We start from the raw sequence: 72089 nt of genomic DNA, 5'->3' as shown, positions 1-72089 counted from the left end.
CAGTTAAGTTAGTAGGGGAGTGAAAGATAAAAATGGTAGATTACTAGTTGAGAAAGGAGAAAAAGTGAGCAGATGGAGAGAGCACTTTAATGAATTGTTGAACATTGAGCATGAAAGTAATGCAAGTATATGTGGCCGGGGAGTGGCTGGGAGAAGGATGGATGTGAGAGGAAAGGAAGAAATCAGTAGAATAGAAGTTGTAGAAGCAATGATAAAAGTCATAATGGGAAAAGCTGCAGGAATTGATGGAGTGTGTTTTGAAGTGCTGAAGCATAGGGGAGAGATCGTAGTAGAATGGATGTGGAAGATGTGCAGATTGGCCTGGGAGGAAGGTAGAGTCGTGGAGGATTGGAAGTCAGGTATAATTATTTCCTTGTACAGTACAAAGGGAAAGGGAAAACAGAAGTGCGTGGTAATCACAGGGGCATTTGTCTTGTTCGTGTAATAGGAACAGTATACTGTAGGATGGTTATTGACAGAGTTAGGGAAATAACAGAGGAATTAATTGGAGAAGAACAGGGAGGCTTTAAGAAGGGAAAAGGTTGTATAGATCAGATATTCATTCTTAGATCTTTAGTGGAAAAGTTTCTAGAAAGAAGTTGTATGCGGCCTTCACGGATTTCGAGAAAGCATAGGACAGGGTGGATAGACAAGGATTGTGGACTGTATTAAGAATATTTGGGGTAGATGGGAAGTTGTTGAATTCTGTGAAGATATGTGTGAGGGTGCTAAGGCCGTAGTGCGTATGGATAGTTAACTGAGTTAAATTTTCTATTTGAAGGTTGGATTGAATCAAGGGTGTGTCATGTCTCCATGGTTGTTCAATCTGTATATGGATGGGGTTATAAAACAGATACAGTGTAGGGCAGTGGATGTTCGAGTGGCCCTAATGAGAGAGGTCAGTGTTTGGAAACTCCTTGTACTGTTGTTTGCAGATGATACTATGTTAAGTGAAGATGAAGGTGAGCTGCAAGGCTTGGTGGATGTGTTTGGGAGAGTCTGTAAGAAACAGGATCTAAAGGTGAATGTAGGGAAGAGTAAAGTTATCCATGGTCTTCGAGAGAAGTGATGTCAGTGAATGTACAGTGGGGTTGGATGTGGAAGAAATGAAAAATGTGAGTGCATTTAAATACTTGGGTAGTGTGATGAGTAAGGATGGAAGTTTAGAGGGTGAAGTGCTTGAAAGGGTACAACAAGGAAGAAAGGTTGCTGGTTCCTTGAAAGCAGTGATAAGAAACAGGGAAGTGAGCATGGAATTGATAAAGCTACTACATGACAGTATTGTGATACCAACTCTAACATATGCAAGTGGAGCTTGGACGTTGTTGGAGAGACGCAGGTCAAGAGTGAGAGCAGTGGAAATAAGTTATTTAAGAGGAGGATGTGGAGTCACATGGAGAGAGAGACTGACAAATGAGGAAGTGAAGGAGCATTGTGGTGTGGATGTGGATGGGATAGGAAGTGTTGGGAGAAACACATTGAGGTGGTTTGGCCATGTGGAGAGGATGGAGAGTGAGAGACTGATGAGGAGAGTGTATGTGAGTGAGGTGGAAGTGGGGGAGAGGAAGAAGGAGGCTAAGGATGAGATGGAGGGATGGAATGGAGAAGTATATGAGAAAGGGGTGTGTTAGCTGGGATCAGGGCAATGAAATGCCGGGGACAAGTCAACTTGGAGGCGATTTGTTTGTTGCCACCCCTTACAGGATTAAGGCATCTGGCAAGAGATAGATAGATCCATTTCCAATATTGTACATTTTTTTGCATTGAATTTCATTTCCCTCATCTGGCTCCAATGATGAATCCTATCCAGGTTCTCCTGCAACATTTTACAGTCTTGTTCAACTTCTACTTTCCACATGATCTTCACATCATCAGCAAAGAGACTTGCATTACTGTCCTTTATTAATGTTCTCATTAGTCAGTCTCTCAAGAAGTCTCTCAACCACTCCAGAAAGTTCCCCTTCAGTCCTGTGTGCTCCAATTTCCACATTAGTTGCAATGGGTTACCTTGTCAAAGGCTTTCTCGAGATCTAAATACACACTGTTCACTCAACTACCCCTTTCCTATAGCACGTCTATCACCCTTGAGTAGAAGCTCAACAGGTTGGAAACACACACCTTTCACATCTGAATCCAAACTAACTTTCTTCCAAAATCTCCATCTCCTCCAGATATTTTATCCATCTGTCTTTCGTGATTCTCTCGAACAATTTTGCGTCTATGGTGGCCAAGAACACTGGTTTATGATTCAGAGGTTCTTCTTTGTTTCCTCCCTTACAAATTGGTACAGTAGAGTCTTCATACAGCACGAGATAGGTTATGCAGAAGCTCGTGCAAAATCAAATTAGCGCTGAAACGTGACATATATTTACATGTAAAGTAGGGGTTTAGGTTTTAGGAGCCTCATGTTTTTCGTTAAAAATATAGATAGATTATTACAAATACGCCTGCCTTAAGACAGCCAAGACAGTGTGTTTAGATACGATCTCACCGATTGGACACATCAGTGCATACTGCTTTCTAACCTGACTGATTAGTATTGCCCCCTAATACTCCCCATAAAAATTTGAATCACCAAGGATTGCCACTAAGCCTCTTGAATGTCCTCATTACCAATCAAGGAAAAAACTTTTGACCTAATCAACTCGTGAACAATGGCATACCAGCATCAGGCATATTTCACCAGGATTACTTTCGGCGCTTAAAAAAAAAAAAAAAGCAGTGTGAAACTATTTTTGAAAGCCATTAGTGGTCAACAGTAAAGGAAACAAAATGCTATGAAGAAGTTGTCATCATCGAGTGATTGCGTATTTCCCACTTCTCAGATATATTACATGAATGCAGTAATCATGAATAATAAGCAAGTCAGCCAAGCAGTATTATTTGTATGGCAGTATAATTCAAAGGAACTGAACTCACAAAATTATTTTACCTAACTCTGTATGTCAACACATTAGTGTCTTCACATATCGTAAGATCCGAATTATCTCGACCAAAGACCATCACAAACATCAGGCACAAAGCCCCCTCCCCCCCTTTTTCTTTTTACATGCTGCACTAAAGGTGAAAACCTGAATTTTACTGCTCCTTCATCATTAACTTTTTTTTTCCAACAAAGAGAACTATCCACATCGTAAACACACCTGAGTCATATCTGTCTGATCATTTGCATTTAAGCTCCCACACCACATGCCACTTTGTCCAACAATTTTAGTTTCATTTTGAATAAATGCTTTTCTTATGTTCATAGCACTTTCATGGTGTTTAGGCATAACTAAAGTTACTTTGAAACTATGTGCTCAGAGTTCTGAGAGGAAATGAGGAGCAAGGAATAAAGCAAATAAAGTTCTCATCACAGCGACTGTCTACACAACACTGAGGCAGGCTGTGGCAGGTGATATGGGACATGGGTCACGTGGGTTGGATCGTGTCGAGGAAGCCAATCAGTGACCAACAAAAGCATAACACACGAGTTGTATCTTGAAATACAATACCTTAACGCACCCATTTCCCACAGTTTCTCTCGTGCAATTGAGTGGTTCGGTATTACCGTGCTATTAAGTAATTATGGGAGAAATTATATGCCTTTGTTATTGTAAGATCGTTGTTTCGTTTTGTCTTAAATCGCGATTCTGCCATAGCACATTGGCCCTCTTCCATTCTCTTGGCACTTCTTCCAGAGAACACACAATTTAACCGTGAATTTTATCTGCCAGTTGTTCTCTGCATCCCTTCAGTACCCAGTTAGTGATTCTGCCCAGCCCTGGGGTTTTCCTTACATCTTGAATTTCCAGTAATTTATACACTTCCTTCACTTCCACTTTTACATCTTTTATCACAACAATTCTAGTCACTCCCTCCCCCTCCACGAAATCACTTTCTTAAGCGAAAACCTATTTGAAACTTTTGTTCATCATTTCAACTTGCATTGCCGCATCTTTATAGACCTTTCCTTCTACTTTCAGTTTGTTGATTCCTTCCTTTTGTTTCAGTTTGCCATTAACAAACATATAATACAACTTGGGTTCTTGCTTACATTTGTCAAGTATACCTTTTTCAAAGTTCCTTTCTTCCACCCTACATATTCTTGTTTATTCATTTCTAGTTCTTCTATATTCTTCCTTTGTTCTAATATTACCTCTCTTTCTCCAGTTCCATGCCATGTCCCTCCCTTTTTTTTTTTCCTTTCATACACCTTCTGTTAAAGCAATCCTTTTTCCTGTTTTCTTCCCCCTTACTCATGGCACATATTTTTCCACTCCCTAATTATAGAGGTCAAGAAAGATATCCCACTTCCTCTGCATCTCTCTTGTTTCTCTGAATTTTCTCCAATCTGCATTTTTAAAAACTTTTCTCAGTCCTGTAAAGTTTGCTTTACCAAAGTTGTATCTTCCCTGCCTAAGCTCATGTCTTGGCACCACGTTCCCTTTTATCATCTGGAACTCAATGACCACATGATCACTTTTCCAATAGGACACAGATATTTCAGAGATTCCATTGTGTCAGGTTCTTTGGTTAGTAGTAAATCTAGTCTTGCTGGTGTGTCATCAGTTCTAAATGTAGTTTATTCTTTGACCCACTGGGTGTTTTACATCATTCATTGATATGTTTGATAATATTCCTCCCCACGAATCCGAACTACCACCTGATTCCCACTCCTCCCAGTTCACCTCTTTACAATTAAAGGCACCCACCAGGACTATATTTTGCTTTTCCCAATCACTTTCTGCAGGTGTCTAACCATTTCTGACAACATCTGGTATTCACCCTCATTCCATAGCCTTGTCTGAGGGTGAATATCCAGTTTCTAATTTCATATTTACCAGTTCAGCTTTATCCACATTTATGCTGTTCTTCACTGCTATGATCACTCCTCCTGTTTTTTCTTTTCAGTCTCTTCTCTGTAGTTGTATTTACCATCTCCCACATGGATATCAATATCCTTTCTTAGCTTGGTCTCTACGAAGCACATAATATCGGGCTCATTTACCATCAAGAAATTGTTGATTTCCAGCATTGCTGAGGTTAAGCCATTTATGTTAGCATATGCCACATTCAATCATTTTACGTTGTTTTTTATTCTGTCGTTCTCCCTTCATAATGTGTATGTATGTATGTGTGCGTGCACGCTTGTGTGAATAGAGGTGGGGTGATGATGATGATGGTGGTGGTTTTAATGTGGTATATTATGCCCTTTTTCTCTGTCTGTCTTTGCCTGTGGACTGGGCTGGCTGTAAGGGGTGATGGGGAGGCCAGGTTAAATAAAACAAACTTTATTGAATGTTATTTACAATTCAACATTGTTATCATCGTCATCATCCAGATCTGTTTTCCCACCTAAAGATGTAGGTCCATTCCAGAGAGCCAGAACAACACCTCGAACAACAGCAGAGTCCCAATTTTGAGCAGAGAGAAGTAACCATCGTGCAATAACACAAACATTTAATTTTTCTGTTAATTATTGACCAGCATGTTAATATCTCTCAGTTGCACCGGAGAAACAGAGTGGGAAGTGGGTGCATTTAGCTAGTGGATTTCCACGTAGGTTCATTTGTTTACAACTCCTGTGTTGTACTTTTGTTGGTCGCTGGTAGAGTTCTTTAACCTAAGCCGACCCACATGACCCACGTCCCATACCAGCTGCTGCCTGCCTAAGCTGTTGTGTTAACTGTTGTTGTGTCGAGAAGCATTTATTTATTTATTTCCTTGCCCTTCATTTCATATAATAACTGAGTGTGCGGTTCCGAACTAAGTTTATTGTGTGGTGTGGGAGTTAATGCCAACAAGGGTAACATTTGGACAGTCAGATAAAATGTGTTAGGTGTTACATGATGTGGGTAGTGTCTTTGTTGGACAGTGATTAAAAAACTAAAAATGCTAATGATGAGAGGGTAGTGAAATTCAAGTTTTCACATTAATTGCAGCGAGTGTGAAAAGGGCTTTGTGACCGATGCTCGTTATTAACTAACAGAGTCAGGGCCAGAAAATGTGGTTTGTTCGGTATGTGACGAGTCTACGTCTTGGTATAAGAAGTTAGGTAAGATAATTGTCAGCTCATTTCTTGTGAACTATACTTTCATACAAATTATGCTGTTTGGCTGACTTGTTCAAAAATAGTTTCACAGTTTAGTGCCAAGCATAGGGCTAGATAAGAGGTTTTCAGGGCAAAATCTGAGTCTCAGAGACATTTACTTGACAACCTTAATAATGTGCAGAGGAAGACTATGATACTTAAGGTGGCAAATCAGATGAAGAGGGAATATTGGGATATCAGTGTGTGAAGAATGTTGAAGGAAAGGTAGTGGTGGGCAGTGAGGGTATTCAAGATGCCTGGAGAGAGCATTACAACTGGTTGTTGAATGATGAGTTTGGGACAGGGAAGGTTTGGAGCCAGCAGATCCAGCGTTTGGCTGTTGGCCTTGCTTGATGCTGCTACTGTGAGCAGGGCAATAGGAGGGATGCAGCTGGGGAAGGCAGCAACTGTGTCTGGGTTGACTGCTGAAATGGAGAAGGCCTCATGAGATATAGGAGTGAAGATAGTTACAGGTTTTATAAATATGATTATTTATGAGTGTGTTTTCCCAGATAATTGGCTGAATAGTATAATTGTATATGTGGACAAGAGAAGTGTGACAAGCCAAATGGTTTTCTGTACACCAGGAAACCATTTACTATGCTGGGTGGTAATCATATAACCATATTATGGCAGCTGGTGATTTAGTGGGTAATTAAGGCACTCCATTTGGATTGAGGCAGTGCAGGTTTATATCAGATGGGTGGTTGGGGTTTATTGCTCAAGTAATGCCACTCAGGGATGAGTGAGGCTGCTGACTTTCATCTTAAATGTCAGGTCCATCTTGCCTAGCCCCGGGCTTTTACGCTCCTCATGGGGCAACACAGGATTCATTGTTGATGATGATGTACAAGGGGAATGGTGATGATCTGGAAAGAGGATATTATAGAGGCATAAAGATTTTGGAACAGATGTGAAGAAATGCCTTTGTTTATGAGTGAGATAATTTTGATCAAAAAGTGATCATTTTAACGTGCCGGGTACGATAATATGGGTTTGGGAATCTGGCAACACTGCTCAGCAGGAGACTGCTAGCTTCCCTCTTCCAACACAACATTACCACCGATAGATAAGTGTTATGCATGTTTCATATGTTTAATTAATGTCTATCTATCTATCTATACCCCGATGACATAATCCTGCAAAGGGTGGCTGCAGACAAAACGCCTCCAAGTCGCTCTGTCACCCACCATTTGACTACCCTCCCCTCCAACTCACCCTCCCCTCCCTCATATACCTGTCAACTCCATCTCTCCACCTCATCCTCGGTCTACCCCTCAATCTCCCTCCCTCAACCTCACCTACATACACCCTCTTAGTCAGTCTTTCATTCTCCATTCTCTTCACATGTTCAAACCACCTCAGGTTATTTCTCCTAATCTTCTCAACCACATCCACATCCACCCCAGAACATTCCTTCACTTCTTCATTCGTCAACCTGTCCCTCCACGTCACTCCACATACTCCTCTCAAGTAACTCATTTCCACTGCTCTCACTCTTGACTTGTTCCCCTTTTGCAAGGTCCACGCCTCGCTTCCATACGTCAGGGTAGGGATCACAATACTGTACTATCATGCAGTGACTTTTTAACTTCCATACTCACCTCCCTATTTCTCATCACTGCTTTCAGTGTACCAACAACCTTCCTTCCCTGTTGTACCCTTTCACGCACTTCATCCCCCAAAGTTCCATCCTTACTCATCACACTACCCAAGTACTTGAATGCACTCACATTCTCCATATCCTCACCATCCAACCTCACTGCACACTCTGTGACTTCATTCCTCTCAAACACCATAACTTTACTTTTGTTTACATTAACTTTCCGATTCCTCCTCCTACACACTGTCCCAAATTCATTCACCAAATCTTGCAACTCCCATTCATCCTCACTCAACATACTGTATCATCAGAAAACAGCAACACCTGAATCTTCCAAATCTCACCCTCATTCATTAGAGCCACCCCCACATCCACTGCCCTACCTTGCACCTCCTTTACAACCCCATCCATGTATATACAGTATTAAACAGCCATGGAGACATCACACAACTCTGTTTCAGTCCCACATTGAGATTAAAGAACTCACTCAGCTCATCATCCACTCGCACCGTAGCCCTAGCTCCCTCGTACATACTCTTCACAGCACTCAACAATTTCCCCTCCACTCCATATATTCTTAATACCTTCCACATACCTTGCCTATCTCTTCTGTCATAAGCTTTCTCCAAGTCCATGAAGGCAGCATACACTTTCTTTCCCTTCTCTAGATACTTCTCCACTAAACATCTTAGAACAAATATCTGATCTACACACCCTTTTCCCTTCCTAAATCCCCCTTGTTCTTCTCCAACTAGCTCCTCTGTCATATGCCTAACCCTATCAATGAGTATCGTATCATATATTTTACCAGTCACACTAAGAAGGCAAATACCCCTATGGTTACCACATACTTCTCTCTCCCCTTTTCCTTTGTATAAAGGAACAATTATACCTGATTTCCGGTCCTCTGGAACCCTTCTTTCTTCCCAAGCCAATCTACACAACTTCCATATCCACTCCACAATAATCTCACCCCCATACCTAAGCATTTCACCACACACTCCATCAATTCCCGGGGCCTTCCCCAACTTAATCTTCTTCATTGCTTCCACTACTTCTGCCCTACTGATCTCTTCCTCCCTCCTCTCATCTCTCTTATTCTCCCAGCCATTCCCCAACCACTTATACTCACACTGCTCTCATTCTCTACATTCAACAAATCCTCAAAGTGCTCCTTCCGTCTCCTCAATTTCTCTCTCTTCTCCACCAACAATCTATTATTCCTGTCTTTCACTCCCCTACTATTTCCCCTTTCACACTGGCTTACTTTCTTTACCTCCTTCCAAAACAATTTCTTACTCTCCCTTCATTTCACACTCAGATTCCTCCCAAACTCTTCATCCACTTTCTTCTTACTCTCCTTCACCAGTCTCTTAACCCCCTTCTCCTGCTCACATATACCTCTCTCTTCTCTCTCTCATCTTCTCCCCTACCTCTACTCGCTGACCATTCACTATATGCCTTCTTCTTTTGTTCCACAGCTCGTTTCACCTCATCATTCCACCATGCTGTCCCTTCCACACCCTTGCATCTCCTCCACACTCCACATACCTCACACGCTGCGCCTATCTCTTCTGTGAATATCTTCACGGCATTAATTAAACATATAAAACATGCATAACACTCATCTATCAGTGGTAATGTTGTGTTGGAAGAGGGAATCTGACAGTCTCCTGCTGAGCAGTGTTGTTAGATTCCCATACCCATATTATCATACCCGGCATGTTAAAATTATCACTTTTTGATCAAAATTATCTCACTCATAAACAAAGGCATTTCTTCATATAAATTGGTAATTACTGTGGAATTAATATATTTATATGTGGAGTGATTAATTAACATTACTGAATTTGTTTAACTGTTAAGTACTTTCCATATTATAATTCTGGTTATCGTAAGAGTTACTAAATCCTTCAGTTGTACTAGTGTTACAGTTGACTTGTCAATTTTGCAATCCCTGATTTATTTTTCAGATTATGAAATTATGAGAGTTACCACATTATTGCATGCATGCTATCGCATATCACAAAGTGTGCCAAATATCGCATATTGTGATAATTATCACATGTCTGGCAACGCTGCAGCTCAGCAGTTCCGCTAATTCTCTCCGAGGTTGAGAGAAAATGGCGGTGACTGCGTTTGCTGGGATGACTGAGTTAGAATCCTCCCACCTCGCCCCAGACTGAATGTCTTATCATTGGATTTTCGAGATTGTATAATGAAAATAGTCCCCATGTTACCAGGTCGTATCATCGGTTTCTCGTATATCTATCTATGAATCTATCTATTGCCAGACGCCTCAATCCCGTTCTGGGTGGCCACAAACAAATTGCCTCCACGTCGCCCTGTCCCCCGCCATTTCACTGCCCTTCTCCCAACTTACACCCCCCTCTCTCATATACCTCTCTACCCCATCCCTCCATCTCATCCTCGGGCTTCCCCTCCCTCTACCCCCCTCCACCTTACTCACATACACTCTTTTCTTCAGGCTTTCACCTCCATCCTCTCCACATGGCCAAACCACCTCAGTGTGTTCCTCCTAATGCTTCCTATCACATCCACATCCACACCACAACGCTCCTTTATATCCTCATTTGCCAGCCTGTCTCTCCATGTGACTCCACAGGCTCCTCTTAAATAACTCATTTCCACTGCTTTCACTCTTGACTTGTGTCCTTCCAACAACGTCCAAGCTTCACTTCCATATGTTAGAGTTGATATCACAGTACTGTCATGTAGTAACTTTTTCACGTCCATTCTCACTTCCCTGTTTCTTATCACTGCTTTCAAGGAACCAGCAACCTTTCTTCCCTGCTGTACCCTTTCAAGCACTTCACCCTCCAAACCTCCATCCTTACTCATCACACTACCCAAGTACTTAAACGTACTCACATTTTCCAATTCCTCACCATCCAACCTCGCTGTACATTCACTGACTTCACCTCTCTCAGAGACCATCACTTTACTCTTCCCTACATTCACCTTTAGATTCCGTTTCTTACACACTCTCCCAAACGCATGAATCAAGCCTTGCAGCTCCCTTTCGTCTTCACTCAACAACACAGTATCATCTGCAAACAACAGTACAGGGAGTTTCCAAACACTACCCTCTCTCACCAGGGCCACTCCAACATCCACTACCCTAACTTGTACCTCTTTTATTACCCCATCCATGTACAGATTGAACAACCATGGAGACATGACACATCCCTGTTTCAACCCAATTTTCAAAGAGAAAAATTCACTCAGTTCACCATCCACACGCTCTGCAGCCTTCGCACCATCGTACATACTCTTCACAGCATTCAACAACTTCCCATCTACAGTACTCCATATATTCTTAATACAGTACTTTCCACAGCCCTTGTCTATCCACCCTGTCATATGCTTTCTCCAAAACCATGAATGCCGCATACAACTTCTTTCCCTTCTCTAGAAACTTTTCCACTAAAGATCTAAGAATGAATATCTGATCTAGACAACTTCATCACTTCGTAAAGCCTCCCTGTTCTTTTCCAAGTAATTCCTCTGTTCTTTCTTTAACTCTGTCAGTACGTATCCTACCATACACTTTTCCTATTGTACTAAGAAGACAAATGCCCCTATGATTACCACACACTTCTTTTTCCCCTTTTCCATTGTACAAGGAAATAATTATACCTGACTTCCAATCCTCAGGGACTCTGCCTTCCTCCCAGGTCAATCTGCACATCTTCGAGATCCATTCTACTACTATCTCTACCCCATGCTTCAGCATTTCACCAGACACTCCATCAATTCCTTGGGCTTTCTCCAATTTGACTTTCTTCATTGGTTCCACACTTCTATCCTACTGATTTCTTCCTGTCTTCTCACCTCCCTCCTTCTCGCAGCCATTCCCGAACCACTTATACTCTCATTACTTCCATCCGCTATATTTAACAATTCTTTAAAATGTTCTCTCCATCTGCTCACTTTTTCTGCCTTCTCCACTAGTAATCTACCATTTTTATCTTTCACTCCCCTGCTAACTTTACTTCCATCCTGTCTTCCTGTCTTCACCTCTTTCCAGATTTTTTTTTACACTCCCTCCACTTTACACTCAGATTCCTTCCAAATTCGTCATCCACTCTCCTCTTACTCTCTCTTACTTATCTTTTCACTTCTCTCTTTGTTTCTACATATAACTCTCTCTTCCGCCTCTCAAGTTCTTCCACGCTCCTATTTCTCATCCATTCATTGTATGCTTTCTTCTTTTGTGCCACAGCCTGTCTCACCTCTTCATTCCACCACCATGTTCCTTGCACCCCCCTCCGTCTTCTCTGTATCCCACACACCACATCACATGCTGCACATATTTCTTCTGTGAATATCCTGCACACACCTTCCACGTCCCCCATCTGCTCCAATTCGTATTTGCCTAATTGTTCCTCCACTTCTCTCTTATATTCTGCCTTTTTCTCATCTTCTTTTAACCTCTCCAGTCTCCTTACAAATACTCCTTCTTCCCGTCCTTCCCTTGTATTTCTCCATCTTATTTGGATCTTGATTCTGACCACCACCAAGTAGTGGTCAGAAAGTTCACTCCCCCAACCTCTATAAGTTCTTGTATCCATTACACATCTTCGCATCCTTTCATCCACACACACATAATCAATCATTGCCTTCCTTTCAGTTCACCACCCACCCTTCTCATCACTCGCCATGTATACCTGTGGATCATCTTGTGCCTGAAGAGGGTATTGGCTATCACCAACCCTCTCCCAGCACAAATGTCCACTAACACACTGCCATTCTCATCTATCTCAGCAGGCACACCCCACCCACCAACTATTCCATCCACCTTCACATTCCCTACTTTACCATTCATATCTATCTATCTATCTATTGCCAGACGTCATAATCCCGTAAAGGGTGGCCATTTGACTCTGAGTTATTTGTTTTACGGGGAGGGGCACTAACCCTCCACCAACCCACTTGCTGACACGTAAGGAGCACTTATGATTTGGTTATATGGTTACCACCCAGCTTTGTAAATGGTTTCTTGGCTTACAGGAAACCATTTGGCTTCTCACTCAATGTAAAGCTACCTGTAAAGGAAAGAAAAGCAATAAGAAGTGACAGGAAAGATGGGAGAAATAGGAAGAGAGGAGGACAGGCACAGAAAAAGAATGATAAAGGCTAAGGAAGAAGTAGGCAGCACTACATCAAGTGAGTGGATGATGGTCGCCACCACCTACCACCATGTACTCACATTTTCCATTTCCTCATCATCCAGCCTCACTGTACATTCACTGACTTCACTTCTCTTGATGACCATAACTTTAGTTTTCCCTACATTCACCTTTAAATTCCGTTTCTTACACACTCTCCAAAACTCGTCCACCAAGCCTTGCAGCTCCCCTTCATCTTCGCTTAACATCTGCAAACAACAGTACAGGGAGTTTCCAGAGACTACCCTCTCTCACTAGGGTCACTCCAACATCCACTGCCCTACCTTGTATCTCTTTTATAACCCCATTCATGTACAGATTGAACAACCATGGAGACATGACACATCCCTGTTTCAACCCAACCTTCAAAGAGAAAAATTCACTCAGTTCACCATCCACATGCACTGCAGCCTTAGCACCCTCATACATACTCTTCACAGCATTCAACACCTTCCCAGCTACTCAATATATTCAAAATACTTTCCACAATCCTTGTCTATCCACCCTATCATATGCTTTCTCCAAATGCTTAAAGGCCGCCTACAACTTCTTTCCCTTCTCTAGAAATTTTTCCACTAAAGATCTAAGAATGAATATCTGATCTACACAACCTCTTCCCTTCCTAAAGCCTCCCTGTTCTTCTCCAACTAATTCTTCTGTTATTTCCTTAACTCTGTCAGGTGCTTGAGTGTGTGAAAGTGGATGTATGTGGAATAACTGAAACTAAATGAAGAGGTGAGAGTGAGAGACAATGGGGGTATGGATGGGAAATATGTGCAGGAGTAGGTGAGAATGAGAGGGCAAAAGAAGGAGTGTGTATTGTTGTGAGTAAAAGATTGAAGAACTTAAGAGAGTACGGATCAGTTGGCTCAAAGATTGTGTGGGTTAGGTTGAATGTTGGAATACAAATGTGGGCAATTGTGTGCGTGTATACGCCAACGCAAGATCGTGCAAGCATAGTGAGAGAAGAGTTCTGGACAAATGTGGAAGTGTGCATGGAAAAGTTCGGAAGGAATGAGAGAGTGTTTTTGATTGGTAATATGAAAGAGGTAAACAGTCATCACTCAAAGGATGAATAATAAATTGACAGATGATAGGAGCAAACCATAAATATTACTCTACAGTAGTAATGTACCTCTTTTTATTAAATTTCAAATGTATGTTGCTGCTAGTATGTACAGAGCCAATAGCTCTTAAAATATTTCATTTCATTTTGAGAGTGTGGGGACCTCATAGTCAGTGTGATGTACTAAAAAGTGCTGAAGTTCATCCTTACTCTACAGGTGTCTAGCCAGGGAGCACTCAATTGCAACAGCAGCAGTCAAGATGTGCTTAATGCTGATTCAAGGTCAAGGAGTATTTAGTGCAGTGTGGTGGGGCCTGCAGGGTGTACGGTATATGGAGAAGGTTGGAGGGCAGTGTGGAGGTAAGCAAACTACATGTTGTATTCCATCAGCTAATGAGACTTTCTAGCATCTCTTCCTTACCATAATATTCTCATATAATATTTGTCTTTGTATTTATTTTTTTGTGGACTAATAATGCATAAATAGCACACAGGAGATTGGTAACCTGTTCAGTCTGAGGACATCTTTTATTCTTGTGACTGCAAGACAGATATACTCAAGAAAATTCCCAAGTAATGAAGGGGTTAATGAAAACTATATCCAGCTCTTCCAGTTCAAAAAGTCATCCTTAGTTGAATGTAGTTTTATAGAGGCAGCAATAATAGAATTTATTAAATTCCCTTGGCTGACTTTCATAACATGCCATTTGTGGAAATTGACTGGTAAGGAAGAGGTGTAAGTTAGCCTTCTACACTGATGAGAATGTAGCTTTTATTTATTTTTAAGGGGAAGGAGGGAGGATGGTGAGCAGATAAACAAACTACATTTGGTGATATTCATGCTTTGTATTGCTCTCACTCACTAGGTACAGCCACTATAACAATGACAAATAACCTTCGTATGGTTAAAAAAAACACGATGTATTTCATGTGAAGTATAAAACACTAGTTGTATTGCACATGAAGTAATTCTGACATGAATCACATTCATTGTTATTCTATGTGGGGATTACTTCACACTTGAATATACTGCATCTATATACTAGTACATATAAAAATTTAAGAAAAATGTTTGTGAGAAGAAAGTTGGATGTGTTAGCTTTGAGTGAAACGAAGATGAAAGGGAAGGGGGAATCTATGTTTGGAAGTGTGAATGGAAGATTGTCAGGTGTTGATAGAGGAAGGGCAAGAGAAGGTGTGGCCTTGTTAGTGAGTCCGGAAGTACAGCAATGTGTGATTGAATGGAAGGAGGTGTCATCAAGACTGATGTGGGTGAAAGCGAAATTTGAACGTGAGTTGTGGGTGTTTGTGAGTGCATATGGGCCTGGTAGTGAAAGGGATGAACAAGAGAGGGAGTCGTTCTGGAATGATGTTGATGAGTGTCTGCAGAGTTTTGGAGCAAATGTGAATGTGGTAATGATGGGAGATCTGAATGCTAGAGTGGGAAATGTAGCAGTTGAAGGCGTAGTTGGTATGCATGGTGTGCCTGGAAGAAATGAAAATGGGGAACGAATGATAGCGATGTGTGTTGAGCGAGAGATGGTGATTGGGAATACGCTGTTTGAGAAGAAAGATATTTATAAGTATACATGGGTGAGACAGGAGGGTGGAAGGGTTGTTGATAGAGCCTTGATGGACTATGTGGTTGTGTCTAGGAATGTAATAGGAAGATTGTTGGATGTGAGAGTTCTGAGAGGGGAGGGTGGAGGTATGTCTGACCACTACCTGGTGGAGGGAAAGTTAAGAGTAGGTAAGAGATGGGTGAGAGCTAGGAGGGTTAGGTGTGGCAGGGAGGTTTTGAAAGTGAGTGAGTTGGATAAAAGAGAGAAAAAGATAGAGTATCAGGAGAAATTGAAAGATGAGTGGAACGCAGTGAAAGATCGGGAAAATGGCAGCGTGGAGGAGGAATGGCAGTTGTTTAAGAGTGCTGTGGTGGGGCATGCAGAAGAGGTGTGTGGTGTGAGACGTGTGGGTGGTGGTGTAAGAAAAGGAAGTGAATGGTGGTGCGAGGAAGTAAGTATGGCTGTGGCTGAGAAGAGACGTGCATATGAAGTGTGGCTGCAGAGGAAGGATGAGATGTCATATGAAAGGTATAAGGAAAAGAGGAATAGAGCGAGAAGGGCTGTGCGTGATGCTAAAGTGGCAGCAGATGAGAGGTGGGGTAGGCGGCTGACAGAGAATTTTCAACAGAATAAGAAAATGTTTTGGGAGGAGGTGAAAAGGGTGCGAAAGGGAGAGTCTGGGAAGGAAGAACGAGTAAAAGCAGAGGATGGAAGGATGTTAATTGAGATGGATGCAGTAAGGAAGAGATGGGCAGAGTATTTTGAACGATTGTTAAATGTAGAGGAGGAAAGGGTGGCTGAGATTGTGGCGGATGGAAGGGTGCAAGGAATAAATGTGTTGGGAGAGTTGAATGATTCTATGATCATGAAGGAGGAAGTGGAGAAGGCAGTAAAGGAGATGAAAACAGGGAAAGCTGCAGGTATGGATGGGTGTGCTGTGGAATGCTTGAAGGGTGGTGGAGTGACTATTGTTGACTGGTTAGTAAGATTGTTGAATGTGTGCTTTGAGAAAGGTATGGTGCCAATTGACTGGGCAAGTGCTTGTGTGGTGCCGTTGTATAAAGGCAAGGGTGATAAGTATGAATGTACTAGCTTTAGGCCTTGAGCCTGGTCCCAGAAATTTGACCATCGGTACCATCTGGCGGGGCAATTTCTGTCGTGCATTTTAAAATAGCAATATGTCTCTACTTTTCATTTTTGTATGATAGCACTTCGAAAGCAGTAGCTTTTTATTCATAAAGAGCCACTTTTCAATGGTACCGATAATCAAACTTTTCCGAGGCGGTGTGGGTGTATGGTAAGTAATGATCAGTAGAGTTACAAAATAATCCTTCAAACCTTTAATACTGAAAGTATTCAATCACATTTATCTATATAACAATATATAACACAATATATAACACATTTATCTATAAAACAAACTTGTGTAACAAAACTGCTTCTGGTATGAGAACTGTAAATACCTTGTGTATGAAATATACATCAAATTATCACCATAATACAAAAATTATACAATTATCAGTTTGAATACATATGAAAATAATAATCAGTCAAAATGGCTACCTACTTTACAATATACAGTCACACATATCTCCCTAGACCGTCCATAAGGTTCATAAGTGAAAGAATAGAAGACTAAACATTTAGACTAAGCAAATTATTATTACAATGGATATACCTACAGCGCCAAGCCACACCCGGCTATTTGGCACTTGACAAAGCAAAGACTTCATTGAAATAATCTGAAAAGTATGTAATCTGCTTGTTGTTTGTGTTCATTCTAGTGAATGTAGGTAAAAACTAAAAAGAAATTCTGAAAATATTACACCCATTCGTCATGTGCTTCATCATCGCTATCCTCAGTGTTGTCATTCATAATCTCAACTTGTGTTTGGTTGCTACATGTTTGTAGCTTGCAGAGTTCTGTACAAGGCAATCCATTCGCAAGACATGGACATGTTGGATTCTTGCATGAGCGTGAGCATTTGCAGGAGAGTAGTTCCAGAATAGCCTCAGGGGCAGCAGGAACATCAGACCAATCAATCATGAGTTGCTCATTGTTATCCACATTCTCTGTATACCAGCCTCTTCCTGTTGGGGGAGGAATGGTTGGGCATCTTTCCAATGACTGCTTCCACACTCTTGCCTGATAGCACGCTGACAATGCTGATACAGAGCAGATTTACATGGTGGTAGCTGCCAGGATTCAGCCTCTTCTTTCTTGGCACAAAAGATTTGGTAACGTAGCTCATCCACTCTAGTTGCTCCCTGGATACTGTACAGGTGACACGTGAAGGCCTCTAACTTCTGAAAGTGCTCCTGACTTAGGTTCCAGCCCTCTCCAACCCTCTGCAGGGCCTCTCGGTGTTCTGTGTTACCTTTCATTAGTTTCAAAGCAGAGACCTTCCCCTTTCCTGCAAAGGCACTCACAGTGTCGCAGCCCGTCATGGCATGAAGACCCAGAAGTGCTTTTGTGTTGTCTGGTCCAAGTGTGGCTGCAACTTTGGTAACATCTATGTACTTTACTCTGTTTTTGGTACCACTTTTTATATAGATGCTGCTTGGGATATCACTAGAGAAGGCCACACATAGCACTAGAACGTCTGTGTCATCTGATACAACCTTCATTGCTGTATAGCCCTGTGAGGCTGCATGGGCAGCATGAAGAAGAAGTCGTGTGTCTGCTTCTTCTTGAGTGGACTTTAATCCATCCACTACCATGGAACCATGCTCAGTCAGTTGATAACAGGTTTCCCCACAGGTGACATATATGACTTTGCCAACAAACCGTCTCTGGTGTCTTGGATGTTTCTACTCATCTGTGATGACCTTGATTAGGTTTTCCTTGTTTCTGGAACTGGCAAGGAACTTTCTCCATTGTTTGATGGTATGGCCAGGTGAGATGCTCTTGAACTGGGTAGATTCAGACTCACCTCGCCGAACTCTTTCAGCAGCTTTGATTGAATTTTCTTGGTACACATCGAATACAACATCAATGCGTGGAGAATCATCACCTTCTGCAATTACAATGGAAAGAGCATGGTCAGCAACTTCAGCAAAGGTTTTATGGGTGCCTCTTATTTTCTGGATCAGGGCCATACCATCAATAAGACAAGCAGCTTTCCCTGGCACACATTCCGCTGGACAGACATTCTTCTGTAGCTCTTTGGCCAGTGCAGCTTTATTTGTCTTTCTGAGGCTACCATCTGCTGTTGCTAGGGACCATGGAAGAGGGCCTAGTGGGTACTGAAAAACCTCCTGCAGATTCAAACTTCTGCTCTGAGCAATGAGTACCATGTGAGCAAATAGATTTCGGTCAGCTTTCATGATTACTTCCTTTGGAGTGTTGCTATTTGTCTTCTTTTTCTTGTTCAAGTTGGCGAATGTCTTCAGGTTCAGTTTGGGCAGAGGGTCGTGGAATTTCTTGACTGGTGGACTGCTTTGTAGCCTTTCCTCTCTGAAATTTTGATATGCTCTTTGTCCTAATTGTCTTGCTTCGAGAAGGTCTGTTTCAATATCTTTTGGAGCCACACATCCACTTGACAAGCAAACAAGATCCATTTGTTCAGTACTGACAGGATTGATCCAGCTATTGTCCAGAATCTCCATCAACCTCTTGACATCTTCTTCATCTTTGAGGATTCTTGTTTTTTGAAGATCTTTGTGCATACTGTTTGGTTGATCCATGTCCAATGCATATTTCAGGGTTCTAAGATATGAGCTATGATACTCTGCAGTCAAGTAGTAAAGGTTAACTGCTGCTGGCTTTAGACTGAAGCCTTTTGTACCGCCAGCTGTCTGAGTGTCTCTGTTAATCGTCTCCTCCACAGCCTGGTCAACTGGAACCTTTCCAAATGTATTTTCAGTTCCAAGCTGTATAGACAAACCTCCTGCCTTCAAATACTCATAGACATCGGGATTTTCTGTGGGAAGATGTGACATTTCAGCATAGTAGCATGAGACGTATCTGGCGTAGTTAATGTTATCATAACTGAAGCACCAGGGTATCATAGCCTGGATTGCTGCCAGGTGCAGGTGCCAATCTCCTTCACGAGAGGCTCTCACGAAATTCAACACAATCTCCACCATTTCAACATAACTCATCCAGAAGCAGGCCAAAGGACCACACTTACTGCGAAGATGTTCTTTGAACTTGTCAAACAGTTCAGCTATCACTTGGAAAGAAGGAGACTGGATGAGCTCTGTGAAAGAAGTCTGGCACAGGTTTGCAGACATGGTTTCAATCTCAACCACCAATGACTGAAGATGATGTGCACTCTCACTATGATGCTCCTCACACCAGGATGGGAATTCTCTCCAAACCAGGCGCATCAAAGCTTCATACAGAAGCTTATGAAGTCGAATGGCACGGTTGTATTTGCGTCCTTCCAACACACCAGAAATGGATCCCTCTGCAATGACACCTGACTCGATGCAAAGGTCTTGTAGTCCTGCATCAGAGAAACGCTTCCCAATCACTGCCATTAATGTGCATATTGTATGGAATGCCCCAAGTCGTGGTACAATGTGCGAAAACGTGTCCTTGTGCTTCCACAATATCTCAGTGACCTTTGCATATATCGCTTGGTCACACACTACGACAATGCTTTTGAGCTCCAAAGTATTCCTGATCTTCTGCGAATGAATCACAACTTCATGGATAGTGGACATTTCAGTAGCTGGAGCATTGATGGTGGGTAGATATGCCACAGTATTTTGAGAAACTTCTTCATTATCTCTGGTAGCAATATTGAACCCTGTCCATCCAGGTACTGGGTTCTCTTGACTACTGGCAGTATGCAATCTAGCCAAGATCCAAATCAAATTATTCTTCTGGGCTTGCTGTACTACCTCCTTATAGTGTAACGCAATATGCAGTCTTGATGGTGGTCCTACCCGTTCACCAGCATTGTATGGAGGTAGAATGATAGGATTTGCATCAAGGGTCCTCTTCTTTACAACAGGTTTGGGTAGAGCTTTCCTAGGAGGATGTGGTCCATACACTCTGGGTTGCACTGCTATGCCATTTACTCGATGAGATGTACCTCCCCCACTCAAGGTTTCTTCCAACCGGTCTATGTTGTCCCAGCCTAGGGTCGTTGGGATGAGTGGCTGGAGCTGCTCAGGTATGGCTACACTTTCATCTCCTTGGGACTCAAGTTTCTGAATACATAATGCAGTTTCCAACTCCTCAACTTGCGTGTAGGACACACCATGCCCAAGACGATTAATCATCCTAATGAGTTCTACTGAGCCTGTGAAGGCCTTGGTAGCATATGGCAGCATTAGATGTTTTGGTGGCTTCAGCTGTCCTCGGGTCACCCCATAGACAATATCTTGGCCTACAGATTCAATGAGGCGCTGAATTCTTGGAGAAAGGGAAGCTTCATCCTGAGGCCCTGCTATTAAGTGTTGCAAGAATCCCTTTAGGTTGCCTGGAATAAAAGCTGAAGAATTGTTCAGTTCTGATGCAAGTGGGGGCCAAGATATGGACACACTATGCTTTTTTATCGAATTATGAAGCAAGTGAGCTGACTTTTTCAAGAGTCCTTCAATGTCGCATTTTGATTCCAGGTCCTCTACTGTGTCCATCAGAATGACATTTTGCTTGACTAGTGCATTTCGGGACAAGTTATCAGGGTACACCAGGACTTTTCTCTTTGCATCTTGTACAAAATGCAGACTCTCTCCAAATTCTGTCTCAAGATATCTTCTGACATGTTTCTTTGTAGAATCTTCCACCTTATGAACTCCCTCATGTAGCATCCAGCAGGTCAGTTTTGTCGTAAGCTCAGTCAGCTTAATTACCCTGGGGTTTTCAAAAACATCTTCTCTGATATAGGCAAACAACTTCTGAAAGGATTCCTTCATTACACATGGATATTCTTCTAAGTCTGTTTCTATGGGAATCACCTGTGGCCTTGTTCTGGTATAGCTTCTGTAGCATGATCTATGATAGTGGCCATCTGCTGCTACTAAAGCCCTTGCCAATAAGGCTAGGATCCTGCTGTCTTGCTTGGAAATTGCTGTGTTCCTAAGAGTATCATCTGACCGTAGCTCAACACATTGTGTAAGTCGCTCCCTTGTCCGGCTGCCTGGCATAAATTTGTCCTTTTCACATATGATACAGACCTTGCTGTATATTCTAGACTCTTCAGATACTGTCATTGATCTCCTCTGGAGTCTTTTTCGTTCAAATTTTTCCTTGTCACTGGATGCCTGTTCTGTACTTTGTTTCGATTGAAGGTCCCTTTTCATTGTGAACAGACTTCTACATTTCCTATGGTAGTGAATTTTTGGAATGATGCCCTCTGGAGTTTCTTGGGCAATGTTTAGAATTGGTAGATGTTTCTTTATTTGTGCTGCCTTAAGAAGTGTGCTCCATGAGTTCATGTCCCTCAAACAAGAGAGATTCAGGGTCAGTTTTTCATCACAAGTACTGCTATGTATAATGCATTCTGGTACAGTTTTTGCACGCGTTGAAGGACCCGGTCCATCTTGAGCATTATCACCACCACCATAACTTGACGCTTGACTTACATCCAATGTCCTTTCACTTTCCATTTCTACAGCTAAGCATGCAAGCTACCTGAAAGTGAAAGATACAAATTAGTTGTACATTCTCAGTTTAGCAACTATACGTTGAAAGCACCGAGTATCTGGAAGTATCTATAATCAACATTTTGAATTTTTCCAGTCAAATAAGGATGGCCGACTCTCTTAGGCATTTGTAGTGGCCACCAGGGACTAGGAAATACTCCATAACATAAGTTTAAACACCAAGATCATGTTTCTACCTGTAGTAAAAGTAGTTATAGACCCTTATCAGTTAAGGGGCGGCCATTTTTATATGGCCAATTACTCATAAAAAGCTACTCATCTGCGACTGCTATCATATCAAATTTTTAATCAAGGACATGAGGGAATTAAAAAATATCAGTTAGAATTTGCCCCACCAGATGGTACCGATATCGACCCAGGCTCATGGACTACTTTAGGGGTATAAGTCTGTTGAGTGTTGTAGGTAAGGTGTATGGTAGAGTGTTAATTATGAGAGTTAGAGAGGGTACAGAGGGAGTGATTAGTGATGAGCAGTGTGGCTTTAGGAGAGGGAGGGGATGCGTTGATCAGGTGTTTGCTGTGAGACAAGTGTGTGAAAAGTATTTAACGAAAGGCAAGGATGTGTTTTGGGCATTTATGGATTTAGAGAAAGCGTATGATAGAATTGATAGGGAGGCTTTGTGGACTGTTTTAAGATTGTATGGACTTGATGGTAGGTTACTAAAAAGGGTGAAAAGTTTTTATGTAAATAGTAGAGCGTGTGTAAGAGTGGGAAATGCTGTGAGTGATTGGTTTCCCGTGAGAGTGGGGCTGTGACATGGATGTGTGATGTCGCCTTGGTTGTTTAATATTTACATGGATGGTGTTGTAAGGGAGGTTAATGCAAGAGTTTTAGGTGGTCTGAGTCTGGTAAATGTTGATGGTGGAGAGTGGAATGTGAAGCAGCTGCTGTTTGCAGATGATACTGCACTGGTGACTGATTCAGAGGAGAGATTGAGACAGTTGGTAGAGGAGTTTGGAAGGGTGTGTGAAAGGAGGAAATTGAAAGTAAATGAGAATAAGAGTAAAGTGATGAAGTGTACAAGGTTGATAGATGGTAGGGGGATGAATATAGTTTTGAATGGTGAGTTGCTTGAGGAGGTAGATTGTTTTAAATAACTAGGGTCACATGTTGCTGTGGATGGAAGAATAGATGCAGAAGTGAAGTTTAGAATAAATGAAGTAGGAAAGGTGATGGGAGGAATGAAAAAAGTGTTTAAATGTCGTTCGCTTAGAATGGATGTAAAGAGAAGGCTGTATGAGGGTGTTGTGGTACCGACTGCATTATATGGGGCTGAAACATGGAATATGGGTGTAGCAGAGAGGAAAAGTTTGAATGTAATGGAGATGAGGTGTCTGAGGAGTATGTGTGGAGTGACGCGTATGGATCGAGTGCGAAATGATGAAGTGCGAAGGAGAACTGGAGTTGTTCGGGAGATGGCTGGTAGAGTTGAGCAGAGGGTGTTGCGATGGTTTGGGCATATGGAGAGAATGGATAATGAGCGATTGGTGAAAAAGATAACTAGATCTGATGTGAGAGGTGTAAGGCTGAGAGGAAGACCACGAATAGGATGGATGGACAGTGTGAAGAGAGCGCTGGATGCAAGAGGGATGTCTGTTGAGCAAGGAAGAGTGGCTGTGCGTGACAGAAATAAATGGAGAGAAATTGTGAATGAATAAGTGATGACGCAGCCCTGAGGGGATATTCTCCCGCATTTGGTCTGATCAGCTAGTCAGGTCAGGTGCGGGTAAGGGGATGGGTCTGTTATGATGTGGCAGGGGTAAACCAGTTCTGCTGTCGGGCCCTGCTGCGGATGTCACTGATTGCATTGCGCAGTTGACCCTTGTGCGGTGTGGTGCGGTGAGGATCTGTCCGTTCTCCCCTTTGGGGCTAAGATGCGAATGAATGTGTTTGAATGGATGAGTAAATGGAGAGTGTGTCGTCCTGTCTCGGCTACCTCCCTTTCCTTGGGGGAAGCAGCCTAGGTATATAGATAGATAGATAGTCTTTTAGAAAAAATAATTGTGCCAAGACCTTGTTAGGCAATGGCAGGTAGGTTGCTCAGTTCAGGTAGGAGTGATAAAGTCTAAAATTGTTCTAAAAAATATAAATAAAGAAATTAATAAAATAAAGGAACTCAGTATTGCCCTAAAGCTAGTTTGGCAGTTTCACAATCTTTTTTCATTAGTCTTAGATACAGTAGGTCGTTGTTACATGTCATGGTTATGTTTCATAATACCACCATTTTTTTTTTAAATTTAACTATTTATGTCAACTGGGTGAAATTGGTAAGTCAGCTTTAATAGTGGCAGTGGAACTTTTAACAGTCAGTATTTTTTCTCTCGTCTATCTATCTATCTATCTATCTATAGCCCGACGCCCTAATCCCGCAAAGGGTGGCCGCAGACAAAACGCCTCCAAGTCACTCTGTCTCCCACCATTTGACTACCCTCCCCCCCCCCCTCCCTCATATACCTCTCAACTCCATCCCTCCACCTCATCCTCGGTCTACCCCTCCCTCTCCCTCCCTCCACCTTACCTACATACATCCTCTTAGTCAGTCGTTCATTCTCCATTCTCTTCACATGTCCAAACCACCTCAGTGTATTTCTCCTAATCTTCTCAACCACATCCACATCTACCCCACAACGTTCCTTCACTTCTTCATTCGTCAACCTGTCCCTCCACGTCACTCCACATGCTCCTCTCAAGTAACTCATTTCCACTACTCTCACTCTTGACTTGTTCCCCTCTTGCAAGGTCCACGTCTCGCTTCCATACGTCAGGGTAGGGATCACAATACTGTACTATCATGCAGTGACTTCTTAACTTCCATACTCACCTCCCTATTTCTCATCACTGCTTTCAGTGTACCAACAACCTTCCTTCCCTGCTGTACCCTTTCACGTACTTCATCCCCCACAGTTCCATCCTTACTCATCACACTACCCAAGTACTCACTGGTGAACAGTGAGGATATTAAAGATGCATGGAGAGAGCATTATAACCGGTTGTTGAATGAGGAGTTTGACTGGGACAGGGAAGGTTTGGAGCCAGCAGATCCAGTGTCTGGCCCTTGGCCTTTGATTGATACTGCTACTGTGAGTGAGGCAATAGGCAGGATGAGGGTGGGGAAGGCAGCAGGTGTGTCTGGGTTGACTGCCGAAATGTTGAAGGCCTCAGGCGATATAGGGGTGAGTTTAGTCACTGACCTGATAAATAGGATTATTTGTGAGTGTGTTGTCCCAGATGATTGGCTGAAGAGTGTAATTGTAAATGTGTATAAAGGGAAGGGTGATGCCCTGGAAAGAGGAAATTATAGAGGTATAAAGCTTTTAGATCAGATAATGAAGGTAATGAAGAGAGTTTTAGAAGGTATGATTAGCGAAAGAGTGAATATTAATGAGATGCAGTTTGGGTTTATGCCAGGTAGGGGGACCACTGATGCCATATTCATTGTTCGACAGCTTCAGGAAAAATATATTGGTAGGAGAAGGGATCTTTATTTTGTTTTTGTTGATTTGGAAAAGGCCTTTGACAGAGTCCCTAGAGAGGTGGTGAAGTGGGCAATGAGAAAGCTTGGCTTGGAGGAGTAGCTGGTTAGGGTGGTTATAGCCATGTATGTGGGTGCTCACACCCGGTGAGAGTGAATGGAGATTTGAGTGATGAGTTTTCTGTGAATGTTGGTGTGCATCAGGGGTCAGTCTTGAGTCCCATGTTGTTTATCATGGTACTTGAAGCCCTTTCACGTGACTTTAGAAACGGACTCCCGTGGGAGTTGTTGTATGCTGATGATTTGGTGTTGATTGCAGAGAATGAACGGGAGGCGGAGGAAAGGTTTAGGAAGTGGAGAGATGGTATGGGGCAAAAGGGTTTAAGGGTAAATGCAGATAAAACAAAAGTGATGATATCTAGGGTTGGTGGCGGTACTGTCAAAGACGAGGGAGAGTGGCCATGTGCAGTTTGCCACAAGGGCGTGGGAAGTAATTCCATCTTGTGCGGTGTGTGTGATAAATGGGTGCATAAGAGATGTAGTGGTATCAGAGGTAGACTGCGAGATAATGCTGATTTTATGTGTACAGCGTGCCGGGGTGAGCAGGTGGAGATCGTCAGACGTGAAAGGATTGAACTTGCTGGTGAATCTCTTGAGTGTGTGGAAGAGTTTTGTTATTTGGGAGACATGTTGTGTACTGGAGGTGGGGCTGGAGGTAGCTCTGTGGCTAGGGTGAGAAGTGGTTGGAAGAAGTTCAGGGAGCTCTTGCCTCTCCTGACATTGAGAGGGCTCTCCCTACATGCTAAGGGGTCTTTGTATGCAGCATGTGTTAGGAGTGTAATGCTGTATGGCAGTGAGACCTGGGCAGTGAAGGAGGAAGACATTCGCCGGCTCAGACGTACAGAAATGACAATGATTAGGTGGATGTGCAGTGCATCCCTGCGTCCAAGGCCTGGAGGGGCTGGGTTTACAATGGAAGAGTTGAGAGGTAGGATGGGACTGGAGTGTATTGGTGTTGTGATGAGGAGAGGTAGATTGAGGTGGTTTGGACATGTGGAGAGGATGGGGGATGATAATTGGGTGAGGAAGGTGAGAAGTGTTAATATTGGGGGTGGGGTTATGAGGGGTAGACCGAGAAAGACATGGGACGAGGTCATTAAGTGTGACCTTAGGGTTAAGGGACTGAACAGGGAGGCTGCAATGGATCATGCAGCGTGGAGAGCCGCCATTAGGTGACCAAGGCCGACACATGCAAGCATGTTGGAGCCTTTAAAAACGAAACGAAACAAAAAAACGAAACGATTCTCCATATCCTCACCATCCAACCTCACTGCACACTCTGTGACTTCATTCCTCTCAAACACCATAACTTCACTTTTGTTTACATTAACTTTCAGCTTCCTCCTCCTACACACTGTCCCAAATTCATTCACCAAACCTTGCAACTCCCATTCATCTTCACTCAACAATACTGTATCATCAGCAAACAGCAACACCGGAAGCTTCCAAATCTCACCCTCATTCATTAGGGCCAGCCCCACATCCACTGCCCTACCTTGCACCTCCTTTACAACCTCATCCATATATATATTAAACAGCCATGGAGACATCACACACCCCTGTTTCAGTCCCACATTGAGATCAAAGAACTCACTCAGCTCACCATCCACTCGCACCGTAGCCCTAGCTCCCTCGTACATACTCTTCACAGCACTCAACAATTTCCCCTCCACTCCATATATTCTTAATACCTTCCACATACCTTGCCTATCTATTCTGTCATAAGCTTTCTCCAAGTCCATGAAGGCAGCATACACTTTCCTTCCCTTCTCTAGATACTTCTCCACTAAACATCTTAGAACAAATATCTGATCTACACACCCTTTTCCCTTCCTAAATCCCCCTTGTTCTTCTCCAACTAGCTCCTCTGTCATATGCCTAACCCTATCAATGAGTATTCTACCATATATTTTACCAGTCACACTAAGAAGGCAAATACCCCTATGGTTACCACATACTTCTCTCTCCCCTTTTCCTTTGTACAGAGGAACATTTATACCTGATTTCCAGTCCTCTGGAACCCTTCCCTCTTCCCAAGCCAATCTACGCAACTTCCATATCCACTCCACAACAATCTCACCCCCATACCTAAGCATTTCACCACACACTTCATCAATTCCTGGGGCCTTTCCCAGCTTAATCTTCTTCATCGCTTCCACTACTTCCTCCCTACTGATCTCTTCCTCCCTCCTCTCATCTCTTCTTCTCCCAGCCATTCCCCAACCACTTATACTCACACTGCTCTCACTCTCTACATTCAACAAATCCTCAAAGTGCTCTTTCCATCTCCTCAATTTCTCTCTCTTCTCCACCAACAATCTATTATTCCTATCTTTCACTCCCCTATTATTTCCCCTTTCACACTGCCTTACTTTCTTTACCTCCTTGCAAAACAATTTCTTACTCTCCCTCCATTTCACACTCAGATTCCTCCCAAACTCTTCATCTACTTTCTTCTTACTCTCCTTCACCAGTCTCTTAACCTCCCTTCTCCTGCTCACATATACCTCTCTCTTCTCTCTCTCACATTCTCCCCTACTTCTACTCGCCAACCATTCACCATATGCCTTCTTCTTTTGTTCCACAGCTCGTTTCACCTCATCATTCCACCATGCTGTCCCTTGTACACCCTTGCATCTCCTCCTCACTCCACAAACTGCCTCACACGCTGCGCCTATCTCTTCCGTGAATATCTTACATACATCTTCCACCCCTTCCATCTGCTCTAGCTCATACCTTCCCAATCTTTCTTCCACTATGCTCTTATACTCTGTCATTTTCTCACTATCTTGCAATTTCTCCACTCTTCTCACAGGAGCTGCTTCCTCCTGTCTTCCCCTTCGCCTCCTCAACCACTTTCTTTGCATCTTTACCTTGGCCATCACTAAGTGATGGTCCGAGACTCCATTCCCCCACCCTCTCCACACTCTTGCATCCAACACTTGTCTTCTCATTCGCTCATCCACACACACGTAGTCTATCATTGCCTTTCGTTCAACAAGTTCACCATCCATCCTCCTCATTACTCTCCATGTATACCGGTGGATCATCTTATAACGAAAGTAGGTGTTGGCAATTGCCAACCCCTTATAGTCTATCTATCTATCTATCTATTGCCAGACGCCTCAATCCCGTTTGGGGTGGCCACAAACAAATCGCCTCCAAGTCGCCCTGTCCCCCGCCATTTCACTGCCCTGCTCCCAACTCACATCCCCCTCTCTCATATACCTCTCCACCCCATCCCTCCATCTCATCCTCGGCCTCCCCCTCCCTCTTCCCCACTCCACCTCACTCACATACACTCTCTTCGTCAGTCTTTCACCCTCCATCCTCTCCACATGGCCAAACCACCTCAGTGTGTTCCTCATAACGCTTCCTATCACATCCACATCCACACCACAACGCTCCTTTATATCCTCATTCGTCAGCCTGTCTCTCCACGTGACTCCACAGGCTCCTCTTAAATAACTCATTTCCACTGCTCTCACTCTTGACTTGTGTCCTTCCAACAATGTCCAAGCTTCACTTCCGTACGTTAGAGTTGGTATCACAATACTGTCATGTAGTAACTTTTTCACTTCCATGCTCACTTCCCTGTTTCTTATCAATGCTTTCAAGGAACCAGCAACCTTTCTTCCCTGCTGTACCCTTTCAAGCACTTCACCCTCCAAACCTCCATCCTTACTCATCACACTACCCAAATACTTAAACGTACTCACATTTTCCAATTCCTCACCATCCAACCTCGCTGTACATTCACTAACTTCACCTCTCTCAAAGACCATCACTTTACTCTTCCCTACATTCACCTTTAGGTTCCGTTTCTTACACACTCTCTCAAACTCATCCACCAAGCCTTGCAGCTCCCCTTCGTCTTCACTCAACAACACAGTATCATCTGCAAAGAACAGTACAGGGAGTTTCCAAACACTATCCTCTCTCACCAGGGCCACTCCAACATCCACTACCCTACCTTGTACCTCTTTTATTACCCCATCCATGTACAGATTGAACAACCATGGAGACATGACACATCCCTGTTTCAAACCAACTTTCAAAGAGAAAAATTCACTTAGTTCACCATCCACACGCACTGCAGCCTTCGCACCATCGTACATACTCTTCACAGCATTCAACAACTTCCCATCTACTCCATATATTCTTAACACTTTCCACAATCCTTGTCTATCCACCCTGTCATATGCTTTCTCCAAATCCATGAAAGCTGCATACAACTTCTTTCCCTTCTCTAGAAACTTTTCCACTAAAGATCTAAGAATGAATATCTGATCTACACAACCTCTTCCCTTCCTAAAGCCTCCCTGTTCTTCTCCAACTAATTTCTCTGTTCTTTCTCTAACTCTGTCTATAAGTATCCTACCATACACTTTTCCTATTATACTAAGAAGACAAATGCCCCTATGATTACCACACACTTCTTTTTCCCCTTTTCCTTTGTACAAGGGAATAATTATACCTGACTTCCAATCCTCCGGGACTCTACCTTCCTCCCAGGCCAATCTGCACATCTTCCACATCCATTCTACTACTATCTCTCCCCCATGCTTCAGCATTTCACCACACACTCCATCAATTCCTGGGGCTTTCCCCGATTTAACTTTCTTCATTGCTTCCACAACTTCTATCCTACTGATTTCTTCCTGTCTTCTCACCTCCCTCCTTCTCCCAGCCATTCCCCAGCCACTTATACTCGCATTACTTCCATCCTCTACGTTCAACAATTCCTTAAAGTGTTCTCTCCATCTGCTCACTTTTTCTCCCTTCTCCACTAGTAATCTACCATTTTTATCTTTCACTCCCCTGCTAACTTCACTTCCACCCTGTCTTACTCTTTTCACTTCTCTCCAGAACATTTTCTTACAGTCCCTCCACTTTACACTCAAATTCCTTCCAAATTCCTCATCCACTCTCTTCTTACTCTCTCTTACTAATCTTTTCACCTCTCTCTTTCTTTCCACATATAACTCTCTCTTCCGCCTCTCAACTTCTTCCACGCCCCTATTTCTCATCCATTCATTGTATGCTTTCTTCTTTTGTGCCACAGCCTGTTTCACCTCTTCAGTCCACCACGCTGTTCCTTGCACCCCCTTCGTCTTCTCTTCCTTCCACACACCACATCACATGCTGCACATATTTCTTCTGTAAATATCTTACACACACCTTCCACGTCTCCCATCTGCTCCAATTCATATTTGCCCAATCGTTCCTCCACTTCTCTCTTATACTCTGCCTTTTTCTCATCCTCTTGTAACCTTTCCACTCTCCTTGCAACTACTCCTTCCTCTCGTCTTTCCCTTCTTCTATTCCTCCATCTTACTTGCATTCTAATTCTGGCCACCACCAAGTAGTGGTCAGAAAGTCCACTCCCCAACCTCTATACACTCTTGCATCCTTTACACATCTTCGCATCCTTTCATCCACACACACATAATCAATCATTGCCTTCCTTTCATTCAGTTCACCACCCACCCTTCTTATCACTCGCCATGTATACCTGTGGATCATTTTATGCCTGAAGAGGGTATTGGCTATCACGAACCCCCTCCCAGCACAAATGTCCACTAACGCACTCCCATTCTCATCTATCTCAGCAGGCACACCCCACTCACCAACTATTCTATCCACCTTCACATTCCCAACTTTACCATTCATATCACCAATCAAAAACACTCTCTCATTCCTTCCAAACTTTTCCATGCACACTTCCACATTTGTCCAGAACTCTTCTCTCACTCTTCTAGCACGATCTTGCATTGGTGGATACACACACACAATCGCCCACATTTGTATTCCAACTTTCAACTTTACCCACACAATCTTTGACCCAACTGATCCATACTGTCTTATGCTCCTCTTCCATCTTTTACTCACAACTATACATACTCCTTCCTTTGCCCTCTCATTCTCACCTACTCCTGCACATATACCCCATCCATACTCCCATTCTCTCACACTTTCTCCTTTACATTTTGTTTCAGTTATTCCACATACATCCACTTTCGCACCCTCAAGCACCTGGACAATCTCTCTCTCTTTCACCTCATCATATACAAAATCCATGGTTAAAATCTGCAGACTGTATTCTTTATTTAACTTAGTAACCATCCTGTTTAATATATGTGAATATATTTCTATATATAAAAAATGGAGAATTAAATTATGATGATGCTGATTTAAAACAAAACTCAAATTTTTACCATAAGTATTTCCTCTTCCTTCTGCCTGTGGGTGACTCTACACTGAGTGACAAGCCAAATGTTTCCTGTACACCAGGAAACCATTTACTACGCTGGGTGGTAACCATATAACCAGATTTTGGCGCTTGGTGGTTTAGTGAGTAATTATTGCGCTCCAGTCGTATTGAGCCGGTGAAGGTTTATATCCAAGGGATGGTTGGGGTTGATTGCTCATGTAATGCCACTCAGGGATGAATGAGGCTGGTCACTCTCATCTTAAATATCAGGACCAACTGCTTAGCCCCGGGCCCCTACGCTCCTCATGGGGCAATGTAGGATTGGATGATGGATGGATGGCTACCTGCTTCTGTAACTTTGATGCAGATAAAATCTGCATCCCCTCTGTTCACTCTCTGGAGAATTTGCATTGGCTGATGGTTTTAAGGAGGCAGGTACACTTGCCAAGTGCAGAAGGTAAATATAAATTCATCTCCCAACACAGATATACCCTCTATTCTTTGTTCACATTGTCCTACCCTGTATTTTTCCTCTCTACAAACCCCATCATCCAGTCCCTGTTGACTGAAGGCTTTTCCTGTTTCAATAGCTGTGTGTTACTTCTTTTTGTACATGGCTATAACTGTGGCCTACTTTGCCCAAATAATGTAGCTACTGTGTTCTAGTCCACATGTTTCTAACTATATGCGTTCCCTCTGTCCTTCACTCTGTATCTCTCTGCCTTATCTTGTCCATCTGTCCATATTTTAGTTTTGCTTTGCCTCACTCTGCCTAACCTCTTCCCCTCTAAACTCTCACTTTTCCTCATTCTTCAATCATTTATTTCACCCAGCTTCACCCATCCTCTCAATCTCTCCCTGCTTTCCTCTGCCTCACCCTGCCTCACCCCTTTCCAGTTTACAGGAAACATCTCCGATGGTTTTAGTCAATATTGCATTAAGACTTATTGACTTAAGAACTAGTATTAGCATTTGTTAGAAAAAAGTAAAAGTTAAATACAATAACACTAATGTCAAACACCATAGAAAAAAAAAGAGTACAGTACATTAAAAAATAGAGCATTCAAAAAAAAAAAATGCTTGGCACGTATGTCTTTTTTGTTTTCACAATTGTACAGTAAGGCACAATGAGAATACTGTATCACATCCTGTCAGCAATCCCAAAAATGCAGGGCTGAAGTCTTTAATGGCTTTGGAGGTATCTTAATACCTTTTCCCTACCAGTTTACTCTGTTTATTACACCTCAGTACCAGTATCCTTTTGGCTCTTATTAATACAACCTGTGGCAGCTTTCCATGCTGTTCAATTTCTAACAGTCTAAATAAAAATACAGTATGCTGTAGATGATGCCCCTGAGCTAAAGAAGTAAAGGCAGTTTCCTTTTTTTCAGTTACAAGTTTAGCTTGATAGTTTGTATCTTCTCTATATTCCAAGCTTACTCACTTTTTTATGCATGCCAAGAGTACTGTACAGGTAGTTTGGTGATCATTAAGCAGATCATCATTTTGCAGAATTTTTCCCCAACCAAAGATTGAGGTGAAGATTTTTTCTGATTTTTTCTTTGTTCTTCCATGCTTGATGTTTTTTTCCCATTGGTATGCAATTTTCCCAGTTCTTGCATAATTTTGTTGATAAGTACTTATGAACAGTGCACAAAATATACTTTTTGTGGGGTGGATTACTTTTGAAAGCATGGGTGATGTGTGATTGTCTCATTAATTACTCGTACTTTTGTGCATTCTTTTTATTTTTTTATGGATCCTACCTCATTTCGTATGTGAAAATTAACCCTCCAGAGCCCAGTGTCCCCTGTAGGTTACACAAGTTTGTCTGGATGTGGATTATTAACCTTTATTACTTTGTCCTTAAATTTTGGTTTTCTATGGAGCTCAAGCATGTCTGTTTTCTTTGATATAATCAGTGTGGCCCATTGTTTACATATGAAGCTGTAGGAAGAGGTGAAAGAGGGAGTGTTGAAGTTTTTTCACCAAATTATTGAGTACTCTACTCATTATGGCTACCAGAAAAGTAAAGGGGTAAGTGATGGTAACTCAGTGTCTCTTTTGAACAGCATAAATAGTTGCTAAATAACAGCAAACCACCTAAATAATGTAAATCAAGGAACAAGAAAACAAACAGACTCTGGAAAGCTAATGTAGAACTCCCTAAATTATCTGTACCTGAGCAAGATGTGCAAGTGAATGACACTCTGGGAGAGTTTATGACGCCTACTGAATGTTTTGAACTCGGCTTTGACAAGTCATTGGTGAAGCTATTAGTGGATATGTCAAATAGATATGCATCTCAGAAAAACCATGAGCTACAGGTGACTGAAAGTGAGATGAAGGTGTATATAGGAATCCTTTTGTTGACAGGATATCTAACTCCAAAAAACATACGCATGTTTTGGGAGACAAAATCTGACACCCACAATCAACTGGTTTCAAATAGCATGAGAAGGGGGAGATTTTTTGAGATTCACAAATACCTACACACATGTGACAATGAGCAACTCCCTGATAATGACAAATTTGGAAAAGTGAGACATTACTTTGATCATTTGAATGAATGTTTTGTGAAAAATTCAAAGTATGTAATAACTAGTAACATATCTATTGATGAGACAATGGTGCCATATTATGGGCATCATGGCAGTAAACAGCATATACATGCAAAACCAATTAGATTTGGATATAAATTATGGTCAGCTGCAACTCCAGGAGGATATCTGGTATACTTCATACCATACCAGGGATCAAAAACAGCCCCACTGCCAGATCAACTGAGGCTAGGACTTGGTGCTTCTGTTGTTTTGTCTCTCACATCTCACTTACCTAAGACAATCAAGTCATACAGTCTTTATTTTGACAACTTTTTCACTAGTCTGCCACTTCTGGATGAACTAACTGAACTGGGACACAAAGGAACAGGAACAATCCGAGAGAACAGAACTGAGAAGTGTCCTTTGGAAAGTCCACAAGTGATGAAGAAAAAGGCAAGAGGATCAATGACCATGAGAACAACAAAAAATATAAGTGTTGTCAGGTGGAATGATAATAATATTGTGACTTTGGCATCTAACTGTCATGGATGTCGGCCTGTTACAAAAGCAGACAGAATAGCAACTGTGAATAACAAGAGACAGAAAATCAAAGTTGACTGCCCACATGTAGTGACCATGTACAATAAGCATATGGGAGGAGTGGATCGATTTGACCAAAATGTAGACTCACAAAGGGTGGCATTTAGAGGAAAGAAATGATGGTATCCTCTATTTGCATTTGGAATTGATGCAGCTTGTCAGAATGGGTGGCAGATTCATAAAGTGTGTGCTACTAGTAAAATGACATATTGTGACTTTAGGTGATCAGTGGTGCAGGGTTACCTTGGAACTTACTAGTCACCACCCACAAAATCACCATACTGTAGTGGTAGAGGGGAAAAAAGAGTGCATCAGAAAGTACGCACTGATGATGATATAACTGGTCATGTACAAGACTCCTGCAACCAAGCTCGATGTGCAGAGTGTCACAGGCATACCAGAATCATGTGCAAAAAGTGCAAAGTACCTCTTCACATTCACTGCTTTTATGTTTTCCATTCCAAATAGACTAACCTAGTTTACTGTTGGGTTTTTTTATCTCTACATTGATTACTTATATGTGTTTAGTCAAGTTTCATTTGCTTTGATTCAGAACCTACAGTATTTTTTTTATGGACAAATGGCATCACGATTATGATTTTTTTTCTGTATACATAATACTTGTATCTATTGAATAATTCATTATGAATGCAGATATGAAATGTGAGTACTTTGGTATTTCAACCAGAAGGAAATCTTTTTCTCTTTTGGCATAGTTTAGACACTTATAGTCGTTACTGTTCTGTAATTACTAATATTTTCAGTAGAAATGTATGGCATCATGAACAAATATTGAAAAATAAATCTTCAGTAAGCACTTATAATGCATTTTATGCCATTTATCATGCCTACTAATAAGAAAAGTTATGTAAACTATGCAAACAAATATCATTTCATATGTAATGGATGGGATAAAGCATTCCCCACATCAAGTTGGTCCGGCAAAAGCCCAGTGTCCCCCGTAGGTGACACCCATTTTCTAGCTACACTATGGCTCTTACAAAAAAAGTCATACCAGTAAAAGTGTCTTGCAATTGCTTTCTAAGTAACATATCAAATTTTCGAAAAGATTGCTTCAAAAATAAATGAATGGGCTTTGAAGGGTTAAGTTTGGATTATGATAATGATGATGAAAAATGGGAATTAGGTATTGGAAAATGTTGATGATGATGATTTATGCACTTCCAGCCTCCAATGATTTTGTTATTTTGCAGTGGACTACAGCCAGCTAGCATCAGAAGTCATCAGCATCACCTGCAACAAAGCAGAGTCGTTGTGGCAATGCAGAGCACTCATCAACCTCCTGCCATACCAGAGGGTCATACTGGAAATACTGGTGGGTGTGGGAGAGTGGGCATTTTTATTTTTCATCCATCAAGTTGTGAGATGTGGTAGGTTCCTTTTTATCAGAACATGGAGTAGTGAGACCTGGGCAATAAAGGAACAGGATATTCACAAGCTCAAACGTACAGAAATGACAATGGTTAGGTGGATGTGCAGTGGGTCCCTGAGTGCAAGGCCTGGGGGGCTAGGTTTATGATGGATGAGTTGAGAGGTAGGATGGGACGGGGGTGTATTGGTGTTGTGATGAGAAGTAGATTGAGATGGTTTGGGCATGTGGAGTGGGTGGGGTATGATAATTGGATGAAGAAAGTGAAAAGTGTTAATGGTGGGGGCAGGGTAGTAAGTGGTAGACTGAGAAAGACCATATTCAATTATTTTAAAGGGCAGTAATTTTAATTGCACTTGGGGTGCCCAGTAACATTTAAGATAAATCCCATAGGTTCTGTGCTTTTGTTATCGTGCAGTTTCATCACGCACCATGCTTGGTGCCAGTTATACATGATATCCAAGGGGTCACAGTGCCATATATAAAATATATGTTGCCATTTCATGAAATTCTGTTCAGGAAGGAACCAGAGGGCAAAAGCCTGCAAAATTGTTCCCTCCAAGAAAAAACAAAAACAAGATATCAAAGCCAAATTTTAGATCTGGTCATTTCAAGATGCACACTACACTTGAAAGACTGTGTGTCATAGGCAGTAGGAAATACAGACAAAGGATAACCCCATCCATATACAGATTGAACAACCATGGAGACATGACACGTCCCTGTTTCAATCCAACCTTCAAAGAGAACAATTCACTCAGTTCCCTATCCACATACACTGCAGCCTTAGCACCCTTATACATACTCTTCATGGCTTTCAACAGCTTCCCATTTACTCCATGTATTCCTAATACTTTCCACATTCCTTGTCTATCCACCCTGTCACATGCTTTCTCCAAATCTGTGAAGCCACATACAACTTCTGTCTGTTCTCTACAAACTTCTCCACTAAAGACCTAAGAATGAATATCTGATCTGCACAACCTCATCCCTTCCTAAAACCTCCCTGTTTTTCAACTAATTCTTCTGTTATTTCCCTAACTCTGTCAGTAGGTCTCCTACCATACACTTTTTCCTCTTTTCCTTTGTACAGGGGAATGATTATACCTGACTTCCAATCCTCCGGGACTCTGCCTTCCTCCCAGGCCAGTCTGCACATCTTCCAAATCCATTCTACTGCCAGTAATGAAAATACTCCACCCCTTAGTATGAGAACCCCTTATCTCAAGCCCATCTCATGTCTCTCTATGGTGTGTGTTCCTTATTGTGTCTTCACTTTCTATTAATCTAACCATGCCTGTGTGTGTTTCTGATGCACAGCATATCGTCTATCTATCTATAGCCCGACGCCCTAATCCCGCAAAGGGTGGCCGCAGACAAAACGCCTCCAAGTCACTCTGTCACCCACCATTTGACTCCCCTCCCCCCAACTCACCCCCCCCCTCCCTCATATACCTCCCAACTCCATCCCTCCACCTCATCCTCGGTCTACCCCTCCCTCTCCCTCCCTCCACCTCACCTACATACACCCTCTTAGTCAGTCTTTCATTCTCCATCCTCTCCACATGTCCAAACCACCTCAGTGTATTTCTCCTAATCTTTTCAACCACATCCACATCTACCCCACAACGTTCCTTCACTTCTTCATTCGTCAACCTGTCCCTCCATGTCACTCCACATGCTCCTTTCAAGTAACTCATTTCCACTGCTCTCACTCTTGACTTGTTCCCCTCTTGCAAGGTCCACGCCTCGCTTCCATACGTCAGGGTAGGGATCACAATACCATCATGCAGTGACTTCTTAACTTCCATACTCACCTCCCTATTTCTCATCACTGCTTTCAGTGTACCAACAACCTTCCTTCCCTGCTGTACCCTTTCACGTACTTCATCCCCCAAAGTTCCATCCTTACTCATCACACTACCCAAGTACTTGAATGCACTCACATTCTCCATATCCTCACCATCCAACCTCACTTCACACTCTGTGACTTCATTCCTCTCAAACACCATAACTTTACTTTTGTTTACATTAACTTTCAGCTTCCTCCTCCTACACACTGTCCCAAATTCATTCACCAAACCTTGCAACTCCCATTCATCTTCACTCAACAATACTGTATCATCAGCAAACAGCAACACCGGAAGCTTCCAAATCTCACCCTCATTCATTAGGGCCAACCCCACATCCACTGCCCTACCTTGTACCTCCTTTACGACCCCATCCATATATATATTAAACAGCCATGGAGACATTACACACCCCTGTTTCAGTCCCACATTGAGATCAAAGAACTCACTCAGCTCACCATCCACTCGCACCGTAGCCCTAGCTCCCTCGTACATACTCTTCACAGCACTCAACAATTTCCCCTCCACTCCATATATTCTTAATACCTTCCACATACCTTTCCTATCTATTCTGTCATAAGCTTTCTCCAAGTCCATGAAGGCAGGATACACTTTCCTTCCCTTCTCTAGATACTTCTCCACTAAACATCTTAGAACAAATATCTGATCTACACACCCTTTTCCCTTCCTAAATCCCCCTTGTTCTTCTCCAACTAGCTCCTCTGTCATATGCCTAACCCTATCAATGAGTATTCTACCATATATTTTACCAGTCACACTAAGAAGGCAAATACCCCTATGGTTACCACATACTTCTCTCTCCCCTTTTCCTTTGTACAGAGGAACAATTATACCTGATTTCCAGTCCTCTGGAACCCTTCCCTCTTCCCAAGCCAATCTACACAACTTCCATATCCACTCCACAACAATCTCATCCCCATACCTAAGCATTTCACCACACACTCCATCAATTCCTGGGGCCTTTCCCAGCTTAATCTTCTTCATCGCTTCCACTACTTCCTCCCTACTGATCTCTTCCTCCCTCCTCTCATCTCTTCTTCTCCCAGCCATTCCCCAACCACTTATACTCACACTGCTCTCACTCTCTACATTCAACAAATCCTTAAAGTGCTCCTTCCATCTCCTCAATTTCTCTCTTTTCTCCACCAACAATCTATTATTCCCGTCTTTCACTCCCCTACTATTTCCCCTTTCACACTGCCTTACTTTCTTTACCTCCTTCCAAAACAATTTCTTACTCTTCCTCCATTTCACACTCAGATTCCTCCCAAACTCTTCATCCACTTTCTTCTTACTCTCCTTCACCAGTCTCTTAACCTTCCTTCTCCTGCTCAGATATACCTCTCTCTTCTCTCTCTCATCTTCTCCCCTACCTCTACTCGCCAACCATTTACTATATGCCTTCTTCTTTTGTTCCACAGCTCGTTTCACCTCATCATTCCACCATGCTGTCCCTTGCACACCCTTGCATCTCCTCCTCACTCCACAAACCGCCTCACATGCTGCGCTTATCTCTTCCGTGAATATCTTACATACGTCTTCCACCCCTTCCATCTGCTCTAGCTCATACCTTCCCAATCTTTCTTCCACTATGCTCTTATACTCTGTCATTTTCTCACTATCTTGCAATTTCTCCACTCTTCTCACAGGAGCTGCTTCCTCCTGTCTTCCCCTTCGCCTCCTCAACCACTTTCTTTGCATCTTTACCTTGGCCATCACTAAGTGATGGTCCGAGACTCCATTCCCCCACCCTCTCCACACCCTTGCATCCAACACTTGTCTTCTCATTCGCTCATCCACACACACGTAGTCTATCATTGCCTTTCGTTCAACAAGTTCACCATCCATCCTCCTCATTACTCTCCATGTATACCGGTGGATCATCTTATGATGAAAGTAGGTGTTGGCTATTGCCAACCCCTTACCAGCACAGATGTCCACCAAAGCACTACCATTCCCATCTACTTCAGCTGGCACACCCCACTGACCAACCACTCCATCCACTCGTACATTCCCGACTTTGCCATTCATGTCTCCAATCAACAGCACTCTCTCGCTCCTCTCAAACTTGTCCATACATGCTTCTACTCTCGCCCAAAACTCATCTTTCGCTCTTGCCACTCGATCCTCAGTTGGAGCATACACACATACAATCGCCCATGCTTGTATACCTACTTTCATCCTTTCCCATACAATCCTTGCACCCACTGTTCCATACTCTCTTATATTCTCCTTCCACTTCTTGCTTATCATCAGACATACTCCCTCTCTTGCCCTCTCATTCTCACTGACTCCCGCACATATACCTACACCGTATTCCCATTCTCTCATCCTTTCACCTTTCCATTTAGTTTCAGTCAATCCAGCATATCGTAATGTATGTATTTAGTTGGTCTGTGTTATTGTCAAAGGGAAAATTTGGGATTGCACTTGGGATGCCCGGTACTGTAGGGTAAATCCCATAGGTAGTGTGCTTTTGTTATTGTGCAAGTTCTTTATCACACACCAAGCCTTGTACCAGTTATGCATGATAACCAAGGGATCACATTACTGTATGTAAACGTGTTTTGGCAGGTGACCTTGACTGCGACATTTTCTCTCATTTTTCTGTGTCTGTCCTCATCTCTTCCTATTTCTGCCATCTTTTCTGTCACTTTTTGTTAATCTTGTTTTCTTTTTCAAGTGGCTTTACATTGATTGACAAGCCAAAAAGTTTCCTAGATCCCAGGAAACTATTTATAACATTGGGTGGTAACTATATAACCAACCCATACATGTTCCCTATGTGTCAGCAAGTGGGTTGGTGGTGGGTTAGTTTCCCTCCATATAAAATAACTAACTTGCAGCCAAACGACCACCTATTACGGGATTATGGTGTCTGGCAATAGATATATAGGTAGATAGACAAGTACAGTATCCTTGAGTTAGTGAGTAATGTGATGTGGATTGTTTTCAGGAGTGGAAGGATTGCCATTGCTGGTGACTCAACTCTGGCCATTTCTACCTCTTCACCAAGTTAGCTGCCATCCATGACTGGACTAAACCACATATCTGCAGTTGGTACTACACATCAAGTTAAGCCACAGTGGAATGAAGGTTAGTATTGCTTTGCAGTTCTGTAGCAATTATCAGTCATTGGTATCATTATCCATGTGTAGTTTTCTTTGGGGCAGAGGGCAGTGAAATGGCAGGGGCAGGGCGACATGTAGGTGATTTGTCAGTGCCCACCCCTTACAGGATTAAGGCATCTGCTTAGATAAATATAGTTTTCTTTGAACTATAAAAGGCACACCCAATCTCTTGGAAGCAGATTTTACAAGAGATGTAATATGATCTTTCCAAGATACATCCCAAGTAAGTGAAACCCCAAACATGTTCAAGGATGATGCAGGATTAAGCTGAATATTATTAAACATTAGTGTGTACACCTGTGGAAGATTTTGCGGGTTGATAAGTGTAAAAACTGAGTCATTGATGCATTAAAAACAATCAGATTATTTTTACCCCAGTCAGCGATATGAGCTAAGTCAGACATTTGGTGTGCCATAGCCTCATCCCTTGTTTGTTCAAGTAACTGCTGAGATGGAAGTTGCGGGAACCAAATAGAAAGGTGAAGGGTGGAGTCATCAGCATACGAGTGGATAGGGTTAGATGTACTGCTTAGAAAGTCATTGATGAATAAAAGGAAGAGAGTTGGTAATAGGACGGAGCCCTGAGGAACACCACTGTTGATAGATCTAGGAGGAGAACGATGGCCTTCTACAACAGTGGCTATAGAACGACCAGAAAGGAAGCTAGAGATGAAGGCACGGATAGAAGGATAGAAACCGTAAGAGGGCAGTTTGGAAATTAAAGATTTATGCCAGACTCGATTGAAAGCCTTTGAGATGTCAAGTGCAATGGCAAAGCTTTCACCAAAGTCCCAAAAGGAGGATGACCAGGAGTCTGAAAGGTAGGTTGGTAGTGGGTGTGTGCTTAGGCTGTTGCAAGAGGCAGACTGAGGATGACTTGGGACAAGGTCATAGAGGGTGACCTAACAAGTGAGAGACTGATTAGGGAGGCTGCTGGATATTGAGCAGTGTGGGGAGAGCAAGAGTTTAGTTATCATTCTGCATTATCTGCATATTATTTAAAATGTGTGTGTGTGTGTGTAAAGGAATATTATTCACCAGATTTCAGGACGGACTATTGCTTACCCTATCTGAGGTCAAGGAAAGAGAGCAAAAATTATATACATCTATTCACAAGTCATTAAGGAGGCATTACACAGAAGGACACAAGTAATCAGGCCCATCAGGTGGTTAGGCCTTTCACACAACACCCAACACTGGCTCGGGTCCTCTGAAGTTCCTCCTGGTACTGCCACCTAGACACCGTAGATACTGCACCACGGCTACACAATTCACACCCAGGACGCCTCCCTAGCCTGGCCCTTGACGTGGGTAGGGTCCTGCCTCCTAGATTGGAAAACGATAAGAATTAGCACAGCCCACAAAACACTTAGGTATATCACAGATGACACGCAAGTCGTAAACACAAAGTATTGATGGATCACTATATAAAATCAAGTTAAGTATTTCAGAAAGTTTTCTGATATCTTAAATCAAAATATAGTTAAAGCACAAAGCACTGTGTAATCTTACCGTCCAGTATGGAGGTAGAGAAACTAGTGAGGAAGAAGGTCTCTAGGCCGAATGAGAATGGTTCTTGTCCAGTTCAACTACCGAAGTAATGAGATAGTTGATTCATGATCTCAGAATGAATCAGCATTAAATTCATAATCAAACAAAATCTCGAAAAGGGGAGTACTTCTGGAGCACTGATCGAACCCCATTTACGTGAATGAACCATAACCTGTTAAAACATCCCTAAGTAACTGTTTCGATCCCAAACTATCTGTATCAGACTACAGAATAAATTATACTGAAGACAAGGAATCTAAACAAATACACTCAGCAAGCCTAAGAAACTACTCTAACTTAAGTATACCTATCTTATCCCTCACACAGCTCCCCTAAGAAGTATCTAGCCAGAGGATAGATAGAACAAGGATTATTACCTATAGGCTCGACTCAGGAAATCAGCACCTATATTATCAGAGCCTGCAACATGAACTAACCTAAATCTGTAGGGCTGCAAGCTAAGGGCCCATCGCAATAGCCTATTATTGGATCCCTTAAACTTAGCTAAGTAGATCAATGGCTTGTGGTCAACCTCTAATGTGAACTCCGCACCCGTTAAATAAAAACTGAACTTTTGTACCCCAAAGATTATAGCCAAACATTCTCTCTCTATGGTTGAATACCGCGTCTCTCTATCTAGAAGTTTTCTATTTGCGTAGGAAATTGGAAAAGGCACTCCATCAACATACTGCAGTAGGACAGCTCCTAAGCCCGAATCGGAGGAATCTGTTCGAAGTACAAAAGGAAGTGTAAGGTCAGGAAGCCTAAGAACCGGGTACTCTGTTAAAGCCTTCTTCAATTTAGCAAAACATTCTCTTGACTCATCTGACCAGGGTAATGGTTCATGTACTTCTTTGCGCAGAAGGTCAGATAGAGGGGCAGACATAGCAGCAGCTTTAGGGATAAATCTCCTGTAAAAAGAAATCATTCCCAAAAAGGATCGCAGAGTTTTCTTACTGGATGGGGGCTCTATCTCTAAAATGGCTTGAACTTTGTCCATCTGGGGTCTCAAATACTGTCCATCAGCAACATAACCCAAGTATTGGATAGAAGGGAATCCAAACCTACACTTAGAAGGCTTAGCTGTCAAGTTATATTCTCTTAGTCTATCCACAACAGCAGTAAGGGCTTTCATGTGTTCTTCCCAAGTAGCAGAGAATACAAAAACATTGTCGAAGTAGAAAGAAACATTCTTCAGACCAGCCAGCACAATTCTCATGAGGCGTATATAAGTGGCACAAGCAGTTACTAACCCAAATGGCATTCTAGTAAATTCCATCAGTCCCTTGTGGGTTTGAAAAGCTGTTAAAGGTCGTGCTTTCTCAGACAATGGCACCTGATAATAAGCCTTAGATAGATCCAACTCAGAAAAATACTTAGCACCAGTAAACTTGTGCAAATCCTCTTCCATAGTACACATAGGTTCAGCATGAAATTGAGTAACGTCGTTAAGTACCCTATAATCAACTGTCAGGCGATAACTGTCATCAGGCTTTTTGATCAGTACAACAGGTGAAGAGTGAGGGGAAGATGAAGGCCGAATTATTCCTAACTCAAGGAGATTATCTACCTCTTTCTCAAAATGTGATCTTAGATGGATGGGCACTGGGTATGAGTTTGATTTCAGTCTGTCGGTTGATGAAAGGACAATGTCATGCTCTATAGCGGTGGTGCACCCAGGAATTTCAGAGAATACTTCACTGTACTTGCCAGTAAGGCACATTAGATCTTTTACTTTATCTTTAGATAGGCTAGGACAAACCATGGCATTATTACTTACATCACAAGGGGGATCAGGCCGTACGTTCTCAACTGGTACAGTGAGAATCTCTGGGTCCTCGTCACCATCATCCGCTGTCAACACACAGGCTTGCACAGTTAACAAAGGTCTGGAAGCATCATTAAGGGAGTCAGGTTCATCTATGACCTGAGCAAGACCAGCACAAGCTCTGCGGTGATATTTCTTTAGGAGGTTAATATGATACAGCTTGCTCTTCCCATTCTCATCAATCACATAGGTAACCTTATTCTTACACTCTAGGACAGGGAAAGGGCCCTTCCATGACATAAGCAACTTACTGTGAGTATCTGGTAAGAGGACAAGGGCCTCATCACCTGGCTTCAGTTTACGAGCTTGAGCCTTTAGATCAAAGTAGGACTTATACTGGGCACATGAGATCTCAGCATTTTGGGCAGCTATCTTTGAACACTCTTCCAGCTTATTCTGTAACTCTACGACATATTGGAAAGAAGTACGAGTATCCTCATTTACCTTACGGTCCTCCCATAGATCTCTTAAGACTGCTAATGGACCTCTCACCGTTCTCCCATACAACATCTCAAAAGCAGAAAACCCAGTTCTATCGCTTGGAACCTCTCGTAAAGCAAACATAGTGGGGATCAAGTACCTGTGCCATTCAGTTGGTTTATCTGAGCAGAGCTTTCTCAAAGCAGCTTTAAGGGTGGAATGTAGTCGCTCTATCCGGCCATTACTCTGTGGATGATAAGGTGTAGTAAACAAAGGTTTAACCCCTAAAAGCTTGTGGATCTCCTGCATTAATTGAGGGGTAAACTGAGTTCCCTGATCTGAAAGAATTTCACGAGGTATACCTACTCTGGAAAAGATGGTAATCAAAGCTTCTGCTACGGATACAGTATCAATGTTCTTAAGGGGCAAGGCTTCAGGGAATCCTGTTGCAAAGTCGACTAATGTCAAGATATATCTGTGGCCTTCTGAGGATGGAGGGGATAGGGGACCAACTAGATCGATTGCCACTCTAGTGAAAGGTTCAATGATAATTGGCATGGCTTGGAGTGGAGCTGGCTTAACTCTACCTTTCAGTGACAGGCGCTGGCATTTGTCACAGGATCTGCAATAGTTTCTGATATCAACAGACATTCCAGGCCAGAAGAATACTTCCTTTGTCTTCATCTCGGTTTTCCTATGAGAGAAATGACCTGAAAAAGGACTTTCGTGGGCAACTGAGAGGATAAGATCTCGGCAATCCCTAGGAACAACTAAAGACTTCTTACCAACATTCCCCTTAAACCTGGCAGCAGTGCATGTGCGATACATTAGTCCATCAATAACCTCGTATTTGAAGGTAGTTCCATTACGAGTTACTTCAGTCTCTCCTGACTGTACCTTGGCTCGAACAGACGAGAGTGTAGGGCAGGTCTCCTGTAATGAACTGAAATGTTGGGGAGTTATGTCAAGAGGAGGTATCTTTGGAAGAACTAAAGGGTGAACCCTTTTCTTACTCGAGGCACGAGTTTGAACGACACCAATGACATTACCGGGCTCTGCACTCTCTTCTTTACAGAATTTAAGAGCACCAGGCACATTCCCAATTAATACACTGCCAAATGTTATGGGGGCTCTCAGTACATCAGCCCAGCCTGTGAAGTAGGGGCACCTGATATAGCACCTAACTTGAGGGAAAGAATCTTTGCGTCCCAGATAATCCGATACCTCTACCATCTTACACCCTGACACATCAATATCTGGAAGAACCTCTTCAGATACAAGTATACATGAACATCCACTGTCCCTAATAATAGTGGAAACCCAAGAGCCATTAACAGTTCCACCTGTGGTATAATCTGGGAGATGACTATCTTTGAAACAATATCCTATTCTCTGTTCAGGAGCTGCTGGGGTTAGCTGTTTAAAAGCAAGAGGATTCTTAGGGCAACGGGGTTTGATGTGCCCCTTCTCACCACATCCGTGACAAGTTACATTAGAATAATCTCTCTTGCGAGAGGCTGTGACAGACGGTAACTGGCCTGACTGTTTACTTGCATCAGATTGGTTAGATTGACTTGAACTAGAAGTACCAACTTTCTTACCTTTACTAGGATCAAATTTTGATTTAGGGTAAGCGCTGTGAGCCGATGCCCAGTTATCAGCCAGGGTCACTGCCTCCTTCAGAAGAGTCACATTATGTTCCTTGATGAAGGTTCTCAAGTCTGGGGAAAGCGATGACAAAAACTGATCAAGGAGAATGAAGTCTCTTAAAGACTTATACTCTTTCTGTATGGAGCAAGAGGCCATCCACTGATCAAGAAGACGGCTTAGTTGAATGGAAAACATATCATAGGTTTCCCCAAACTTTATCCTAGCAGTCTTAAACTCCTGGCGGTAACTATCTGGGGTTTTAGCAAAGCCTCTCAAAAGAGCATCTTTTAACAAGTTATAGTCTTTTGTAATCTCTGGAGACAAACTAGTATATATGTCTACACATTTTCCTGTCAGGAGGCTACCCAAGCAAACTGCATAAGTGTCACTATTAATTCCCAGAAGACTAGCAATCCTTTCAAATCTAATGAGATATGAAGAGATATCTTCTCCATCCTTATAAAAGGGTAGTTTAGGTCTACCTGGTTCAGGGGGATCAGAAACTGTTCTTGAAGGTTGAGCGTTTTTGGCTAACTGTAGATCGCATTCTAATTTTAATCTCTCGAGCTCTCTCACTTCTCGTTCCTTCTGTCTTTTTCTCTCTCTCTCCCTTTCTCTCTCTTTTCTCTCTCCCTTTGTCTTTCCTCACGAGCTATGGCTTGTTGTTGGAGCACATATTGAGCCACTTCATTCCCTTTAAGCCCCAGAGATTCGGCTTGATTTTTAAGAGTGTCAATAGAATCATCCATGGTAAAAAAAAAAAATTAATAATGCAAAATAACTAGCTTCTCACTGCCACAAGTATGGGAGAACCTCACGTAGCTGCTACCGAGATATGAGGCTTAAGTCTATGGATTATAATGACTATGACATACAAGATCCTAACTGAATGATAGTTCTCTCTTCTCAGGACAGAAGACAACACGAAACTATCTGCAGGATGCGAGCAGTAGTCAGAAATTTGGTATACAGTATACAAATATTGGTATACAGAAATTATACTTGGTGTATAAAAGGCTTACCTCCGGGCCCCAAGGATGGCAAGCTACCCATGGCGGGCAATAATCATAGGCAGGTTACACAACATACCTAGCTGAAGTGGTTGAATAATTGTATAATAACTTCAATTCCCTCTACCACAGAAAGGAGTAAGCAGTCGTATCCTGGCAGGGTCGCCACATGTAAAGGAATATTATTCACCGGATTTCAGGACGGACTATTGCTTACCCTATCTGAGGTCAAGGAAAGAGAGCAAAAATTATATACATCTATTCACAAGTCATTAAGGAGGCATTACACAGAAGGACACAAGTAATCAGGCCCATCAGGTGGTTAGGCCTTTCACACAACACCCAACACTGGCTCTGGTCCTCTGAAGTTCCTCCTGGTACTGCCACCTAGACACCGTAGATACTGCACCACGGCTACACAATTCACACCCAGGACGCCTCCCTAGCCCGGCCCTTGACGTGGGTAGGGTCCTGCCTCCTAGATTGGAAAACGATAAGAATTAGCACAGCCCACAAAACACTTAGGTATATCACAGATGACACGCAAGTCGTAAACACAAAGTATTGATGGATCACTATATAAAATCAAGTTAAGTATTTCAGAAAGTTTTCTGATATCTTAAATCAAAATATAGTTAAAGCACAAAGCACTGTGTAATCTTACCGTCCAGTATGGAGGTAGAGAAACTAGTGAGGAAGAAGGTCTCTAGGCCGAATGAGAATGGTTCTTGTCCAGTTCAACTACCGAAGTAATGAGATAGTTGATTCATGATCTCAGAATGAATCAGCATTAAATTCATAATCAAACAAAATCTCGAAAAGGGGAGTACTTCTGGAGCACTGATCGAACCCCATTTACGTGAATGAACCATAACCTGTTAAAACATCCCTAAGTAACTGTTTCGATCCCAAACTATCTGTATCAGACTACAGAATAAATTATACTGAAGACAAGGAATCTAAACAAATACACTCAGCAAGCCTAAGAAACTACTCTAACTTAAGTATACCTATCTTATCCCTCACATCCTGACAAGGAATTGTCTGATAGCAAATTGTCTCAGAACCCGCTGATCATGAGTAATCATATAAATCAGGTTTACTGGTTACAAGGCTTTATTTAATGCTTTAACTTTATTTAAGTGCTTTAACTTACAGGTACATACCAGAACAGTAAATATTTAACTTGCAAATACAGTACTGTGGAAAAAGCAGTATAGCAAATCTTTAATGAACAAATAAATAAGGCATATTCTGACACCTATCAGGTAAACTGGTTATAAGACTACTTCTTGCTTTAATGGTATTTAATAGTACTTTAACTTGCACATAAAATTACCAGAACGGTAATGTACTGTACTGAGGAAAAGCAGTACAGGAAATTACGTGATCAAAACAAACCATGTGCACTGCACTGATGTTCAAGGGTTTGGCCTTTCAAAGGCCTGTCTTGCATAAATTTATAGTTTTTGTATTGGTTCTTTAATCTTACGTTGTCTTGTACGTATCCTAGAAATTACCGCATATAATAGCGAGCGCGTTCGGCGAGAACGTGTTCGGGGCGAACCTAGTGCATACTGCTGCTGCAGTACTGCTTGCAAATACAGTAATGCTGTACCTCAATATACAATACCCTGGCTTAACGATGGTAGAAATTGCACCATATCCTGCCTAATGATGGCCAAACCCCTGTTTAGTGATGGATTTTGAGTTTTTTTTACTGATTTTGATGATAATTTAGACAAAAATTGTGTTTAGATTGATTTATAAACTGTTTTTAGACTTAGATTAATGTGTTTTAGCCATAGGTGGGTTGAACATTGTCATTTTGGGGTACAGTTTACTAAGCTTAATTTTTTTCCAGACTTATATTTGACAATTTTTTTACTTTATTGGTTGGTTTTAGTGAGCTATTTACAGGTGTTAGGCTTTGGTTAGCTTCCTTGACAGCTGTTAAGCCATTTAGATTGGGTTTAAACTTGTTTTTTGGCTCATTTGGCTGGGTTTTGGGCTTGGTTTGGATGGAAACCCAAGGTACGTGTTAAAAGTACCCCAATATATTATTATACCCCGCCTAATGATGGGGTTTTACCTAACCATTTACTTCATTAAACCGGGGTATGCCTGTACCGGACAAGAACTTGCTAGCCTAGTGCAGAGTTTAGCTGATGTCTGTGAGCATTGCATCTTGAGAGTAAATGTAGAAAAGAGAAAAGTGATGGTTATTGAGAGAGAAGGTTACTCCCAGTGCGATGTTGCGGTGAATCGAGAGAGACTGGAATTGGTGAAAGAGTTCAGCCTTGCAACTCCCCTTCATCTTCACTTAACAACACAATATCACCTGCAAACAACAGTACAGGGAGTTTCCACACACTACCCTCTGTCATTAGCGCTGCTCCAACATCTGCTGTCCTACCTTGTATCTCTTTTATAACCCCATCCATATACAGATTGAACAACCATGGAGACATGACACGTCCCTGTTTCAATCCAACCTTCAAAGAGAACAATTCACTCAGTTCCCTATCCACATACACTGCTGCCTTAGCACCCTTATACATACTCTTCATGGCTTTCAACAACTTCCCATTTACTCCATGTATTCCTAATACTTTCCACATTCCTTGTCTATCCACCCTGTCACATGCTTTCTCCAAATCCGTGAAGCCACATACAACTTCTGTCTGTTCTCTACAAACCTCTCCACTAATGACCTAAGAATGAATATCTGATCTGCACAACCTCATCCCTTCCTAAAACCTCCCTGTTTTTCAACTAATTCTTCTGTTATTTCCCTAACTCTTTCAGTAGGTCTCTTACCATACACTTTTTCCCCTTTTCCTTTGTACAGGGGAATGATTATACCTAACTTCCAGTCCTCCGGGACTCTACCTTCCTCCCAGGCCAGTCTGCACATCTTCCCAATCCATTCTACTGCCAGTAATGAAAATACTCCACCCTTTAATATGAGAACCCCTTATCTCAAGCCCATCTCATGTCTTTCTATGGTGTGTGTTCCTTATTGTGCCTTCACTTTCTATTAATCTAACCATGCCTGTGTGTGTTTCTGATACACAGCATATCATAATGTATGTATTTAGCTGGTCTGTGTTATTGTCAAAGGGAAAATTTGGGATTGCACTTGGGATGCCCGGTACTGTAGGGTAAATCCCATAGGTAGTGTGCTTTTGTTATTGTGCAAGTTCTTTATCACACACCAAGCCTTGTACCAGTTATGCATGATAACCAAGGGATCACAGTACCGTATATAAACGTGTGTTGCCAGGTGAGCTTGACTGCGACATTTTCTCTCATTTTCCTGTGTCTGTCCTCATCTCTTCCTATTTCTGCCATCTTTTCTGTCACTTTTTGTTAATCTTGTTTTCTTTTTCGGGTGGCTTTACATTGATTGACAAGCCAAAAAGTTTCCTAGATCCCAGGAAACCATTTACAACATTGGGTGGTAACTATATAACCAACCCATACATGTTCCCTATGTGTCAGCAAGTGGGTTGGTGGTGGGTTAGTTTCCCTCCATATAAAATAACTAACTTGCAGTCAAACGACCACCTATTATGGGATTATGGTGTCTGGCAATAGATATATAGGTAGATAGACAAGTACAGTATCCTTGAGTTAGTGAGTAATGTGGTGTGGTTGATTTTCAGGAGTGGAAGGATTGCCATTGCTGGTGACTCAACTCTGGCCATTTCTACCTCTTCACCAAGTTAGCTGCCATCCATGACTGGACTAAACCACATATCTGCAGTTGGTACTACACATCAAGTTAAGCCACAGTGGAATGAAGGTTAGTTTTGCTTTGCAGTTCTGTAGCAATTATCAGTCATTGGTATCATTATCCATGTGTAGTATTCTTTGGGGCAGAGGGCAGTGAAATGGCAGGGGCAGGGCGACATGTAGGTGATTTGTCAGTGCCCACCCCTTACAGGATTAAGGCATCTGCTTAGATAAATATAGTTTTCTTTGGCACAGGATGTAAAATATCCAGAACTATAAAAGGAGGCAGGTAAATGGGAAGGTTTATCAGAAGAGTAACGAGTAAAATGGGCTTTACATCCATTTATTCTACTGTCAATCTTTTAAAAATTCTCAGCTCCATTTAAAAGGCATTACACCATATACAAATGACCTTATATTCTCTTGTAAGTTGTTCATTTTAGAGGAAGTATTGAAAAGATATGATTGATACCATTTCAGAACCAAAAAGCTCAGAGTCGGAATTGTGGGAATTTTACTGATTCTGACCCCAACTCCTTGTTGTCAGAGTTATAATAAAAATTAAGTGTACAATATTAACCATGCTTCCATATCTAAGCTATAGTTTCTGTACATTTGATCTGCAAAGTACATGGTCTCTTGCTATTCCCTTTTCACACATTGGGTGGTAACTATATATACTGTACTATAACCAACCAACATATGTTCTCTATGTGCCATCAAGTGGGTTGGTGGAGGGTTAGTGTCCCTCTGTGTAAAATAACTAACCCAAAGTCAAATGGCCACCTGTTACTGGATTATGGTGTCTGGCAATAGATAGTTGATAGACTAGTACAGCATCCTTGAGTTAGTGAGTAATGTGGTGTGGATGATTTTCAGGTGTGAAGGGTTGCAACTGCTGATGACTCTCAACTCTGGGTTTGTCCATCTGTTCACCAAGTGAGCCACCATCCATGACTGGACTGCCATAAAGGGTAGTAATTTACCTTAAGTCGTTGAGGAATCAAGGTGGGTATTACTGTCATTTTTCATTAGAGTAAACCCTTGATGTAACAAATTAATTGGGGGAGGGGTGGGTCGCTATATCTGAAAGTTCGCTACATACGAGGTTCAGTATTTCCAAGGGATTTCCAAACCAGTTCCCTATGTAAGTGGAGTCGTTCTGTCCAACGTGCTACCTAAAGTAATTCAGTGAAGTTTTACATGGAGAATTCAATGGTTTACGAAGTTGTACTTGTAAATACAATACTGTATGAAGTTGTACATATAAATACAATATCTATAATAAGAATACGGTATAATGTAGTACTGTTGCAGTACACTTACTGTCCCAGGAAGGGATGCTGTTGTCACTGTGGGCTGATTTGCGAACTTCCCCCTCATTTAGCGACCTTTGTTCACAAAATCCAGGGAAAGCTCGGTCACGATTTGTCTGTTCGTTATATCTGAAATTCGCAATACCAGGCGTTGGCATGTGAAACAGCCGCTTTCACCGGCCTCACACTTCCTACTGAGCAGGCTCCTCCTGCATACTGCAAGACTTTTCTGACGACGTCACCACTTGCAGTGTAACAAGTGTGTATGCGCACACACACTCTAACAGCAATGTGCACTAACACTCTCTTTCTCTCTTCTTAATTTGACGAACGATTCCAAGGACGAAGCTGATTGGATTATTGGCGTCCAATACACACTATGTATCCAATACATAGACTTTTGTTTAAGTGCCATTAAGACCCAGTCTGTAGCCACATACAAATATTTGGTGTCCCTTGAAGTACTATAATCCTTCTAGTCCCAGCTGACTGCTGCACATAGCTGCTCGTTCAAGGCACCCCTCTTGGTGAGACAGTCAGCCAGTTGTTGTGATGTGTCCATCCAAGACACTTCATCAATCCCCCCTCGCTCCAACATGTCTTGTAATGCAGCAATATCATTGCACAATCTCCTGTCTTCAACGTTCCTGCAGGAGTAAAGGACGTCCACCAAACTCTTGTTATCGATGAAACACTTGATCTTGAAATCTCCACACCATCACAGAATTTGGCAGTTGCATGTCCTGCTTCATAAATTTGCCACAGGCAACGTGCCCTCTTCCTTAAATGCCCAGAAAGTTATTTTTTTCTCCCCCACATCCCCTGGGGAGGGGGGAAAGAATACTTCCCCAGTATCCCTGCTTGTCGTAAGAGGCGACTAAAAGGGGCCTTTTTATCTCCAGTCTTTCTCTCCTTATTGTCCTCTTCTGCTCTTCTGTCCTACCTCTCTTCTTGATATTTCTGTGTTTCTTCTGGCCTTTATTTTCCCTCTACTCCTACAATGCCATATTATGAGTTGCTGCTAATTCTTTTGCTTTTCCTTACTTCAAATCACTTCTTGCAGTCAGCATTCAACATTTAACTATCTGTGTTGCATATGTACCAAAATTGAGAGTTTTTATAATATACAGTAGTTGGAATTGCCAGGCCCATGCAGTAATATGTTTTATGATGTACTGGTACTGTTTCTGTGTGTTTCTGCCGTAGTTATTCATTTCAGATTGTGCCATGATGGAGGTGTGTGTGCAGTGCCTTTGAAGGGAGTGGACTGATGTGTATAGACACCATAACTGCACAGGACAGCCCTTCGGAAATAATTGCGTGCCTGTGGTTGATGGGTCTTTGGCCAGACAGACTGGGGTTGATCTACAGCAACCAAGAGGTATATAAAAACATCAATAATGTCCAGATTGACTCTGTTGGATACATTTATGTGAAGCTGCAGAGCGTGGTTAATGTTTTTGGCATATCCAATAGAGCCAAGATTCCAGGAGCTTGAATAATGAGTGAATGGAAGCGTGGCCCATTGGATTGGGCAAATTTGGGCTGTCAGGACGTTGCTACTCCTCACCCTGCCGTAAGGTGGGAAAGGAGGTCCAAGTGATGATGATGATGATCTATCTATCTATCTATCTATCTATTGCCAGACACCATAATCCTGTAAGGGGTGGCCATTTGACTTTGAGTTATTGGTTTTACGGGGAGGGGCACTAACCCTCCACCAACCCACTTGTTGACAGGTAGGGAGAACGTATGGGTTGGTTATATGGTTGCCACCCAGTGTTGTAAATGGTTTCTTGGCTTACAGAAAACCATTTGGCTTGTCACTCAATGTAAAGCCACCTGTAAAGGAAAGAAGAGCAAATCAAAATACAAGAGAGAGCCAAATTCAAGATCTGATCATTTTGAGATGCCTGGACACACTGTGTTTGAAAGACTGGAGATCATAGGAAGCAGGAAATACAAACAGAGGGAGACAGTTCCAGAGTTGACCTGTTGCATAAATGAAAGGCTGGGAGTAACGGTTAATTCTTGCATTACAGAGTTGGACAGAAAAGGGATGAGAGTTTGCTGCAAGACAGGTGCTACGTGCCCGTCGTAAAGGTGGAGGAATGCATGCAGACAGTTCAGAGGAGCAGAGACCATTGAAGAAGCGATAGAAAAGAGATAAAGATGCAACAGTGCGATGAGGAGACAGAGGTTGAAGGGAGTCAGTAAGAGGAGGAGAGTTAATGAGACGAAAAGCCTTTGACTACACCCTGTTGAGAAGAGCTGTATGTGGGGAGCCCTCCCACACATGAGAGTTGTACTCCACACAGGGACGGATAAAACTCCTGTATAGAGTCAACAGTTGTGCAGGTGTAAAGAAGGAACAGAGTCTGCTTAGCACACCCAATCTCTTCGAAGCAGATTTTACAAGAGATGTAATATGATCTTTCCAAGATACATCCCAAGTAAGTGAAACCCCAAACATGTTCAAGGATGATGCAGGATTAAGCTGAATATTATTAAACATTAGTGTGTATACCTGTGTAAGATTTTGTCGGGTTGATAAGTGTAAAAATTGAGTCATTGATGCATTAAAAACAACCAGATTGTTTTTACTCCAGTCAGCGATATGAGCCAAGTCAGACATTAGGTGTGCCATAGCCTCATCCCTTGTTTGTCAAAGTAACTGCTGAGATGGAAGTTGAGGGAACCATATAGAAAGGTGAAGGGTGGAGTCATCAGCGTACGAGTGGATAGGGTTAGATGTACAGCTTAGAAAGTCATTGATGAATAAAAGGAAGAGAGTTGGTAATAGGACGGAGCCCTGAGGAACACCACTGTTGATAGATCTAGGAGGAGAACGATGGCCTTCTACAACAGCGGCTATAGAACGACCAGAAAGGAAGCTAGAGATGAAGGCACAGATAGAAGGATAGAAACTGTAAGAGGGCAGTTTGGAAATTAAAGATTTATGCCAGACTCGATTGAAAGCCTTTGAGATGTCAACTGCAATGGCAAAACTTTCACCAAAGTCCCAAAAGGAGGATGACCAGGAGTCTGAAAGGTAGGTTGGTAGTGGGTGTGTACTAACCAGCTTACTTTATTATAATGCCCAATCCAGGTGAAGACATAGCATAGATACCATGTACTGTGTAGCTTTCTCTTTGCATTACCCTTGTTGGCTAAGCATTTTATTTGTAATCATGTGTATGCAGTGTGCTGAGGTGAATATTTTTGGTACTGTTGCGAGAGGCAGACTGAGGAAGACTTGGGACAAGGTCATAGAGGGTGACCTCACAAGTGAGAGACTGATTAGGGAGACTGCTGGATATTGAGCAGTGTGGGGAGAGCAAGAGTTTAGTTATCATTCTGCATTATATGCATGTTATTTAAAATGTGTGTGTGTGTGGTTATTGTACTTCAGCAGATGTAAAGACAGTGGCTCACACCAAAATTGCTCTTCTCACAGTACACCATCCTTCTTTCAGGGGATAGGGAGTTGGGGGATGTTTGTATAGCCAGGAACTGGATCCACTACAGCTTCCTTTTACGGGATAAGGAGGGAATTGAGGGATGTTTGTACAATCAGGGAGTGTAGCCAGCTAATTATGTGAGTGCCACTAATCACAGCCATCAGTTTGTAGTCCCCAGGTGTATTTAACAGACAGAAACCATGAATCGGGGTCACAGACTTTAAGTAAGGCACTGACATGCATCATGTTTTAATTATGATAGTTCTTTCACCTTGACCTGGCCTAGATTTCAGCCTCTTGTAGCTTTATTTCATTCAGCTCTGACAGTAAAAAGTGTTGTGACTCAAAATCCTTTCCATGGCACTTCTTTGTGACTGGCATTGTACCGTATTATTTCAGCTCAGTTTCAAGGTGATTTTTCAATTTTATGCCAAATTTGTAGTATAAGTAATAGTAGTTGCAGCCCCCGGTTCATTGAGCAACATGAACCGAGTGGGCTGCAGGTGGAAGTTCCTCTTCTGCAGTCCACCATTACATCAGTGCCACCCCATGAAGGCTGCAGGGTTATTCCAGGCCAACTCACCCCAAACCTCCTAGTTCATGCCGTCAATTTTCTTGGAAATATTCAGGAAAATGCTTGTATTTGTTTGTGGCCACCCCTTATGGGATAAGGGCATCTGGCAATAGATGGATAGATAGAACCATGCAAAATCTTGCTGTCTTCAGAGAATGTTATGAACTTAACCAGAGACTGAAAAGGTTAATATATAATTTTCACTTTCAGGTTAGAGTTGACTCAGCCGTGGAAACTGCCATGTCATCGTATCATATCGTACATAACGGCTCCAACATGCTTGTCTGCGTCAGCCTTGGTCACCTAATGGCGGCTCTACACGCTGTCCGATCTCTGGCAGTCACCTTGACAATTATCTCCACTGTCTAGTAAGTACCTGAATGTGGTTGCATTTTGTTCAAGACTAAATCTGGGGGTTTGCAGGCTGATGTTGCCTTTCTCCTGCAGTTCACCAGGCTCCTCTTGGGGTTTAGGAAGTTAGGAATGTTTGTCTATTGGCACCACTGCATGAAGACTTTCCTTTGCAGTACCAGAGTGGTTTTATACTCCATATTATTGACTAAGGTGCTCATTATTCACTTTATCATATTTTTCTATTCTCCTGCATTCTAAACCCTACCTTACCCTGTCTTTGGATGGGAAAAGAGGGAGGGATGATGGTTTTCTTGCACGTAATATTACTTTCCAATTGTTTATCATGTATTTTCCCCTGTGTAATATAAGTCACCATATTTGCTTCAGTTTCCTAGCCTTACCAGCTTCCGTACCTTGCCTTCATATATGATCATTTACTATATCCATCCATCCTCTTGCTCTGTGAGAGAGAGGGGTGTAAGTTGGGGGAAAGGCAGCAAAATAGCAAGGGACAGGGTGACATGGAGACGATTTGTCTGTGGCCACCCTTTACACAATTATGGTGTCTGGCTGTAGATAGATAATTATGATAGGTTCTTGTCCTACCATGCCTCCTTTCACCTCTAAACTCTTTTCACCACCATATCTGCATCCATTCTCTCCATATAATTATTTCTGTCTAATGTCACACTAAAGATTTGGATATAAAAGGAAGGTGGAAAGAGCACTTTGAATCTGTTCTAAGTAGACCAATCCCAGCTGAAGAGGACCTTTTGCCAGCCGAGAGAGATTTGCAGATAGAAACAGGTGATATAACTTTGAAAGAGGTAGCAAAATCTATAAAGGAGTTAAAGAATTTTAAGGCCCCAGGTGAGGATGGAATATTCCCTGAAATGCTTGAGGTGGAAAATGATGAGTTGATGAATGCGCTTTTGAAACTTTTTAATGTGGCTTGGGATAATGGTGGAATTCCAGAAGAGTGGAAAAATGGAGTGATTATAAAAATACCCAAAAAGGGAGATTTAAGTGTGTGTGGCAATTGGAGGGGGATAACTTTGACACCTGTAGTTGCAAAAGTCTTTTCCAAAATCTTGTTGAACAGAATAGAGCCAGTAATTGATAAAATTTAAGAGAAGAACAAGCGGGATTTAGAAAGTGTCGAGGTTGTAATGATCAGATTTTTATTGTAAGGCATCTAATGCAACAAGCTAATGAGATGAATGTGCCACTTAGCATGTGTTTTGTGGATTTTGAAAAGGCATTTGATAGTGTTTCACGTGGAGCTATGTTGAAAATTATGAGATTCTATGGTATACCAGAAAAGTTTGTAAATATTATTAGAAGCCTGCATGAAGGTACTTTTTGTAAGGTTATGGTGGGTGGTTCTTTGAGTGATCCATTTCAATTTAGGTCAGGAGTGATTCAAGGAGGAGTTCTTTTGCCATTGTTGTTTGTTTTGGTTATGGATTATGTTGTGAAAAAAGTTGTAAGGAGAACAGATGCAGGAATTAACTGGAAAGAAAATAAGAAGCTGATGGATTAGGTCTATCGTGATGATATTGTACTGATTTGCGGAAGTATTTACGAGATGTAGAGGGTGCTTGATTGTCTGGTGGAGGAAGGAGAAAAAGTGGGATTGGTAATAAACTGTGGAAAGACTGAAATTATTAATATGAACATGGAGAACCAAATCGATTGTGTAATTGGGAATAATGTGGTGAAGAATGTAGAAAACTTTAAATATCTGGGAACGATTGTATCATCTAATGGATCATTAAACAATGAAATTGAGGAGAGGATTAGACAGGCTTGGCGAGCTGTTGGAATGTTGAAATCTGTTTGGAATAATGATATGCTTTCGGTACATACTTAAGTGAAAATTTACAAGTCCATGGTTAGACCAATTTTAATTTACGGGCATGAGTCATGGTGTAGTACAATTGCAACAGATCAGAAAGTATTAGGATTTGAGAATAAAATACTGAGAAGGATTCTTGGGGTAAAGTGGCAAGACAGAGTTACAAATGCAAGAGTAAGGGATATTACGAGAGTGGAACGAGTTAATGAATATGTGAGACTGTCTTGTTGGAAGTGGCTGGGGCACATACACAGAAAAGAAGGTAGTTTAATACAGGATGTGCCAGAGTGGATTGCTAGAGGAAGAAGAGGTAGAGGTAGGCCGAGGGAAACCTGGTTGAGGACAATGAAAAAAAAAGCAGGAGAGGAGTGTTGGTGGGACCTGAAGGAGATGGCAAGAGACAAATATTGGTGGAGAGAGTTCATTGAGGCCCTATGCATCCCGTGGGGTGCCACAGGAAATGATTGATTGATTGATTGATTGAATGTCACACTCGTTAGGAGAAACACATTGAGGTTGGCCATGTGGAGAGGATGGAGAGTGAGAGACTGAGGAGAGTGTATGTGAGTGAGGTGGAGAGGGAGGGGGAGGCTAAAAATGAAAAGGAGGGATGGAGTGGAGAGGTATGTGAGAGAGGTGGGTGTGTGGGCTGGGAGCAGGCCAGTGAAATGGTGGGGGACAGGGCAACATGGAGCCGATTTGTTTGTGGCCACCCCTTATGGGATTAAGATGTCTGGCAATAGATAGATAGACACACTCTTTAACACTTACATCACCAAGTTTCCTCACTTCGTATATAATTTTTACCTCAGTTGTTGGCTGCTTCAAGAAGTGTCTCAGCTCCATGTCTTTTATAAAACTGACATTTCATCACTCTTACAAGAATTTGTAAGCCCCAGCCTTGATAGTGTGTCCTGTAGTGCTGTGTTTAGGAAGAAAATTGGTAGATAACTTAAGAGTAGATAGGAACTTGAAGTCAGATAATTTTTTTGTCTCAGAAGGAACAGCAAGTTGGTCAGGGATGGGAAGGATACATTTGGTGAGCAGTTTGTGTCATAGGATTAACTACCAGACTCACACCTCAAGCTTAGGAACCAATTTAGGAAGTAAAGAAGCCATGAAGTCAAGAAGCTTTGTGTAGTGGAGGGAGGTGTGGAAATTTAAAGAGTAGGAGGGGTAGACTATCTGTCTATCTATCTATTGCCAGACGTCTTAATCCCACAAGGGGTGGCCACAAACAAAGCACCTCCATATCGCCCTGTCCCCCACTATTTCACTGCCTTGCTCCCAGCTCACACCCCTCTCTCTCATATGCCTCTCCACTCCATTCCTCCATCTCATCCTTGGCCTCCACCTCACTCACACATTCTCCTTGTTAGTCTCTCACTCTATCCTTTCCACATGGCCAAACCGCCTCAGTGTGTTTCTCCTCAACGCTTCCTTTCACATCCACATCACAACACTCCTTCACTTCCTCATTTGTTTGTCTCTCCACGAGACTCCTCATGCTCCTCTTAAATAACTCATTTCCACTGCTCTCACTCTTGATTTCCTCTAAACCTGGAAAGCATTTACAACACTGGGTGGTAACTGTATAACCAACCAATACGTGTTCAGTACGTGGCAACAAGTGGGTTGGCAAAGGGTTAGTGCCCTTCCCCGGAAATCAGCTCCTGTAACTAAAAATACGAACATGGGAGGTAGACAAGTAGACAAAATAAACTTAGGGTGAGTTACTGGAGATGGCAATGAGTACAGTATGGAGTAGAGTAGAAGTTCTTTCTGGACTCTGAAGCAATGCTTAGTGTGGGTGAAGCAATGCTTAGTGTGGGGAGTGACCTGTATTTTCCATTAATGGTGATACCCTGAACGGAAAATGACCCAGCACCCTGTTTCTTTGAGCCATCATCAGAATAGGTCACCACGACTTGTTCATCATAGTTTATGATCTTGACAGTCTCATCTAGTGTGCACACCTCAATGCTCTTGCCTCCTTCCCTGACTCTCTTGGATTCTGGCAGAGTGTCCAGATCAGTGACCTCTAGGTTATCGTGTGCCTTCCAGTTTGTGTCAAACATGCGGTTTCCAACTGTGATGATGGCTGCTACAGCCTGTGCTTCACACATGTGGTAGCAGCTCTCCAGTTTATGAACGCTTATAAATACAGTCATTACTCGTTTTACAATGTTTCAGTTTACGATATTTCGCTACAACGATAATAGAAAAGTTCCACCCCAAAATTCGATTTACAATAAATTTTCTGCTGTAACGATTTTGCCATCGGTTGTGGCAAACAGTTTTTCCACTTTTTATGCATTTCTGTAAGTCTGGGCACATTTTAAGCGACATAGCTGAATTCCTGGACATCAAAAACATATATTTAGACACCAAAACAATATTTTCACATGAATTAGAAGCAGAGATTGAGGCATATTGTCTTTGATTATACCTTCATTTTTGGTGAAAAAAGTTGCATGTATATGTTGAGTTCAAAGGCCATTTACTGGAAATTGACCACTTATCCAGATGTCTACCCAAGATTTTTCTGAACCTTAGATGGTATACTTGATTAATCTGAAGAGTAATTTTCTGCCTCTCCTATGCATGCAAACCACTCCCCAGCTCCAGTAGGGTGGAGTCAAAGGTTTTTCGTCACTTTAACTCTCCTCCTCTTACTGGCTCCCTTCAACCTGTGTCTCTTCGCCACATTGTTGCATCTTTATCTCTTTTCTGTTGCTACATCAGTGGTCACTGCTCCTCTGAACTGTCTGCTTGCATTCCCCCACCTCTACGACGGGTGCGTAGCACTCGTCTAGCAGCAAACTCTTATCCCATTTCTGTCCAGCTGTCTAATGCAAGAGTTAACCGTTACTCCCAGTCCTTCATTTATGCAACAGGTCAACTCTGGAACTGTCTCCTTCTGTCTGTATTTCCTACTTACTATGATCTCCAGTCTTTCAAACACATTGTGTCCACGCATCTCGAAATGAACAGATCTTGAATTTGGCTCTCTTTTGTATTGTTTTTGTTTTGTTTCTTTCTTGGAAGGAATAAGGAATGGTTTGTGGGCTCCTAGCCTTTGGCTCCTTCTTCATTGCATTAAAAAAAAATAAATAATAAAAAATGAGGCACAGGGAGTATTATGGAGGCTTGGTTTCTGGATGGACTCCGGATATGCGTCAGTCCAAGCAGTTGACAGTCACCATAGAAGGCTGCACATCACCCCATCATCTGGTTATATGGTTACCACCCAGCATTGTAAACAGTTTCCTCAGTTTCAGGAAACCATTAGGATTGCAACTCAGTGTAGAGCCACCTGCACTGGAAAAATAATAAAATGTGACAGGATGGCAAGGGAGAAGTAGGAAGAGAGGACACACAGAATGAGAAAGGGGAAGGAAGAATTAGGTGGGACTATATCAAGGGAATGAGTGATGGTTGTGGATTTGGAGAAGGCATTTGATAGAGTTCCATGGGTGATAGTAAAAATGGGCTATGAGAGAGCTGTGAGAGGCCAAGGATGAGATGGGGGAATGGAGTGGAGAGGTATATGAGAGAGGGGTGTGTGGGCGTCTGGCAGTAGATAGATAGAGAGAGAAAACTGTATCTTAATGGATTGTCAGGTTTACGTGAAATTTTATGAATGGGCAGCTGCTGTACATGTGAGAGTGAATGGAGAGTTAAGTGAGGAATTATCAAGTTCATACAGGCGTTCACACGAAGCAGGAATAACAGGGGGCCTATTGCCACATATTAAGGTTACCTATTTATCTATTGCCATAAGGGGTGGCCTCAAACAAATCGCCTCCATGTTGCCCTGTCCCCTGCCATTTCATTGCCCTGCTCCCAGCTCATACCCCCCTCTCTCATATACTTCTCCACTCCATGTCATCTCCTTGGCCTCCCTCTCCCTCTTCCCTCCCTCCACCTCACTCACATACACTCTCCTTGTCAGTCTTTCATTCTGGTGAGAACAAAAGAGTGGATGTGAGGCTACAAAGATTTAACAAACATGTGAGAAAAGAATAGACAGGATTATCTCGCACCCTCCACACCATCCAGGAAGGGAGGGAGCAGGAAGAAAGGTAGGGAAGTGTTTTTAAAATGATCAAGCATTAGAATTTTTATAGGAAAGGGAGAAGCTGTGCATTAAATAATCACTAATGTACACTTATAAATAAATAAATAAAGTTTCAATATGTAAGTGTCTGACCCATAGGGCATGATTTATTTATTTATTTATTTTTTTATAGCCAAGATTGAGGTCATAGTAACAGACATTTACAGGAAGTCATGCATTACCAGCAGATTCCCTTTGACCTTGTCTGTTTATCTACCTGTATCTATCTGTATAACTTACCAGACACGTTAATCCTTCAAGGGGTGGCCACAGACAAATCGCCTCCATGTCACTCTGTCTTCTGCCATTCACAACTCCTCTGATATCTCTCACCACTCCATCCCACCATCTTAGCCTTAGTTTGCCCTAATACCTCACTCATACAGTCTCCTGGTCAGTCTCAGTCTCTGTTCTCCACATGACTGAACCATCACAGAGTATTTCTGGTAACATCCACATCACAGTGCTTGTCACCTTCATCATTTGTCGTTGTTTTTCCATATAATTCCACATGCACCTCTCATATACCTCTTTTTCACTCCACATGCTCCTCTCAGATAACATTTTTTCACTCTTTGCCACTCTTCCACTGCTCTCACCCTTGACCTGTGTCCTTTCACCAGGGATGAGACCAGCATGTTAACCCTGCGGAGGAGTCTGGTACTACCCAAGCTTGAATAAAAGTTCCATAGCAAGAGGGGAAGATCCTGCCACGTCAAAGGATATTTCACAAACCTGTTAACCTGCACCGTAGAAGCCTTCAAGCCGAAATCAGACGCCTTCCTGTGAAAGATGGGAGACACACCACCTCTTGCCGCATACTGCGACAGGCTAGGGTATTTGCAAGAATATATTGATGCCACGGCACTGCGTAACTGAGGCTTAGTGGCTGAGATCTCCATAGGGTGTCATAAGGTAAGGCTAAGCTTCACTTCCATATGATAGAGTAGGGGTCATTGTACTGTAATAAAGTTTCTCCCTCTTTCTCTCTATCTCTATCTGTTTATCTGTCTACTTGTCTTTTTCTCTCTTTCTTTGTCTTTCTAAGCTCACTTCCCTATTCCTTTTGACCTTCTACTATCTCATATTCTCCATCAGCTCTGCCTACACAGTGTCAGTCATCAGTAAACTCCATGTAGGGTTATTGCCTTGGGTGTGCTGTGTAGCACATGTTGCATACAAAAACCCCTTAGCTCATGTGAAATCTTTTGTGATTGAAAGTGTTTAGAGAAGTACTTTGATGTGGTTTGGCCAAGTGGAAAGGATGGAGAATGAGAGACTGGCTAGTAGAGTGTATGAAAGTTAGACTGGCTGAAAGAGTGTGTAAGAGTCTGAATAGCTGGAAGAGTTTTTTTTTTTTTTTTAATATGAGGAAGAAGGAACCACAGTCTGAGCCCACATTAATGTTCCTTCCAAGAAAGAAACAAAAACAATACAAAAGAGAGCCAAATTCAAGATCCGTTCATTTCGAGGTGGAAGGGGAGACCAAGAATGAGATGGAGGGATGGAGTGGCAAGATGTATGAGACAGAGGAGTGTGAGTTAGAGAAGGGTGAACCAAGTAGAAGAGGACAGGGCAACATGGAGATCTGTTTGAGTCAGGTGGAGGGGGAGACCAAGGATGAGATGAAGTGGAGAGAGATCGGAGAGCGGATGTTGAGTTGCAGGGAGGTCAGTGAAATAGCAGAGGACAGGGCAATATGGAGATTTGTTTGTGGTCACCCCTAATGGGATTAAGGCGTCTTGCAACAGATAGACAGACATCAGATGAGTTAAAGCTAAGGACTAACCCCCTAGTGTTGCACAAATGAACCTGTGTGTGTGTGTGCAAATGTTAAGGGTACAAATAAATGAGAAAAGTAATCTTGAAGTATAAACACAGCCTCAGTAGTTGACTAAATTATACCCAGCAAGGAGATATCATTTAGATGGTTAGTTCTGCACTTTCTAAGGTAAAAATATAGAAGTGATCTTTTTTTTTCTGTCTTTGTATGCCCACCATGTCATATATAATTAGGGATTTTTTAGTTTCATCATGTAAGTTGATTATTGTTGCAACAGGAGTTAGGGTATAAAAATGTACATGAAAACATTATTGTGATGAGGATTGATAGATTGAGATGGTTTGGGCATGTGGAGAGGATGGAAGATGACAACTGGTATGGTGAGAGATGTTGATGAAGAGTTGAGAGGAAGGATGGAACTGGAGTGTATTGATGTTGTGATGAGGAGGGGTAGCTTGAGACGGTTTGGGCATGTGGAGAGGATGAAAGATGACAACTGGGTGTGGAGGGTGAGAGGTGTGAACGTTGAGGGTATAGTTGAGAGGAAGGATCAGACCGAAGTATATTGGTGTTGTGATAAGGAGGGGTTGATTGAGATGGTTTGGGCATGTGGGGAGGATGGAGGATGGCAGTTGGGTGGGGAAAGTGAGAAGTATGAATGTCAGGTAGGGTTGTGAGAGGCAGACTGAAAAAGACCTGGGACGAGGTTATAGAGTGTGACCTCAGGGATAAGGGACGGAATAGGGAGGCTGCCAGAGATCAAGTAATGTGGAGAGTTGCCATTAGGTGACCAAGGCGAATGTATGCAATCAGGTTGGAGCCTTTATAAACAATATGATATGACACAATCTTATTGCACTTGCAATTGCCAGTATGATACTTTAAGTGTATTAAGGGGTAAATCTACCAGGCATCACCCCCTTTTGTATGTGTGTGTGTGTGTGTGAGAGAGAGAGAGAAAGAGTGCTGAGTCTGTTCCTGAATGTTGTTAAGTCTGATTCCTTTATTTGTTTTGAAAGACACATTAATTCAGTCTATGGTAACATTTTTTTTTTTCACTCTTTTCTATCACTGTACCCGGGTATTTGAACTCTCTCACCAATTCCAGTCTCTCTCCGTTTACTGTGACATTGCACTGGGAGTCACCTTCTCACTCAATAACCATCACTTTACTCTTTTCTATGTGTACTCTCAAGGCACGACGCTTACAGACATCAGCAAAACTCTGCACTAGCAAATCAAGTTCTTGTCCGGTACTTGCAAGCAGTACTGCATCATCAGCATACAACAAATTTGAGATATTCCATCCATCACCATTTATTACCAATGCCATCCCTCTCTCCATTACTCATGTTTTCACTTCTCCCATCACCCCATCCATATATACATTGAACAACCATGGGGACATCACACAACCTTGTCGCACGCCCACACTGATTGTGAACCATTCACTTAGATGCCCATTAACCCTGACACATGCTTCACTACCATCATAAAAACTCTTGATGGCACCTAACAGCTTACCCTCTACACCTTACATGCACAAAACTTTCCACAATCCTTCTCTGTCCACTTTGTCATATGCTTTTTCCAGATCCATGAATGCCATAAATTCCTTATGGTCCTTCTCACAAGCCTTCTCTACTATCTGTCTCACTGCAAATACTTGATCCACACATCCTCTGCCACTCGTAAAGCCACCCTGTTCATCACTCTCTAGGACTTTTGATATCTCTCTTACTCTCACTATAATAATTCTTCCATATACCTTCCCTACCACACTCAGTAAGCTTATGCCACGATAATTCTTACACTCACTTCATTCACCTTTATTTTTGTACAGGGGTACAATCACAGCCTTTTTCCACTCTGCAGAAACAGTTTCACTCATCCATGTCTTCTTACATATCTCCAACAAGCACTTCATTCCATTCTCTCCACTACATTTAAGCATCTCTGCATACACCTCATCAACCCCAGCTCTTTCCCATTTTTCAGCTGCTTCACAGCACTCTTCACCTGTGTGAGTGTCACTTCTCCTGGCACTGCATACCTTCTCTGCACACCCCCAAAACCAATCATGTTTACAGCTGCTCTGCACTCTCTATCCCTATTCATCAGGCTTTCAAAATATTCTTTCCATCTGGTCCTTACTTCATCTCCATGGATTAATAATCTACCACCTGCAGCCTTCATACCATCCCATTTCTTACTGCTTTCACTTCTACATTTCCGCACCTCTTTCCAGAATAACTTTCTATTTTCAGAGTAGTTTGCATTAATTTTTCTTCCTAGATCCTCATTTTCCTCCTCCTTTTTCCTCATCACTAATGTCTTTACGTGCTTCTTGCTCACAACATATTCAGTTCTTATTTCAACTGAACCCCTATCCTGTAACCACTTTAGCCACTTCTTCCTCTTTTCCTCCACTGCTCTCTTTACCTCCTCATCCCACCATGCCATACCTTTCTTCTTTGTTGTTACTCTTGCCACACCACATACCGCTTTAGAATTCCTAACTAAGCAATCCCTATATGCTTTCCACAGTCTGTCCAGATCCAATTCATTCCAATTCAGTAATTGTAACTCGTCCTCTACTTTGGTCCTGTGTTCCTCTGCCATTTCTTTGATCCTCAGCTTCTCAACTTTCAGTCTTTCTCCCTGACTGCTTCTCTCTCTCCTGAGCATTCTGCATCCATTTCATGACACTTAGTCAGGACTAGCATCTTATTCTAGTGTAAATTTGTTGTTACAGCTCAGTATTCAGGATGGAGAGACAGAAATTGTAGGCCAAATTACAGTCAAATGGGTCTAGGTAAGTAGCAGAGCGGTGGTGGAAGTGCAATGCCAGGCAGAGTAAGACTGAAATTGTAGGCAGGATGGTTGGCTGTGTCTGCCTTACTTACCAAACCTGATGTGTTGTAATTCTGAGAAGGTTCTTCAGTTTCCTCAGAGAGTTCGTTACAGTTGACATTTGATTGATGAAATTAATTGACCATATGCTCATTTTGGACCGTACAAGGAAATGAAAAATATTGACATTGATAATATTCATAGAAACAGCAAAACTTAAATTTAAAATAAATATATAAACATCATGTGATGGTAACTTTGACATAATATCAAGAACTTGTTAAAGCACTATAATGCTTTGATTTGGTTATAAATAATGAGAATGATAACCTGTCTTGATGTAATGCTGCCTACTTCTTCCTTAGCCTTTATCATTCTTTTTCTGTGCTTGCCCTCCTCTCTTCCTATTTCTCCCATCTTTCCTGTCACTTCTTATTGCTTTTCTTTCCTTTACAGTTGGCTTTACATTGAGTGACAAGCCAAATGGTTTCCTGTAAGCCAAGAAACCATTTACAACACTGGGTGGTAACCATATAACCAAACCATACGTGCTCCCTACGTGTCAAGTGGGTTGGTGGAGGGTTAGTGCCCCTCCCTGTAAAACAAATAACTCAGAGTCAAATGGCCACCCCGTACGGGATTATGGTGTCTGGCAATAGATAGATAGATAGATAGATAGTAATATGTAAACTCTCAAATGCAAGAGTTAACCATTACATTCAGTACTTCATGTATGCAACAGGTCAACTCTGGAACTGTCTTTGTATTTCCTACTGTCTGTGATCTTTAGTGTTTTAAATACAGTGTGTCCAGGCATCTTGAAATGATTGGGTCTTGAATATGGCTTCTGTTATTGTGTTTTTATTTTTTCTTGGAGGGAACAATCTTGTGGGCTTGTAGCCTTGTGTTCCTTCTGTGCATTAAAAAAAAAAAGTATCAATCTATTGCCAGACGCCTCCAGGGGTGGCCACAAACAAATTGCCTCCATGTCACCCTGTTGTTGTCCCCAAATGATATTGTTGTTGATGCCACCAGATACATTTCTTACCAGGTAAACTTAAGGTTCAGAAGGAAAGGACTAATTGTGTAATATATTTTTCAGGTGCGTGAGTTGATTGTCAGCCGTGGAAGCTGCCTAGAGAGAGGCAGAAAGAAGAAGAAGAGGAATCCCCAGCTAACTTGAAACTGTAATGGACGTTAACCCCAACACCTGCCCTGTACAATGTGGTAAGTGTGTGAATGTGATGCCTCTTTCTTCTTATTATTGCTTCAGGCCCATCAGGATATGAATCTTTGTGTGTGTGTGTGTGTGTGTGTGTGTGTGTGTGTGTGTGTGTGTGTGCGTGTGCTTATAGTGAAGGTATGTGTGGCATGTTACCATAGGGCACATGTGGTTTTGTTGCTTTCGTGTATCTCGGTTTGTTTATCTGTGGGTGAAGCGATGAAAGTGAATCAAAAGGTAGATTCTGATATATAGTGGACTGCAGGCTGATGTTGCTCTTCTCCTGCAGTCCACCATCCTATCTCTCTGTCTGTCTATTACCAGACGCCTTAATCCCGTAAGGGTTGTCCACAAAGAAATCGCCTCCATGTCGCCCTGTCCCCCGCCATTTCACTGCCCTGCTTCCAGCTCACACCCCTCTCTCTCATATACCTCTCCACTCCATTCCTCCATCTCATCCTTGGCCTCCCCCTCCCTCTCCTCCCCTCCACCTCACTCACATACATTATCTTCATTAGCCTCTCACTCTCCATCCTCTCCACCATCCTCCTTATTTGAAATTGTGGGTTGAGGGAGGTTGTATATTAGTGTCACCAGGTGAAGGCATCACTCTTTAGCGTCAGTTCTTTTTTTATTTTAATTTACACAGTTGGTGGATTTATACAAACCAAGGATGAACATATTTTTTTTTTCCATCCTCCTCCAAGCAGAGATAGGGAAGGTGTTGAGGGATGTTTAAATACCTGGGCAGCTCCACCACTCACACACATCAGTGCCACCACATGAAGGCGCCTTAGACTAGGTAAAGGAAGTCTAGAATTGGACCTTATGTTGTATATGTATTGGTCAGGAAATTATATTCATCTTGGACATGTGTTAGGAGTGTAATGCTGGATGGTAGTGAGACATGGGCAGTAAAGGAAGAGGATATTCATTGGCTCAGACATACCGAGGACAGTGATTAGATGGATGTGTTGTGTGTTCTTGAATGCTGCGCCTGGGAGGGCTAGTGTTTCGTGTTCTTGTGTATTATGTCGTTTGCCGTGAAGATATACTGGCGAGGCAGGGTAGTCAAACAAGAGATGGGTGGAGTGAGACAGCGGTGTTTATTCTCTAGCTTTCGAATCTGACCCTCAACACAAAACAGCTGAGCATTGTGGGTAGCGCGCCAAGTGCGGCTAATTCAAAATACGTAACATCTTCCTCCTTTCGTAAAAGACACATAATCAATCCTGACATGCAAAGCACGAAACACCTTACCCCTTTAATAAATAAAGCATAATCAATCATGATAAGATTAGGTATTCAATAGACAGTTGGACATATATCAAGTGTTGGGTGTTGCACTCCATTTACATTCTTTGGAAATAAAGTGCTGTATAGAACCCAATAATTCCTTACAGACCACACATATTTAAAAAAAAAATGAATAATTATTATTTCCTTGAAGGGCAAGATTAATCACAGTGCAAAATGGTACACTGTACGGTACATTATTCCTACAAGTCCAGTCTCCTTGGTGCTTTAACTGTCCTACCTGACTGGGTTACATAGTCACTTACTAAAGGAGATCCAACACAGTCCCCACAGCTCACAGTCTCAGGTTCTAAGGATGCATCACCTGCCAGTGTTGTCTTATCATCATTGGGCCGACTCTTGTGTGTTCTGGCTGGTTTAGATGATCGCATTTGTTGACGGTTTCTCCTGTATGTACCTCCATCCTTCGTTGTTACTTCATAAGCTCGGGGACTAAGTTGCTTCTCTACAGTGGCTTCCTTCCACTCCTTCTTTGGATCGTCTATTGGTTGTACTCGCACAGTATCTCCAACGGACAAGGGTTTGAGGCTTCTTCTATGCATGTAGTGTTCTGCAGTGCTGGCTCTTTTCTTCTCCATGCATTCTCGTTCTCCAGCAATGATATTTGGCTGCAAGCGAGCATTAATAGCAGGGATCAATGTCTTGGTGCGACGCCCCATAAGCCGCTGAGCAGGACTGGTTGCCATACCTTCTTGAGGGGTATTGCGCATGTTCAGCAATCCAAGGTAGGGGTCTTCTTTGGCCCGATGGCACTTCTTCATCATGAGCTTGACAGATTTTACAGCGGCTTCAGCTGCACCATTGGACTTGGGGTTTCCAGGACTAGAAGTTTCATGGCAAAATTTCCACTTCTTTGCAAATGACTGAAACTGATGAGAGGAAAACTGTGGACCATTATCACTGATCACAACGTCAGGTATGCCATGTCGAGCAAAGTGGTGCTTAAGTTTTGTGACGATGGCTTCTGAAGTTATCTCTGGAAGGTAGTCAACTTCAGTGAACTGACTAAAGTAATCAACAGTTACCAGATAGTTTCGGTTTTGGATGGTGAACAAGTCAGTTGCCACTTTTTCCCAGGGACGTTCTGGAAGTTCATGTTGATACAGGGGCTCAGGGGATTGCTTAAGTGAATAGGAGGAACAGACGTCACAGGACTCCACAAACTGACGAATTTCCGAAGACATCCTAGGCCAGTAGATTAACTCCCTTGCACGTCGTAGGCAGGAGTTTATACCCGAGTGGCCAGCGTGCACCTTCTCCATCATCTCGTATCGCATAGAGCTAGGGATTACCACCCTCTCTCCTCTAAGAATAACACCATCTTGTACAGACATCTCCTCTCGATAACTGTAATATGGGGCTAGGCAGTCTGGAAGGTGACCTTTCTCATCAGGCCACCCTTGAACGATGACATCCTTGAGCAGTCTTAACGTTGGGTCCTTTTCTGTGGCATGCCGTATTTCTTGAAGGCGAGATTCCCTGAACTGGGAGTAGGCTAGACTGTTAACTGAGAAAGAGTCATCTCCTGTGTCAGGCAGGGGAGCACGTGAAAGAGCATCAGCAATGGGGATTTCTTTGCCAGGACGGTAAAATAGTTGATACTGGTAGTCTTGAGCGTGAAGGAGCATCGCCTGG

The 72089-nt window shown here is 42.3% G+C and overlaps 1 protein-coding gene across 1 annotated transcript; it reads right to left on the bottom strand.

Moving 5' to 3' along the window:
* Window positions 1–22081: 22081 nt before the first annotated feature.
* Window positions 22082–61330, bottom strand: LOC145396818 (uncharacterized). The gene is made up of 4 exons (XM_080270106.1): window positions 60916–61330; window positions 46800–46919; window positions 43640–46454; window positions 22082–22085 (listed from the first exon to the last, which is right to left on the bottom strand). Exons 1-4 carry the CDS (start codon window positions 61328–61330, stop codon window positions 22082–22084), a joined length of 3354 nt encoding a protein of 1117 aa, XP_080126232.1.
* Window positions 61331–72089: the final 10759 nt, after the last annotated feature.

Source organism: Coenobita brevimanus, chromosome 4 (assembly GCF_032717465.1).
Source record: "Coenobita brevimanus isolate Jiangsu-jjx chromosome 4, ASM3271746v2, whole genome shotgun sequence".
In the NCBI taxonomy this organism is placed as follows: Eukaryota; Metazoa; Arthropoda; class Malacostraca; order Decapoda; family Coenobitidae; genus Coenobita; species Coenobita brevimanus.
The sequence above is the reverse complement of the archived record's forward strand: the minus strand, read 5'-3'. Positions and strand labels throughout refer to the sequence as shown.

Bases quoted from the DNA above. Each gene is read 5' to 3' on its own strand.
- LOC145396818 (XM_080270106.1), bottom strand. From the start codon at position 61,330: ATGACTGTATTTATAAGCGTTCATAAACTGGAGAGCTGCTACCACATG. The intron at 46,920-60,915 runs GTACTCATTGCC...CGCTTTCCCCAG, and splicing joins CTTCTACTCTACTCCATACT to ACTTGAGAACCTTCATCAAG. The intron at 46,455-46,799 runs GTAAGAAAGTTG...AGGTTCTTCCAG, and splicing joins AAAATTTGATCCTAGTAAAG to ATATTGATGTGTCAGGGTGT.